This window comes from Herpailurus yagouaroundi, unplaced genomic scaffold, assembly GCF_014898765.1.
Source record: "Herpailurus yagouaroundi ecotype Mexico unplaced genomic scaffold, PumYag 211, whole genome shotgun sequence".
Classification (NCBI taxonomy): Eukaryota; Metazoa; Chordata; class Mammalia; order Carnivora; family Felidae; genus Herpailurus; species Herpailurus yagouaroundi.
The window spans coordinates 7,622,868-7,694,956 of NW_024412442.1; the positions used below are offsets into that span (position 1 = coordinate 7,622,868).

Consider the following 72,089-nt stretch of genomic DNA (forward strand, 5'->3'; position numbering starts at 1 on the left):
CATCCGCTGAGGTGGCTGGGAGAGAGTTAGCAGGGAGAAGGCACATAAAGTGGCCGGCACGTTGTCGGTGTTAAATAAGAGGCGGCTGTTGTGTGTGCAGAATAAATCGATGCGTGCTGCTTTCCGTCAGTGGTGGTGACCCGGTTCCCTTCACAAGGTACCTCTTCCTTCCTGCCACACACGGGACCTTCCGTGGGCTCTTTCCAGTGCCTGGTGGGTCTGGCGTTGCCTGTCAGCAACGTGTCTCCCTTCCCTAGTCCCTGCTCAGTCAACTGTCCACTTGGGCATCGAATAGTAGACCTGGTGGTCCGGGTCAGATGGTGTGCTCTGGGTTAACAGCAGCAGCAGAAACGATAATAGCGGACATTATTGAGGGCTTACTAGTTCAAATGCTTTACAGGAATGATCTTGTTTAATCTTTCAAGAAACCCTATGCTGTGGACCGAATTGTGTCTCTCTGCCCCCCTCATGTCCTACGTTGAAGCCTTAACCTCTGACGTGAGGATATTTGGAGATTGAGCCTTTAGGAGGTATTTAAGACGAATGAAGTCATAAGGGTGGCGACCTGACCCAATGGGCTTGGTGTCCTTATAAAGGGAGAAGGAGACACAAATTTTCTCTCTCTTTCTTATCTTATCTTATCTTATCTTATCTTATCTTATCTTATCCCATCTTATCTTATCCCATCCCATCTTATCTTATGCCATCTTATCTTATCTTATCTTATCTTATCTTATCATCTTATCTTATCAAAAGAGAGCGAGCATGAGCAGGGGAGAGGTAGAAGGAGAGAGGGAGAAAGAGAATCCCAGGCAGGCTCCACCCTTAACTTGGAGCCCAACAGAGGGTTAGATCCCACGACCCAGGGATCAACACCTGAGCTGAAATCAAGAGTCGGACACTCAACTGATAGCCACCCAGGTGCTCCTCTCTCTCTCTCTTTTTCACGCGCGTGCTCTCTCTGCTTATGCACAGAGGAGAGGCCGGGGGAGGACACAGCAAGAAGGAGGCTGTCTGCCTGCAAGGCAAGGAGAGAGTTCTCATCAGAGACCAGCCATGCTGGCACACCTTCACTTCAGGATTCCAGCTTGCAGAGCTGCAGGAAAATACATTTCTGTTGTTTAAGCCACTCGGTCTGTGGTGTCTTGTTATGGGAGCCCGAGCGGTCTGAAACCCCCTACGTGGTCGATATTGTCACCGATCCATTTTGCAGTTAAAGAAGCTGAGGCTCAGAGAGGTGAAGTAACGTGTCTTGCTCCTATCGTCCAGCAGGTGTGAGCCAGCATCCCCCCCCTCAGGGGCCCCACTCCGGAGCCTGTGCAGGGGTCACCCGGAACATCTGCCTCGGTGGGCTCTGGGTGGCCTCAGCTGCTGCAGGTGGCACTCAGGCCCGAGGGAGGGAAGCGGTGGCCAGAGGTACACACAAGACCTGGTGAAGGTCAGATCCCGGGCCCTCCGCTCCGGTTTTATGAATGTGCTTTTGTGTAGAGTGGAATTTCGAGAAGAGCCCAATTCTGCTAGAAAGGAGTCCACCTAGGAAAGAGGACGCCCCTCCAAGAAACTGTGTTGTGGTTTTGGGGTAGTAATAAATTCTTTATGGTGTAGGCAATTCCATTCAATGCACATTTTATCAAGTCTCTGCCTGGCATAAGAAAAGTAGCTGGTTATATAATATTTATAAATATTCATAAAAGTACAATAGAGTATTTCTGAACTACCTCTCAGTTTATCTTGCCCAGTGGGCAGTTGGTTTCTCTCCCCTCACTTATTTCAGCATTGAGGCCCCAGAGGAGGTCCCAGGGCAAAAGGCATCTTGAAAAGGAGGAGCTGACCACGTGGGGGAAATTTCTGACACACAGAAAGTTCGCCATTGAGCCCCCAGTGAGGCGTGGGGATGGGAGAGATAGGCGGAGCAAGGTAGGGAAGTGTCCCTGTCCCTACCCCCTGCTCACCCCACTCCCAGATAAAACCCTGGGCTAGAGGGCAAGAGAGGGAAGTGACGCTGTGTGGTAGAAACATCCAGGAGGCTGAAGGTGACTGAGAATGTTGAATCTAGTGGCCTGCTTTCCTCCGCGTGGAACGGGGTGCTGTGAACCTCTAAGATAGATTTTCTCGACCTCGGCACTATGGATGTTTTGGGCCGGGTCGTCTTTGTCGTTGGGGGAGCTGTCCCATGCATTGTAGGATAGTCAGCCTCTCTGGCCGCTACCTACCAGACGCTAGACTGTCTCCAGATATTGCCCGCTGTGTCCCGGGAGAAAAATTGTGCCCGTAGGGACAATACTCCGTGCTCAGTGCAGAGCCTGACGCGGGACTTGATCCCACAACGGTGGGATCATGACCTGAGCAGAAATCAAGTAGGACGCTTCACGGACCGAGCCACCCAGGAGCCCCCGCTGTGGCATTTTGTACCAATGGCCCCAATTCATTCGTTTGTTCCTCTTCCTGTACCTGTAGGACTAATGGTGCGGTTCCTTTTCTTTTCTGTAGCTGTGCTTAAAGGGACCATTTCTAGCATTTAAATCCTGTTGAGTGCTGATTTCTCGTCTCTCAGTAGCCCAAATACTCTCAAGACTGAGAAGGAACTAAAGGGAGCGTTTGTTGCAGTAGATTATTCATGGTAAGGAATTTGCTGCCTCGGGAGCAACAGAGATGTGTTTGTGTATAGGCTGCATGGGTGGCATCTGCGTCACCCTGGGCACCATAAGCAGAGCGCTGGGCACTGAGCTTAGCCCAGGCCCCATGAAGTGGCCCTCAGTATCAATGGTCTGTAGACAGAGTTACTGGATACTTCTTAGCATTTCCCTGGCCGTTCTTTCTGAAAGAGCCAAGGACTCAATGTTTTGGAAGATAAAAGTCAATTACACTAAAATGAGTCTTTGTTTGTTTTGAATAGCTATCAGTTCCTATTTAAAAATGACTTGGGGTCAGTATACAATGTCTTCTGACCTTCCTCAGCAATCAGCTTCTCGTCTGGGTATGAAGAGTCCCCAGAACAATCTTTGGATATCCACAACAGCCTTCTGGTTTTAAGAAGGCTAAATCTTCAGAATTTTGTGAAACAAATAAATGCTTTTATTTTCTAATCATTGGTGCTGAGTAGATTTCATGATGTTGGGAATTAACTTTTATTTTCTATTTAAATGCTGACTGTGGTAGGTGAAGGATCACCAGAAGCTCTCTGACACTCTTCCCATTGAGCAGCAGGTCTGGCCCTCCACCCACGTCTGGGTTGGCTTGTGCTGCTTAACCAACGGAGTTAACCAGTAAAGTTGTGGTGCTTAACCAACAGAGTTAACCAACAGAGCTGTGATGTTTAACCAACAGTTAACCCACAGAGTTGTGATGCTTAGCCAACAGAGTTAACCAATAGTGTTGGACTGTTTAGCCATTAGAGTTAACCAGTGGAGTTAACCAATAGTAGTGTGCTGTTTAACCAACAGAGGTAACCAACAGAGTTAACCAATAGTGGTGTGATAGTTAACCAACAGAGTTAGTTGTAAGTAACCAGGTGTGAGTAAGTAAGAGTTGTGATGTTTAACTGATGGAAGTGACACCGTGTCAGCTCTGGGCCTCGCCCTCAAGAGGACGAGCAGTTTCGCACTTCGCCCGTGGGAATGTGGCCGAGGGTCCGCGTGGGAAGTCTGACTACCCTGAGGCTGCCATGCTGTGAGAAGCACAAGCCACCCGGGGAGCCCTGGAGGATGAGGTGCCAAGTATGGAGACAGAGAGAGGTGGAGAGAGAGGGGCAAAAGGGAGGCAGGGTGGGAGACGGACAGTGAGCAGCGCACTATGGCATCAGGCAGGTGATTGAAGATGTCATGCCAGAATCCTAGAAATGGATCCTCAGCCCCAGCTGGAATCAGAGATGAGTCACCCAGCCAAGCTCTTCCCCAATGCTTCACCCGCAAAATGGCGAGCAAAATAAAATGGTTTTTATTTTATTTTATTTTATGTTAGGGTCCCAAGTTTTGGCGTAGTTTGTTATACAGTAATGGACAATTGACTTTTCAGCTACTACAGATCATCACTGAAGATAATTCTAAGAAACTTGTCGGGCACAGCTCGGGAAAGACATTCATTCTTGGGATGTGAAAGCTGGAAGGGGTCATAAAAACCATTGGTTCCAATACTGTTATTTCACAGAGGGAGGAAACCGAAATCCGGAGACATTAAAAGAGCAGCGCTCAGCCACTTGATCCTAGAGCTAGGGGCTTAACCATTGCCTCAACGGTTTTGTGACAACTTTCCCGGAGAAGAGCACTTCTCGGTCTTCAAATTTCTTCTGAGGAGAGTCACTAAGTTCAGAATCTCTCCTTCCCCGCACCTGCAGTCTGTGGTGTGCTCCTTCCGAGGGCCCCCGTGTCCTCCTGCTACCCAGGGTCCTTCCTTCCACCTCCCACCGCCTCATCCCTGAGCAGAATTTATTCATCTTCAAATGCAGAGAGAGCACAAGGGACATTGTGATTCATGCCACCAAGTTTCTTCCTCCAGGATAGGTGCTTGAGCCGCTCAGCCGGAAGCCAACGAAGGGCACATCCCAGGAGAGCATGTTAGGGAGGCTCCCGGGTTATCTGCCTCTTGACTGGGTGCCCGGGTCCCTGTGGTCCGCCCAGCAATTGTACACAGCTGATTACATGTAGCAAGCCAGAGCCCCGGATTCCCCATGGCACACACTGCTGTTCCTACAGCCACATGGTCCGTGCAGAAGCTGACCACATAGCTTTCAAGTTCACAGGGAAGGGCGTCTCGAAGGAGACCCAGCTCAGCTGACTTCTCTCCATTGAAACTACTCCTGGTGGGGTAACCCCTCGCGAGAAAACCTCTCTGATAGTTTCTGTCACTGTCCCGCTGAGGTCCAGGATACAACATTCTCCACTACATCTGCCCCTGCCCTACTCAGTAAGGAGTCACTTCAGCTTTCAGAGCTGAAGACTGGAGAAGACTGGAGAAGACTGGAGAAGACTGGGGAAAATAGTTAAAAGTCATCCCCAAATACAAGGGACAGAAAAAAAAAAATGTAAAGAGAGAAAAGCATAAACCTTAGGCCAGCATTTTTCAGAGTGGTTCAAGGGCCATTTGCATCAGAATTACATAGGGTGCTTACGAAAAATGCAGATTCCAGCCTTCCATTCTGGACCCACTGAGTCAGGCTCGGTGGGGGTGGAAACGTACATTTTCAACAGCTCTCCGGGTGGTTCTCGTGCTCATTAAAGTTTGAGAATAGCTGCCTTAGATTTGTTTTACAAACAAATTTCATGAAACATTTTCTGAGAAGTCCATGCAAATTTCAGCTTTGATTTATGTGTTCTTCCTAATGCCCACATGCGCACACGCACATGTATATACACACACACACACACATGCACACACACACTGTTCTATAAGCTTCTAATGGGAATGGAGGGAAGGGAATGGATGTGGGCTAATTTCAGTCTTTATGTGTGGTTTTTAGACCTTGAGACATACCTTCCTTCCCTTTGGCTCATCTTCTCCCCTTTACCATTTCTTTTATGCATGAGGCATCCCCCCCCCCCCTTCATGTTTTCTGGCCACAAGGGAAATTCCCAGGTGCGAGAACATTCAGTCCTCAGCCTCAGGAAAGACTCTGATGTGTATCTTTGAAGATGGCAGAACTTAAATATTAAAGGATCCACCAGGCGCCAATAGAGTCGAGCTGGAGTCCCAAAAGGGAATTTGTTTTCAACATAAATACTAATAATACACTGATTGTGAAGGCGAATATTGACAGTGTGTTGAGTGCTCCGATCAGCACCTCCCTTTGTGCTCTTGAAGGATGTCAGGGCGGCTAAGTCAGGCCAACTATGGGGAGGTGGCGGACCGGGAAGCTTGTGCTGAACGTGTGTATTCCTTCGTCTCCAGCCCTGACCATTTGGGGGTCCAGGCCTCTCCCCGCGAACCCTTGGGTAACAAAGCCTTTCTCAAGTGGTCTCACACACTGCAGAATACAAAACTTGGAACTCAGTAGAGGCTTGGACAAGCATCAGATAAAAACACCTGTTTTCATTCCAAAGAGCCAAATAGTGCTTCAATGCTACCCATTCTTCGAGATTTAGCTTGAATGCTGAATTCTCCAGGAAGCACTTACCATGTTACAAATAGTATTATGATACTCTTACTTTTATCTGAATTAATGTTATAATATTACCTACATAATATAGAGACCTGAATAATATACTAGTTTTAAAATGCTGGCAGTGTTACTATGCTATATATTAATACCTGTAATAATATCACTCTTATCCCGTTAAAGTAATGCTAGCCGGATAAGGGTAACAGCCGTGACAATAATGGCTGATATTTATCGAGAACTTACTGGGAAGATGTCAACCCTGCCGTGAGTGAGTATTATCACTTAATGCTTACCACCATTCCGCAAGGTGGATCCTCAAAGTGCTCTCACTGCAGAGGAGGAAAGGAAGCTTCTGTCAGCTGCTAAATGGTGGGACCACAGTTTGCACCCACAGCCCATTCTCCCAATCAGCAGGTTACCTTCCTCACTCCCCTGGGTCCAGACCATCGTCTGGCCTTTGGTGGGAGCCCTTGACCACGTTCTGCCTTTCCTTATAGTGATTTAGCAATTGCCCAGCTCCTGGAGGGCAGGATCTGGTTGGCCCCTGAAAGCCTTCATCCCGTGCCGTTCAAATGTCTCTTGGATAGGTTAGAATTTCACCCACCAAGAGGATCAGGCATGCAGACGACAGTGGCAGTCCACCTTCTTCTGCATAAAGGGAGTGCCGATTATCCACAACTTATCTCAAGTGATAGCAGAAGGTAATTTCCACGCCAGTTTCCTCCAGCAAGGACCGCGGCAACTGTTACCCAAACAATTGCAAAGTGTCCATCAGATTTATGATGAGTCCGGCTGAGCTCTATAATGCTATAACCTATAATTCCATACTACTATATGGAATACTATAGAATAACGTGCACTCAACACCTACCGTGTGCTGAGCACTCGGCTAAACCCTTGGCGAAATAATCCCATAGCCCTTACCACTCTTCAAGGCAGATAGTTATCTTTTCTCTATTGAGTGAAAAGCCAGTGAGTCACAGGGTTTGGATCTGGAATCCAGTCTGACTCCAAAGTCTCCGCTTTTAATCATGTAATCACTATTCTAACCAACCTCTTTCCCTCTTCCTTCCTCTTTGCTTTCTTTTCAAGAAACGTGTATTGAATGCTTCCTCTGTACGAGGTGGGTCAGGCGGATACTGCGGAGGTGAGCGAGCAAAACCTGGTCCTTGCCCTGACGGGATATTGGGCAAAGTCAGAAGACGGAATAAGAATTAGGAAACCCGGTGGCGAGGGTTCCTCGGGACTTCATTGTCGACTCGCTGCAAGTTTGGGGACATCTCACCTCTTGTTAGTCCTCCGGATTTTCTGTACTTTTTTGTGAAATGAACACAGTAGCAGGGAAATGGCCTCAGAGGAAGGATAAGCCACCTGGTGCTCTGAGAGCACTATACGTTGCCCTGGCAGAGGAGGTGACATTCTCAAGCTTCTACACTCTTCGTACACACCATGTATTCTGAACGGCACCGGGCATTTTACAAGTATCTGGTTACCATTTTTGAAAACCGTTCTTGTGAACGGTGTTTGGACATGAGACAACTAATTTCCTGCGTCATGTGTGGATTTCCAGAACGATGCCAGAGGGGGCTAAGAATACTGTTACTCTGTTGACAACAAAAAAATGCTTTTAACATCTGCCCAGGGCCAGAATTTTATCTCTCCCAGTATATTAAAAACACCACGCCGGAGAGTCAGTGTGAAGGGAAGGATGTATAATTAGTCGGGTGCTTTTGAAATCCTCTCTTTGAGTTCTGAGATAGCGCTGAAGAGTAAAAGGCCCCAACTGGCACTGACCCTACTTACCTGAAGGCACTATTTAAACAGAAGAGTCTGGTGTCCCTCCGCCCCATCCTCTTGGCCCCATCACGCCCACCATGTTGGCCAACGTGACAGACGGCTAACACACCGTGCCAGTGGAAGTCAGTCTCGGACGGCCAGAGCTCCAAGCAGGCCCCAGCTCAGGAGAGCCAAGCCATCATCTCTCCTCAGTACTCAATAAAAGCATTCAGACGTCCCAATATGTCTTTTTTTTTTTTAAAGGCATTGTAAGGAAAAGATGATTCTGAGCAAGATTCATCAGAGTTGCTGGTGAACGATGCTGTGTCATGGGAAAGTGAAGCCAGGGCCTTCTCGGCCTTGCATGATACAAAATTAGGGACAGGAAGGGCCATGCGGCAAGTAAAAAACTGTTAACAGGTGGCTCCCGGGCTACCTGGAGCCCTAAATGTGTCTCGTTTGACCTACACAGAGCTTTCGTAGAACTTAATAACAAATCATAAATCATAAAATAATAAATAATACAAAATAACAGTAAGTAAATAAAAGAAAACAAAACAAAAATAATAAAATAATCAGCTCCAGCTTCTGAAAGGGGTGGGGAGACCAGAAAATAGAGGAGGATATCTTTGCAGTCTCGGGGTCGGCAGAACTTTCTTCAGATGGAACACCAAAATGGTGACCCATGAAAGAAAAAAAAAAAAAAAAAAAGCTGGACTTTAGCAAAATTGAAAACTCACGGTTTTGAAAGGCACTCTTAGAACAATGAAAGACGAGTCACAGGCCGGAAGAAGTATTTGAAAATCACAAATCTGATGAAGGACGTATATACAGATTAATAAAGAACCCTCAGCAGTCAACAATGCAAAAATAACCCCATAAAAATAGGCAGAAGATTTAAATAGACAGTTCACCAAAGAAGATGTAAGGACAGCAAATAAACGCATAGAAAGATGCCCAACTGAACTGGTCTTTAGGGGAATGCAAGTTAAAACCACGGTGAGATACGCACATCTACAAAAACGACTAAAACTAAGAAGGCTGACTGTACAAAGTGTTAACACAAATAGTCAGCTATTGTATGACCTAGCTGTTCTGCTCCTAGGTGTTCATCCAAGAGAAACAAAAGCATATGTCCAAAGACTTACACAAAAATATGAAAGCAACTTTGTGCTAGTAGCCTCAACCCCAAACTAGAAACAACCCCAATATCCATCAACAGATGAATGGATAAACAAATTATGGCGTTTGCATATAATAGAATACTATCCGCCTGTAAGAGGGAATGAGCTATTGATCCACATGCCATGAAGGAGTCTCAAAATTATTATGCCGGATGCAAAAAACCTGACCCAAAAAAGTACATACTATACGATTCCATTTGCGGAAAATTCTAGAAAATGCCAATGAATCTGAAGGAACAGAAAGCAGATCTGTGGTTGTCCCGGAATGGGGATGAGGGTGAGAAGGCTGGATTATAAAGGGATACAAAAGAACTCTCGGGGAGTGGTGGATGTGTTCATTATCTTGATTATAGTTCTGGTTTATAAGTGAACGTGTATATAAACCTCCTAAATTGCACATTTTGAATCTGTGCCATGTATCGTCTGCCAGTTACATTGCAATAAGGCTGTTCAAAATGGACAGATCACATCTGGGTTTGGGGGATGCCACATTTCTCTTAAAAACTTACCAGCTGTGGGCCTATATTCCTGTATGACACCAACAGGCTAGCTGGGAGCCCTGCTGTCCCTGGACGTGGTGTTCCCTCCGTGCCCACTGCTCTCGTGAACTGGCTCCACTCCTCGTATTGAGGTTGCCTGCTTGGCCTCTGCAGGCGTTCGAATTTAGACTCCTCAGTCTTGCCACGCTCCTTGCGGGCATTACAGTCTTTAAAACTTCTCCTTGCTTCCCAGATTAAGTTCCTTTAGATAAGTTCTTCAAGAGTGAGCCTGGGGTCACAGATCATTATGACAGAAGGGCATCAGGGAACTTTATGAGAGTGACACACTTCTTTGGGCTCCCGCCAGCAAGTTGAGACAATAGTTCCCTTGCTTGCGTGGGAGGCTGATTTCAACTCTTCAACTCATAAATAACTCTGGCTAGCATGAATCAAAGGAATGCTTTATTAGGAGAGAAGAGTTGAGGGGCTCCTGGGTGGCTCAGTCAGTTGAGCGTCCGATTTTGGCTCAGGTCATGATCTTGGCGGTTTGTGGGTTTGAGCCCCACGTTGGGCTCTGTGCGGACAGCTCAGGGCCTGGACTCTGCTTCATATTCTGTGTCTCCCTCTCTCTCTGCCCCTGCCCTGTTCGTGCTCTATCTCTGTCTCTCTCAAAAATACATACATGCTAAAAAAAAAAAAAAAAAAGGAGAGAAGAGTTGAGGGGCACCTGGATGGCTCAGTCGGCTGAGCACCTGACTCTTGATTTTGGCATAGGTCATGATCTCATGGTTTGTGAGTTCGAGCCCCAAGTGGGGCTCCATGCTGACAGCACAGAGTCTGCTTGGGATTCTCCCCCTACCCTGCCCTCAAAATAAATAAACATTTCTTTAAAAGAGAAGAGAAGCGTTGAAAAGGTTTCTATAATATTCCGTAGCTAAAATGGCAAGGCTCAAAGGTCGAGCGGGACATTCCCCAACATGAATATCAGCCTGTCCTCGGTTGAGGCTTTCCTGCAAGCTGGGACTTGGCTGGCCTGTTTCTGTCCCATAGTCCCTTGTGGCTGCCCTGAGAATACCTGTCTGCTTCACCAGGACCTCTGACAAGTCTCCTTGAACTCTCGATGTTAGCATGGGGAGGCCAGGAAGTGTGCTGATCTGGACAATTATTATAACACTTTTGGCCACCCAGGGGCAGATGAGGACTTCCTTTCTTTTGAGAGCTATGCCTTCTGATAATGGCACAGAGACACGGCCGTAAACAGTAGATGCGGAGATCTTAGCGTGGGATCATCGTGTCTGCTCACCTCCATGCAGCCCAGTCCTTTGAAGCTCAGAGCTTGGTCTAGACCACAGGCTAACAGCACACCAGATGGTTGAAAACTCTCCTCCAATCCCAGTGTGCTTCCTGACTCTCTACAGGGGGGTTCTCTGGTTCTTCCTTGAGGGGGACTACTCCGCATTTATGCTGGTGCTAACTTTCTGTTGGCTTTCTTTTTCAGAAGAGTCTCAGGACCCATGCCTCCTGGAGCCTGCCTCAAGTCCCAAAGTCCTTAGTTTTCTTTGTTAGGAGCTAATTTGGCTGCACTGGCTACAGGGAAATTCCCCACCATTTTGAAAATCCAAGCTCTGTGGTCATCTCTGTCTTCTAGTACCTGTCTCCCTCCAGAATCTGCTTTGTGCCATGGAAGAGTTTCACCTGGGGCTGGAGAACATCTTTGACTTTCTGTTTGCCTCGAAAGAAGCTAAGTGCTGCCTATCTATAGAAATTTATGCTATTTCTACAAGTGCAAACTGTATAACTACACGGAGCTTGGAGACTGGGGTTGGAAAGGGAGTAGTTCAGCCTGAATCTATTTTTGGCCAGATCCAATTTAGAGGAAGAACGCCACTTTCATGATGACGGTGATGATGATGATGATGATTACTCTTTGAAGGAGTAGCTCTTCTAGTGCCACGTGATGAGTGTCACGTGATCAGCATAAGCACGCACGAGCACACCCTCCATTCTACATTAACGGAGGGACGGGAGGGTGGGTTTCAGTAAAACTTTTATAAATCATAAGGATACACACACAGAGTCAGATGTGATGACTTCAAATCAATCACAGTTGTGGCCAAGCCGTATTTTCCAACAAAGCTGCCAGCTGCCACTGTCTGTAATGCATCCGGAACTCCTCTTTTTTGCTACCTTTTATAAAACCCGTGTCAGATTACTTGGAATGTCCTCAAGAACGTACAGATCTTTGGGTTTTTTGTACTGTGATTTTGGGGACTGTTCTCGGTTGAATAGTGAACCCCCCAAATTCACATCCACCTGGAAGCTAAGAACATGCAGACATATTATGAGGGCAAGTTTAGGGTGGATCCTATGTCCTATATAACTGGTATCCTTAGAAAGAGGAGAGAAAAGAAGAGACATAGAGACAGAGACATACGGGGAGAATGCTGTGTGATAGACAAGGTCAAAGTGCTGTGTCTACAAGCCAAGAAATGTCAAGGATTGCTAGGGACCACCAGAGCTAGGAAGAGGAAAGGAAGACTAGACACTATAGAGAGTGACACGGCCCTGCCACGACCTTGATTTTGGACTTCTAGACTCCACAACTAGGAGAGAAAACATTTCTGTTGTTTAACCCACTCGGCGTGTGGTACTTTGTACGACGGTCCCAGGAAGCTAACGCAGGAGCTAAGTCGGTTGACTGAGGAAGTAATCAAGCTGAGTAATTCTGCTGCTGATCAAACAAACGCTGTGATCAACCAGACCAGACGGATTTAAAGGACACAACAGGTAATGGTTGCCTCTGGTGGCGAGCGCTCTAAGACTGGTACCCTTCGCGTTATCTCACGGGTCCTTGAAAAACTGTGGTGTGGTGTCTTAGCTCCATTTCACAAGAGGAAGAAGCTGAGGAGTTTATAGGTTGAGAAACTTGCCTGTGATGGTGCAGCTGGTCATGGTCAGAATTTAAAGTTTATGCCTCTTTTTCTACACCACACTGCGTCTCAATGTCTGAGGATGACTGCCAAAAATGTTTGAGCAACAGACCTGTCTTTGAACTAATTGTACCATGCCCCAAGGTGACAGATGTGTAGAAAGGTTCTCTTGGACAGTTAGCTCTGGCTTTTGTTGGTTTGTTTAAAAAAAAAAAAAAATCCTCTGTGATTACTTTCCGGCCACACCTCGTCTATGTTATGTTGGATTCTTTGCCTGCCTAACTTATATTCCCACTCCCTTAGGAGACACTGGGACTTCTTTTCCATCTTGTGCAGAACTGAAGAAGTTGTCAGCACTTAGTAAATAATCAGTACCCACGCCAGCACAGCGATCCCTACAAATTATGACCCTCAGGCTCTGAAGACTAAGAAAAATGTTCAGTTGTGCAATATTCCACTCTTTTAATAATCTTAACAGTGTGGGTCATGTTAGTCCTAGTTTAATATTATAATCCAAACAATATTTGACTCTGAATGCGGAGTGAGGCTCAGGAATCACCCGGGCCAGCGTATTCTAAGACAACTCAGGGTAGCCGGTCGGGCTGTTTTGACCTTTCCAGTACTTGGGAACTGGCTGGGCTTTTTGTCCATCCACTGCCTACATGGCACTCACCACACACATAATAATAGAACAATGGTGCCATTTTTCTTTTCCTTTTCTCTTCTTAAAATCTTGTTGAGAAGAACCAGCTCAGCTTTGCCGTTGTGGTAGATTGAGGGCCACCATGTCTGTTTGCTGGGACCGCTTTGAATGGACTCAAGCTGGACAGGGTCCATCTCCTCTACTCGGCTCTCTTCTACCCTACTTTATCTTTCTGTGTCCCCAGTCAAAGAAACGGGGCTCACCTCAGGTGGAGAGGGTTTTTTGCAAACGGTCCTTGACACTTCGTGTCCCTCTTTTTCTCCATGCGGTGTGAGGCGTGTGCCAGGGCTCATGACATGGCAGTAAGGGAGGATGGTCTTGCTTGGCTGAAGACCAGCTTTGGGTTGAAGCCAATCTTAAATTCTGTAAGAAGCGTCCCTAGACTGTAGCCTTGGTCTCATGCTTCCTTCTCGGAGACGCTTTCTCTTTGTGAAAGAAAGTCTTTGACTTCTCTTCTTTCATTTGCCAGTCTTCCTTTGCTATAAGTCACTTATATCTATTTTTTCCTTTGGAATATCAGTGGCATCATCTCTTGGTCTGTCACACTTTGGGTTCAAAATTGTTTAATAGGTAGGCGCTTTCCAGGTAAACTTCAGAGTCTTTGGCCTATCGTTCAAGGCCCACCTACCCCTCAATCCCACCCCAATTTGTCTGATATTCATTGATTCAATGAGAGGCAAAGGTGCTATGAGAGGATGTAGGCAGGACATGTGACCCAGATTCTGAGGCCAAGAGACGCTTTGCAGAGGAAACAATGTCGACGCTGAAACCCGACTATGAATTGGAGTTGCCCAGATGAAAGATAGGAAGGTTTTCTTGGTGGGTGGAATGCCATGTATAAAGCCTAGAGGCAAGACTGCAGAGTGCACTTGGGAACTGAGAAGTGCTCTGTAGATGGAAGGCAGGGAGGGGTTGGGCAGGGACTGGGAAGGTGAAGGCTGGAGGCACAAAGCAGGGACCAGATCCTGTTGGACTTGAAAACCTAGTGGGTTAGACTTTGCCCTAAGGTCAGTGAGGAACCATGGTAGGTTTTAAGCAGGGGTGGTGGTGGTGAGAGAACCGTTAAGATTTACCTTTTATTTAAAAAAAAAATTTTTTTTAAATGTTTATTTATTTTTGAGGGGGGAGGGAGGGGCAGAGAGAAAGGGAGACACAGAATCCGAAGCAGGCCCCAAGCTCTGAGCAAGCTGTCCTCACAGAGTCTGACGCGGGGCGCGAGATCATGACCTGAGCCAAAGTCAGATGCTTAACCGACTGAGCCACCCAGGTGGCCCAAGGTTTCCCTTTTAAAAAGATCATTCTAGCTTCCTCGAGGATAGTAGCTCAGAAGAGAGCAAGATAAAGAGACTGGAAACCCAACTGGAGGCTGCAATTCGGACAAGAGACGATAGCAGGAATTCAGAGCATGGCCAAGAGGATGAAAAATGTGAACAGACTAGGGATATTTAGGTGTCAGGCTGGTTCCGAGTATGTTGCCTGATTGCATTCATACCAAACGTGCTCCTGCTTGTATCCACAGAGACAAATTCTACCCACACCGATGCTGTCTCTACATGAAGCCTGCTCTGACCTTCAGCCCCCAGAACCTGTATAAATGCTCGTAAGCTTTTTTGCCCTGTGCCCTTATTTCACGAAGACAACTCATGTACACGGTCAGTTCTCGTTTTCATAACGTGTGTCTTTTCTCAAGCGGATGGCGTGCATTTTGAGCAGAAGCCACGTTGATACGTCTTTTATATTCTGTCCTCCTTAGCGAGTCCCACATCATCTCATGCAGCGGGGATGGAGCAGTAAGTATTTGTCCCGCCGACCAAATCGGAAGTGGATCGTGTTCCACTTCCGAACACCTGCTGGCTATTCTCGTGCAGGTTTCCTTTGAAGTGGCACAAGCAAGCGGTCAGTCTAGTGATCCACTCATTCATTTATTCATCTGCTTATGCTTTTCTTCACTCACTCACCATAGCCTTACTAGGCAGCTGCTGTCTCCCAGGTAGGGCCGATTCTCTCTGCCTTTGGCTGATCGGCCCACTTCATTTTGGATATGGTGTTTCTCGTCACCGAGCCAGACTCCTTCTCCCATTTGCCACATTCAACGAGGATTCAGTGTACCGGACGTGTTTTTCTGCTCTAAGCGCAGCTTAGCGAGTGGTACCCAGATGAGTCACATCATGGGGAGGAACTAAGGTGTGGAAAGATTCCTTTGGCTCCCCAGGTAGAGCACTCGCCTTCCTGCAGTTGGCAAATGTCTTGCCCAAGGGACTCAAGCTTTGGTATTTGAATGTGTACCGGGCCGAGTTAATCCTGTCCTGTTTTTTGAATAGTTCCTGATGTTTACCCAGTTGAAAGAGAATTCAAGAGTGCCAGAGACTCCGTGGATGCATGAATCAGAAGAACGGCGGAGTCCTAATGCAAAGTTCTCCACGTAAAGACACATTTTGGCTCTTGCCCCCGACACGGTCCCAGCTCTCGGGCTGCCATTACCCGGTACTCCACCCTACCAAGAAAGGGGATTGGACTAACTGCGGTTTGGGAGGGAAGCTTCTGAGTTCCAAGATTCTTCTGAACTCCACTTGCTTTAAGTGATTTTCACTGCAGAGTTGCATCAAAGCTCTTTTTTTGGCAAAGAAGTTGCCATATACGATTAAAAATAATTTGGGGGGCAGGATCTCTACCAGGAATTGAACAAACAATGTACTGTCTTAAGCTGGTTCCAAATTCCTAATGCATCTGTTTTGTACAGTCCCCATTTCATAAAACTACAATTCCTCGTTTGTCTGAGTTCTTTCTGCTTGCGCGTTATAAAAGTCACACCCGTTTATTCCTGGCCCTGGAGGCACCTTCCCAAGTTTGGGAAAGCCTCTTGTTTGAAGTCACAGAAGCCCTAAATAATGCAGTTGTTGTCAGCATCCCTATTCAACATTTAGCAAGTTACCCCACTGCTTTTCTTGACCAGGACAGATGTAAAACGTCTGACTCCTCGGTTAATTTCCTAAAGATTTCACAGCCCTGATCCGTTTTCTGGCCAGAGCCACGATCTTAGATCCGCATACCTCCCCTAGTTTCTCCGTTGAAACTCTCCAACGGGGCAGCCATGGCCACACAGCGTAAGTCCGCTGTTTTATTTGTTTAATTATTTTATCTCAAGGCGAGTTGTGAGGCTATGGATCAGAAATTTCTAGGTTCAACAGGCTGTTGTCCTCGGTCTTCATCTCAGCTGTGATCATAGAAATTTTCCTGATTTGCTGACACCTAATTTAAACTTAGGCATTTGATTTGGTTTGTTTTTGATGCTGAATCTCTACATCAGTCGGTCACATTAATTTGCAAATTGCAACATCCTAGCCTAAACTGGCCGACACAAAAAAAGAATCCCCCGGCTTACAGAAACTGGCACCTCCAGGGGGCACGTTAAGGCACAGCGGGATTCAGGTTCACAGAGGATTTTCGGGACTCAGTTTCTCCCGGTTTCTTGGCTCTGCTTCCTGCGAGTGTTGGCATCAGGCTCACGGTCCATGAGCGGGAGACGCAGGACTTTGCAGCGACGGGAGCACAGCCTCCTTTCAGGCCCCGTGGAGACAGGTGGGTTTCTCTCGCCCAGAGGTTCCACAGAATCCTGAACCTGAGTCTTGTTGACCAGAAGTTTTTCACACACCCATCTCCAAATGGGTTCCCCTGGGTAGGGGTAGGCTGATTACTGTAGGACATCCCTGAGGGGAGGAGATGGGGATTGGAGTCAGGGCAGAGAGCCCTCCACACAACAGCAAGAAGAGATACCCACCTCAGCTCCTAAGTAAGATGGGAACCGTGACCCGCTCTCTGTTCCCCCTTTGCCTGTCATAGGATCCAGGGTTGGGTTTCAAGAGGATCCGGCACCGTAAAACTACTTAAAACTCAGGCGTCCGGGTCTGAAGGAACCGTAACCATGCGCACGTGAACGTTACGGTTACACTCGCCGACATGACTTTATTTTCGGTACGGTGATGACGGAGGACTTTTTTCCTCCAGTTTTTATCTCCGGGTTTCTTTCCATTTCATGCCACATTTGCCAGGTGGGATATTATTCTAGCAGACCCTTTGAAAATGACTCCTTTGCAAAGTTAACATGGCGTTTGGGACACCGTTTGGGGAGGCTGAACGGGTAAGTCGGATGTGCTGGCTTTGACAAAGTTTACATAATTCAACTGTTGAAAGAGATCCGAAAGCATTATCTTCAATGGGACTGAATTGAAAAGAAGCAGAGATTAGTGTACAAAATCCTGTAAGTGTTGGAGAAATTTGGCTTAGCCGAGGCCTCCGTATTGGCCTCAACAAAATTGACCGAAGTGTCCTTCTTACAACTCCTCATTCCCCTGAACCTGGCATGCCCAGGCCTATCTATGGTAATTATTCTTAGTGCTGCCTTATAGGCCGGGAGGCCACCCGAGATTTAAATAGAAGTGAGCAAACTTCTATCACCTCGGTGATTATTATTATTACAATTACTGTTACTAATGATTATACTAATAATGGCTGCCAATTATCGAGCGTTTACTATGTGTATAGACTAGTACTTCGATTTATAATTTCATTGAATATTCTCAACAGCCGTACGAGATAGCAAGGATCATTCTCATTTCCAGGGGAGGAAATCAAGGCAAAAAAAAAAAGCTCCCCTGAGATTTCACAAACTAGTACATTATAAACCTTGGGACTGACATACAGGTTAGCAAGTTAGTCAGATTTCAAAGCTCGTGATTTTTGTTCAGGTCCTGTTAAGTGGGAGACTTAGTCTTCAGGTCTATGGAATAGAAATACCATTGCCTTGGGAAGTCTTTTTCCCTGGCCCTCATTGACCAGGGACACTTTACCCTTTCTTTCATTTTGTAGATTTATTTTTCTTCTTTCTTCCATCTTTCAAATTAAAGAAAGACTGAAATTATTCTGGAGAATAACTGCTCACTTGGCTGCTGTGTAACGTGTCCACCGTCTCCGTGTGGGGACCGGGCACAGTTTTGTGCGTCCGCTAGGTCCTATGTTGCTGTTTGTCACATTTGGACCTTCGTTATCTGTCAGTCCTCACACGGGTAAGCCACCTGTAAACGTTGCTACTTCATCATGACCTTGTCATGTTTGGGAAAGAAGAGATTAAGGACATTGATTAAGACGGGTTGGAAATGCTACCAGTGTTCATAAAAGCTGCATTTCTATGCTGTGCCTTAATCGCTGGGAGAAGGAGGATGAATCCATCCATTCCTGGACATTAGCATATCATTAAGAACAGGTGGCTCTCCATTAAGAGTAGGCTCAAAGTTCCGAAGCATCTTCAGGAAAGGCTCTTCAAGGAGAGCCAGCAGCCTTGTTCAAAATGGCTGACCGAATTTGTTGGCTAACGTAACTGAACAGTTCAGGCAGAATTCACCTCAGGCACAGCTAGGGCTAGGGGCTTAAATGGAGTCATCAGATTACCGAGTCATACAGCTTACTGTGGCTCTCCACCTTTCACCTCTGCTCTTTCTCTCTTGGCTTAGTGCTCCGGAAGGTTCTCCCCTTCTGGTGACAGAATGGCCACAGGAAGTTTCACGCTTACAATCTCTCAGCTTTCAAGCACAGTAGAAAGACAGTACCTCTTTCCCAAGACTCCTAGCACGAATCCCGAGAATGACACTTCGACTTGGCTCGAGTCACACACCCACCTCCTGAACCAATTACCGAAAACAGGAAAGAGAACTGGCCAGACGTGGATTGCTTGCTGGCCTCTGTAGCCTAAGAGTGGGATGGACCTCTCCAGAACCATAAATGCTGGAAACGTGTAGAAAGGTGGCTTTTCAAAAGAAAATCAGGGCCAAGGGGGGGGGCAAAAGAACAAAACAGCAAACAATCACACTAAGAACCCCCAGTGTCCACCATGCTTTTTCTAGAACTCAGTTTCTCCACCTGGAAATAAATCCGGCTGCAGACTACTGTGTTCCCAGGTACCCCCTGATGTGGCAAAGCAGGAGGAGAAAGAGTGATATTTAGGGCGACAGAGAAATGCTCTGAGCAGTCTCGGGGTCCAGCAGGCTTGGAGGCTCCTGTAACTGGGACAAGAGTGGGTCCCCATTAGGCGGGTGGGTGGGAGAGTGCAGGACCAGTCCCGAGGGAAAACGGCTGGATTTTCAGACATCTACTTGCGGTGGTTATTAAGTAAGCTTTTTAGAGCACTTATAAGGCCAGCGTCGTGCTCTCCCCTGCCAGGCTGCATTCTCAAGATGTGACATCGAGAGATAATGCCCACTGTCACCAGTGGCTAAAAAATAGGGTTGAGGCGACAAACTACATCAACACTACAGGACAGTCAGGGACAGGAGTGACATGGGGGGCACTGAGTTAATTAGAGGTCTTCTGGAAGAATATGCATTCGTACATTTTTCAGACATCACTTTATCATCAGCACGGACACGAAAAAGGCCTGTGGCTTATGTTGCAACATTTTTTAAAAAAAGAAAGATAACAAAACCCAAAGAAACATCTTGTGTTCCCAGTGGCAGAGAGTGGTCCTCACTCCGCGAATGTTATTAGATACAGAAAGACAACAAACCTTCGGTTCATAGCAGGGAATCCTGGGTACCTATTAGGAAATAATAGAATAAATTATAAGCCCTCCAGGAAAATGAAACAGAGGGCCCTGGCTACAAAGAGAAACCCAAGTGGTGGAGACGCTCTGCATGTAATTTTCATAACTTATCACAAAATAAAAATTCTTAGGACTTTCCGAAATTCTGGAAACTTAATTGAGTTTGATGTTAGAGAAACTCTCTTGTTGTTTTCAAATTAAAAAAAAAAAAAGAAAAAGAAAAGAAAAGAGAAAAAATAAAAGACACCCTATGTTTTGCTTTCCTGCGCTGTGATGAGCGCCAGAGAGCTAGGCTTTGGGGACTAACTGGTGACACCAGGCGGGAAGGCTGACCTCCGGGGGGCGGCCCGGGCGGCGGAACGGCCTCGATCCTAAAGTGGATGTTGGCCAAAGCAGCCAGCCCTGTGCCTGTGAAAATATAAGCTCAGTCTGGCATATGGGATTAGAGAGGGATCATGGAACCTCAGACATTTCCAAGAAAAATGAATAATATAAGCCCCGGCCTTGGACGATCTGCAGCAAATTACTCCCCCTTTTCCACGATGGCAGGCGGGTGCCGGGATGTGGGCTGCAGGTGGGAGGCACACTGTCCTGGGGTTTTGTTCTGTTCTCTAGGCTCCCATTAGGCACCAGAAGTATCCATTTCCTGGCACGAGCACGGGTGTCCGATTCAGTCTTTGCGTAACTTGGACGGCTGGGTGGGCCTTGAACTATCCGAAAGGGCCGATGGGAACCCCACTGTTATGACAGGCTCTGCCTGACCCAGCCTTCCCGTTCCGTCTCTCCGACTCTGGGTCACCGGAGAGGGCCCACACTGACCTGTCCCTCCTCAACTCTCAACCTGTGACCCACTTTGAATATTGCCACCAGATTCGACGTCTTGAATGACCGTGTAGAATGAGGCACTCGGTCTCAGAAGTCGACAAGGATGCCCCTTTGTTTCCAGGAGGGCCCTCGAACCCTCCACCTCAGAGAAGCCCATGTCCTTCAAACCTTCTGATCGTGCATTTCTTCAAATCTTTGCCACTCTCCTCCGCGGGCGTGGAATATTCCCTTTGCGCCAGCCCCACTGCCCATCACCTGCCCTGTCCAGACCTCCCAGCTCTCAAGGATTCTCCTGCCATAGCTTGCTTGGATCGCACAGTAGCTGCCCTTCCCCGTGGGAAATCAATTGCGCCTTATTTCCTCTTCCTCTTCAGCACATTTTTGCACACTTGCGTTGGCGACACTATCAATTTCTTCCTCTCCTGTATCTCTCAAAAGGGTGAGAACATCGTAGACGTTTAATAATTATTTATCGAGTAAATGAATACATAACTCAATGGTATTGGATAACACTAAAAACATTCTTGTTATGTGAATAAAATGTCATGTTAGAAAAGTTATAACCCAGCCCCGTTGTTGTTATTTCCAAATCTGAATTTGATCTACAAATAGGTCAGTGTGTCCGCCCCGCCCCATTCCTTGTTCTAAGCTGCAGCAAGAGAAGATACCGGAAATATCTTTCATCGGCGGAATATTCCTGCTGTCCCTCCTCTGCTTAGAGACCTACCGTGATTTCCTATGGGGACCGCGTCCATTTCAAACCGGCCCCTCTACTTCTCCCGTCTCCTGACTCCTTGCTTTTATCACCTCCCAGAAAGCTTAGCTGCCTGGTTCCTACCTTATTCGGCTTCTGGATTCTGACCTCATTTCTGGGGAGGGCTGACCGGCCAGCCTTTGCCACTTCCCTCGCCGTGGCAGAGGGCTCCCTTCCCTGCCTTCTGGGCACAGAGCTAGGGCCCTCTGAAGTTTTATCTTTAAAGCTGTGTAAAAGCTCCTTTTAAGCTGGAGTACCAAACAGGCGGGGGGGTGGGGGGGTGCGAAATCTGACTTACCATTCAGTGTCTATGACTTGTGAGATTAAAAAATAAACAAAAGCAGGCATACTTGAAGCGTTAAAGGCACATCAATGACTTCCAGCTTGTGCTATTTCCTTTTGAACTGTCGTCTTGTGCATGGTGCCGTCTCCCTGCTCCTCAGTGCCTTTTCCCCCTTTGGGGGTCTGACCCCGCCCTCCCGGGGAATCTCGGGGACAGGAAGCCCGGAAGAGTATGGCAGTCCCTGAGCCGAGCCGGCACCCTCATGACTCGGCACACCCATCTGCCCATGGTCCCTGATTCACAGGTGAGGGGGCTGGTGACAGCAATCCACACCGATGAGTGTGGCTGGAACGCAGCCCCAGGCCTCGCTTTCCCCCTCGGCTGGCTTTTGCTTTGAAATCCGCTTTACTTTCCTTGGAGGCAGCTCCACAAAGGGGCCAAGCATCGTAGGCCATCTCATGGTCAGGGTCAAATCTTCAGGTATGCTTTAGCCCAGAGACTGCTGGGGTCAGGCACTGCACTCTCTGAACTTCCCTGGGACTTCAGTGTCATGGAGGGGACAGGGCCCTGCTCACGGTGGGGTTGAGCATCGGTGAGAAATACACAGGCCAAAAGAACATTATGGTTAAAGGGATCGGAGAGACCAGTCTTCCTTAGATGGATGAGAAAACTGGGGCCCACCTGTTTCTGTAAAATCTTTCTGGGGGTTTCTTATTCACCCATTCATTCCTTCTGCCAACATTTATTTAAAGCTTACTACGTGCCAGGCCGAGGGTCCAAGGTCCCGTGCTGAGGCAGAACTGGGACCAAGAACTCCGGCTTTCTCATCCCTCGAAGTACTGTGCCCCCTACAATATATAACAAGCCAGTATATTCTTTAATCACTTGACCATTTGTCGAACACCTACCAAATTCCATGCACTGTGTATAAGTGTGGGATGTAATTATACTATCTTGGAAGACACGTGATGCGTGAGCAAACCGAGGTCCAGAGAGGTTGCACAGCATGCTGGATCCTGAAGGAGCCAGGGCTGAGTTGGGGGTCCATATGACCACGAAGTCCAGTCTCCTTTCGTGGTTCCTTTTCACCTGGCCCCCAGACTCCCCGCTCCCCACCTAGGGCTCCACTTTTTTTCGCCACCACGCCTTGGCGAATGCAGTTCCCCTGCTTGGCCGTGCCTTCTTTTCTCCCCCTCTGCCTAACTACCCCTGGGACTCACATCTTGATGAGCTCAGACTTTGGGAATGTTTAGGGATGATGAAATCTGGCCACCAAGGCTTCGCTCAGCTGAGCTTGCTGTTTAGGGGGACATCACTCCTTCGAACGCGTTTTCTTTTGTCTGGCTTTACTGACAAGCCCAGGTCAGACCGGCAAACAGGATGGCTGCAAAAACGTGTGTCACTGGCCCTTTAGAAAAACGAAGGAAGACCTTGACCTGACTTCTTTCCTCTCGTCTGGAATAAATTGCTACTTGCCTGGAGGAGGTGGTGATTTGCTATTACCGGCAGAGTCGGGGAAGGCTCTGAATAATCAGATATTCCAATGAAGAGAGTGGCGTTCCACGGATCATCAGCTTTCAAGGAATTAGAATGAAATGCACTTCACACAAACACTGTACGAAGCATAATGTAATTTGCTTGCTGGTGTTTGCTGCTGATCCTGGGATCACCGATTACCACTTGCCAGGAGTTGGGGTGTTATGGAAAGAGCACTGGAAACCAGGTAATTCTGCCACTAACCTGCTAAGGGATTTTGAGGCATTCACCCTTTCACTTCAAAGTCCCATTTCCTCTTCTTCACGTTTTCCTCAAACGTGGTGGGTCGGACTCCGTCTGGTATGCGTGTGGCAATCGAGCCATCGTTCCCTGCTCCTGGATCCGGATCAGACATCGCTAATCGATTGTGGCACTTTTTCCTTCGATCTCTGACAGCCCCTGGATCCTTCTAAGCCCAATATTCCAACAGGAGCCTTCAGTCGATTAGAGTTGGCACAGGAAATAAAATCTATTTGCCGTCATTGACCTAGATGACCCCCAGGGTCTCAGCTTTCATGAGTTGCCTGAAGCGAATCGTGCCGGATGGAAAGCTGGATGCTGGTTTATGGTGTTATGAAAGCACTAAGTATTTGACCACTCGACTGAGGTTTTCTTCTTTCTTTTTTATTCTTTTCCTTCAATTCACTGATACCCAGGCCAAGGTGGCTGCTAAAAACGATGGTAGGAATCATATCTAAAATCCTCGATGGGTGGGCGCAAGTGAAGGGTGGTGACAAGGGAGGTCTGGTCAGCGGGGCTCTATGCCTAAGACTCAACTCAACTGTTACCTTCTCTTTGAAGCCCTGTTTCCTAAAAGAAATAGGCAGAAATGGTCAAACCCACATCTGAATCCCCCAACCCACAGCACTAGGCTGGGACGTGTCATTTTCTGGGACGGTTAGTGGAATGTGAAATACAACCCCCCCAAGTAGATTATAAGCCTCTTGGAATCAGGGAGAAGCTTCTAGTTATTTTCTGGATTCACAGCCTGATTCCACAACCAATAGGCTGTTTAACCTCTGAGAAGCTGTTTGATTTCTCTCTGCCCCAGTTCTTAATTCATCAAACGGGGAAATCATAACAGTCTATACTTGAGTTCGTCCAGCATATCAGATAAGATCATTGATTTAAGTACTTCCAAGACTGTCTGGTATATTGTTGTTTTTGCTGTTTTTGTTCTTATAAAATCACAGCCTAGCACGATGCTTGATGCAACAGGGGCTAACATAGGTTGACTAATTTCATTTTTAAATGACCATTAGAGATGAATATCCACCTTTTGAGACTGATCCAAGAACCATCAGAATGACATTCAGGGCGCCTGGGTGGCTCATTCGGTTGAGTGTCCGACTTTGTCTCAGGTCATGATCTCACGGTTCATGGGTTCGAGCCCCGTGTGGGGTTCTGTGCTGACAGCTCAGAGCCTGGAGCCTGCTTTGGATTCTCCCTCTCTCTCTGTTTCTCCCCTGATTCTGCTCTGTCTCTGTCTTTCAAAAGTAAATAAAAATGTTAAAAAAAATAATAAAAAAGAAAGACAAATATGACAGGGTCTGTCCACAAGATGGTGGGGAACTGAATGAGCAAAGTTAGCACAAAGGGTCTAGATCCATCTGCTTCCGAGGCCACTAGAAACTGCTGAAGGGAACCACGTGACAAAGAAGGAAGCTCTACTCAGTTTTCTGGGCTTGAGAAATTTTTATTCTTCTAGAATCTTCCATTTTTTGAAGACTATTCACGAATCCTGAAAGCACTCTGTGAGAACACGTCACTTTTATCTCATTGTGTCCTCAAACACACTTGTGAGCTCAAGCTCAAAACAGCGTCATGCCTATGTGACTAATGAGGGGAGTCTGAGGCCCAGAGAGGTTATGTGACTTGCCCAAGGACACACAGCTTGCGAGGGACAGAGCTTGGTGCTTAGACTCTCGGCTCCACAATCTCCTCCACTGTCCCTGCTTTCTGTTCTCTCCAAGAGCATTTCAGTTGTGGGGCTCCCAACAGTTTTTTCTAAACAGCATCAAAAAAGCACAATTGTGTCAATTTATTAATGTAAACAATGCGTTGATAAGGGACTTTTATCTTCCTCAAATTCTCCAACCCCATGTGTCAGATTTATTTTGCGGCTACAGGAAACCATAAATGTATAAATGAGCAAAACTTAGTCCCACGAAAGGAGTCCGCAAAGCATGCCTGGGTGTGATGGTGGAAAAAGAGGACAGGAACAGCATATAATGCTTAATGAAACGTGTAAGGGACAGAACTGGGCTTTTATTCGAAACACGATCTTCATTTTGCTGCCAGATAAAATAAAACGAGTATGAAACAGGCACAAACCACCATTGGATGTGTTTCCCAAAAGACTTGGACACAACGTGAAGCCAGGAGTTTGCATACTGTTCATTTAAAAACGAATACAAGGTTATGTACCTTCTAAGCAGACGGGACTTTTAGTTTTCTTTTCCATGGTGGGGATAAAGTTGCAAGGGACCATTATCGATTCATCCCTCCTTTCTCCTGGAGACCAGGATGTAAGAGACCCATCTTCCAAAGCTGTACCCCACCATGACTTGCAATGGGTGGGTCTCAGTCACCAGATGCCCCAATGTCTGGGCAGAGTATAAGCACACCATTTGCTAGACAAATTGTGTTATTAAGGATTGAATCACCTCCTTCTTCTCTGAGCTACTTTGAGTGGATGTTTGCTCCTGATATCCAAAGAAGTTTTACTTGGCATCATGCAGCTTCCTCTAACTGACATCTAGGTCGGTGGCTCATTCCAACCATCAGGCAAGTCTTCTTTATTTTAATTTTTAATGGGATGATTGATTGCGTGTTGAACATGTTCCAGAACCCGTGCACAATATTTTAGTGCCTGATCTCATTTAAGCCACGCAACAATTTGGGTCAGTACAGACAACTGAGTATACTCAACCATCAGCAACGAACACCGTTTTAACCCAAGCCAACTGAGTAGAAACTAAGAATGAGAGTAGGAACAGGTGAGCTCACCCAAGTTCATGCAGGAAGTACATGACAGACTTACTGTTGGAACCTAGGACTGGGCACGCCCTTTAACTTTTCTTAGCTTTGGTTTCCTAACTGCATCATGGGACAGTAGAGTTTGCAAAGAACAAATGTTTTGAGATCTAAGGACACACACATATAAATGTGCCTAACACTGTGCCTGACATTCAGGGCTTGCTGAATATTTGTTTAAAATAACAGTAAGGCAAGGATTCTTAATTGGGGTTCATCGATGGGCTCCAGGAGATCTGATTACTCTCCCAAATTATATGCGGCATTATATATATATGTCAATGCCCATTTCGGGGAGGTGGGGGTGAGTGTCTGTTTTCAACAGTCTTCACACAGGTCTGTGCCGCCCCGCAGCCCCACCCAAAGTGAAAACCATCCACTTAAGATTCTCTTTTGCCCCAACTCATCACTTAGTCCCAAGAAGGAAGAGTTTTGCGGAGTTGTGAGCCACATGGAAATTTCATGCGAACAGTAAAAAGAGAAGTGCCTGACTTTTGCATGGGAGACCAGACCCTCTGGGCTGTGTCCAGAGTCATTTCTCTCTCTTGGTATCTGTGTGGCTGAAACTGTTAACACCAGGCTGCTTCCTTGGGAGATATTTGAGGAGAGGTGGAGGCCTTTTAGGTCTCTCTGTACCAGGCAAATAAATCCTCTTGGGTTCCTGGGTCTGAGCCTCATTAGTCAGGGGATAGGTGCCAAAACCTAGGGTGTGATCAAGTCTTTCTTTGCCAGATTACCTTATCGGGATCTCACTGGTGGTGGCTTTTTAACAGGAGAGAATTTGGATGTCAAGGTTTCATCTGATTTTCTCTCTGCCTCTCAATAGAATAGTTTAGTATTTTCCCCCCATCCTTTGTGATCTCTCTCCCTCTCCCCCACCCCCACCCCCCACACACACAGTAGCAAAATCTCAGATGGAAGGCTTCCAACCATTCCACTGGCTTTAACTGATAAAGATCTAGGCAATTACATTTTCTCTTTTAGCTTCAAAATTTGGGAAAGCAATTTCACGAATAAAATAAGCCATTTTTGTCTCTTTTTAACAAATAATCCAAATAATAGTACAAAACATTTATTGAGCGCTTACTTTATACTAGTAACTCAACTAGTGTGTTACGTGCATCATTATTATTATTCCTCTAACCACCCCCGTGAGATTGGACATGTTATTATGCCCATTCATAGATTAAGAAGCCTTGGAGAGGATAAAGAACATATCCAGAGTCACCTGGGTGGGTATCTTACTGGACACTTCAATTACTAAATTGTCACTGATTTGCCTCATGCAACAGTAGAAAGTGTGTGGTGTATGAGTGGAATGCCATCTGTGAGGACACTGGGTTTAATTTTCATGACTCCCACAGCAGGATAAATCAATTCTCAATGTTTCCATCCAACAAATCAGGCATCCTAATACCTGCCTCCCACTCCGTCAATGATGAGACTTCTTCCTGAGGGTACACTCACGCCCCCCAAAAAAAGACTTATTCAGCTTGGTTCTTACGTTTCAGATTCTTAGAGGTCAGCCAGCAATGACATACCTTCTGAACTCTGTGGGGAAGAAAATCCAGATTTGTTACTCTACTGAGCCAGCAAGTGGTAGAAATTAAAGTTTCAAGAACACCCCGTATCTTCTCACTTCCCTACTCATTGAAAAATGGAATTGTTGTATTAGCTCGGGCTGCCGTAACAAGATAGCATGGATGGGGCGCTGAGACAACAGACATTTATTTCTCATTGTTCTAAGAAGTCCAAGATCAAGATACTGGCCGATCTGGTTCCTGGTGAAGGCCTTCTTCCTGGTGTAAAGATGTCACCTTCTTGCTGGTCTTCATCTTTCCTCCTCTTCTTATAAAGCCATGGGTACCATCACGAGGGGCCCCAATCCCCCAGTCTCCCATCTAGGTCTAGTTGCTTCCTAAAGACCTAGTATCTCTGAAGAACCATCATACTGATGGTTGGAGGAACCCAATTCAGTCCATAGCAATTGTGGTTTAAAACAACTGGGGACCAATATAGGGCTGTTGACATTATTTTACTAAATAAGTACTTATTTAATTAAAATTAATTAAATGTGATTAGTTAACACGGGAACAGACCGGACAAAGGTCCTTTAAATGAAATGCACTTAGATCAATAAAATATCTACTCCGGCATCCTAATATTTTTGCCTCCTAAGGACTGATGAAAATTGCCATGAAATGAATTTTGTGAACCATTGCTGTTGAAAGGTTTTGTATGAGTTTACAACTAAAGAGACAGAAAGCTTGCTTTGTTTTTTAACAAACGTATTTTGAGTTGGACTAATTTAATTTGTTCACTCAGTTTTCCTAATTTTCGAACCGTTGGGGTTCTGCTCTGAGGCGATACTTACAGACGAAGAAATTGGGAACAGTCATTGGTGGACATTCCAATGTAAGACAGGTTTATTCAATTTCAAGGACATTCAAGTGAACAATTTTATCTCTCCTCTATTCATGGTTTATAAAATCCTTGGTTATTCAGTGTAAAACGTTGACTTTGATCTTTGATGAATATTAGGCTTATAGGTATGAACCCCTATAATTAATGTCTATCCCAACTAACCACATGCCTCTGGATGTAGTTGGAGAAGAATTTCAGCTATCTAAGACTCAGGACATCCCAGCTCCAGCTGGGACTTCAAATGGTGTTTCCAGAACACAAAGAACATTTGATAAAGCTGGAGAGAAATATTTTTTGAAAATGTGTCACCAGGCAGCTTGGGAGTGATTTCACAGAACCATCCTACAGGGTATGAATTTAACCTTTGATCTCTGAAATGAAGGTCAGCAAATTTGTTTTTGCTTTGCATCTTTTATAGTCAACTCAATGTCTGGGTAAATGGGTTTCTGAGGAAGAGACTGTGCTTGTGGTTAAGTGATACTTTCACTCTACAATTTTTAGTCACTTAACCCTCTCTTCCCTGAATTAAATTCTACTGCTTCCCTCAACTTTATTTATTTATTTTTTTTGTATGTGTGAGAGGGAGAGATCTAAATCTTAAGATGTAATATATTAGAAGGGGGCGATATCATACTGTACTAAAACGTCCAGAAGTAATAAAATGTCCAACAAAATGTTTCAGTTATTTTTTTCTTCTTGGAGACAAACACATAAAAAGATGCTGTTTTTTATCTGTCAGTTCAGCTGATGTCTTCTTGCTAAATAAATAAAGTTTTATTGGAATGCAACCAGGCTTATTCATTTACGTATTTTCTCTGGCGGCTTTCATGCGGCAACGACAGAGTTGAGTAGTTGCAACAGAGACTGTTACGTCCCACAAAACCTAAAACATTTGCTTTCTGGGTCTGTACACATGTTTGCCAACCCCTGCTTCAAATCAGAGAAAGAAGCTTGGAGTGGTGACTTCGTGAAAATACATCCTTAGCCCAGATACAGCAATGGCTTGGAGGTAAATGACGATGGATGGACACTGGTTTTAATTCAAATATTCACTTCGCAGAAAGAGTCAGAATAACATCAAGCTGATGAAAAGAACAATAGTCGGGCATGTGTTGTAATGAGATATAGACGTAGCAGCCAGATTTACTCCTCTGATTCTCCGGCAGCCTATCTAATAAAAATATGTTATGGGAGAGATGAACCCAGAATCTTCAGCTAATGTCAGCCATTTGGGAATATGAGTTTCTTCTCTGCAGCAGATGTGTGGCTCAAAGTTCATCACAAGTGCGCTCACAGGGAGAGCACAGTATGTGTTGCTCTGTGGGGGACCAGCACTGGCCTGTCAATGGAATAACGAATTTGGGTAAAGGACACAGTGGAGGTGGGGCCAGGCTAGAACTTAGAACCAAACAGTTTTAACCCTTTCTGGGCATGACTTTATTTACTTAAAAAAAAAAAATCTTTATTTATTTATTTTCGAGGGGGAGGAGGAGCAGAGAGAGAGAGAGAGAGAGGGAAGGAGGGAGGGAGGGAGAGAGAGAATCCCAAGCAGGTTCCGTGCTGGCGGTGCAGAGCCAACGCAGGGCTTGAACTCACAAACCGTGAGATGCTCTCACAAACTGAGAGTCTGATGCTGAAATGACTGAGCCACCAGACGCCCTGACTCTATTTACTTTTTAAATAACGATGATTCTAAGAAATGCCTATAGAATTTAAGGCCAGCCATCCATCAAGGGCCACGGGTTCCAAGCTCCAATCTCCACTCTCCTGTCTCAGAAGTGGACTGCGTAGGCTCCCTCAGCTTCGCTCTCAAGCCCAACCTGCCCGGCACCCATCTTCTGCCTGGAATTGTACTTCTTTCCTGGAAGAAGAAGGGCAGAGACCCACCAACGGGCTTGTGCATTGTCGGATTTTCTGTTTTCTGTAGGACGCTGCTTTGCCCTCTTTGGGTCCTTCCTCCCTACAGACTCTTTCCATCTTCCTAGCAAACATGCTTGGGTCTCGCCTGCCTGAAAAATACGAAAAATCAAAACCTGGAATAAAAGCATCCCATCCTTGACTTTGTGGTTCTCTTTGCTACCTTTCTTCCTACCGGCTCTCTGTTAGCAAGGGCAGGACGAGGTTATGATGGCAAACACGCCCTCCATCTTGGCATGACAAGAATGTGTTGCTTCTTTGTGCCCCTAGAAGAGCAGGTGACTCTCCTCAAGGATAGTTACCCTTAATTCAGTGACTCGCAATCAAGGGTCTTCAGTCTTGGATTTTCTTATCTATCCAATGAAACCTCTTCCATGACCACTGTGGCAGGGAGAGGGAGGTGGAAGATGCAGGCATGGGCTTTTCACTGCCCCATTTCAAAAGTGACTCGCTGCACATTTCGCCAAAGAGCTGTCATATATGTCTCCTCCGAACTGCAAGGGCGCCATCTTCCATGTGCTGGGGAGGGGAGCAGAACCAGGGATTGGGGATTCAGTAATGCTTTCCACGGAGTCCAAACTTCTGTAAGGAGGTGCCTACATGGTGTCATGACTTCTCCAGGGTCCTCTCACTGCCCTCCAGCCCATATCTTCAGTTGCCTTTGTCACCATCACTCCACTCAAATTCCTTTTAAAATAATCTCTTCTTACATGGGTCTTCTAGTTGTATATCTAAACATATTTTCTGTGCTATTTCTTCTTTTGTTCCTATGGAATTTGACCGACACTTCAATCCTCTTCTTCCTAAATCCCCTTTTTGGCTTGCATGACAGCATTTATAGCATTCTGAGTTTCCCCATGTCCTTTTTTACCCACTTTGTTTGCAGAATCATTCAGTAATTTCTCTTGCTCTCCTGCCTGTTCAATGTAGAGAGTCCAGGAGGCTCCTCTCTGCACTCTGTCTTTGTGCCCCCTTGGGCTTCAACATTTTTACTCTAAGCAACTCCCCAGTCCATCCATCTGTCCATCCATGCATCCATCCACCCATCCATCCATCTGTCTATCCATCCATCCATCCATCCATCCATCCACCATTCCATCTATCTGTTCATCCACACATCCATCCATCCACCCATCCGTCCATTTGTCTATCCACATACCCATCCATCTTTCTATCCACACATCCATCCATCAATCCATCCATCCATCCATCCATCCACACATCCATCTGTCCATCCACACATCCATCCATCCATCCACCCATCCATCCATCTGTCCATCCACACATCCATCCATCCATCCACCCATCCATCCATCCATCTATCCACACATCCATCCATCCACCCATCTATCCATCTGTCCATCCATCCATCCATTCATCCACCCATCCATCCCTTTCTCCAGATCTTCAACTATAAAAACTTCAAATTTTCACCCACATTACACTTGCACCTCTAAATTAATGTAATGTCATAGTTTTTTAAAAAAAGCAAAAACTAAACCATGACCTTTCTCCTGACCTAAAAATTTCTGTTAACAGAACTGTATAAGTTAGAATGCTAGGTGATGCAATGGCTACTCGTGACAGAATAGCCCAACTCAATTGGCCTAAAATATAAGGACATTTATTATCTTCTGTAAGGAGAAGTCTAGGTGCTTCTCTGGGCTCTGGCCTGCTCTGTAGGTCAGTTCTGACTCATGTTGGTCCTGTCATGGTAGGTTGATATCCACAGCAGCTCCAGTGACCATATTAAGATACATCAGCCTCCAGAAAGAGAAGCCAGCTCTTCTCTGTGTGTGTTTTTTTAAAGAGTGATAAAATGTTTTCCAGGAGTCTCTCTAGAAGTCTTCTTTTTGGTTCTTTAAGGAAAAATTAATAACTGCTTTATTGATATGTTATTTGCCTACTAAATAATTAACCAATTTAAAATGTACAACTCAATTATTTTTAGTACCATCACAAAATTGGCAGCCACCACCACGATTAATTTTAGAAAATTTTCGGGGCGCCTGGGTGGCTCAGTCGGTTGGGCGTCCGACTTCGGCTCAGGTCACGATCTCGCGGTCCGTGAGTTCGAGCCCTGCATCGGGCTCTGCGCTGACTGCTCAGAGCCTGGAGCCTGTTTCAGATTATGTGTCTCCCTCTCTCTCTGACCCTCCCCCGTTCATGCTCTGTCTCTCTCTGTCTCAAAAATAAACGTTAAAAAAATTTAAAAAAAAAGAAGATTTTCATTGGCCTTGACGAAATCCTGTATCCATTAATGATCACTTCCTATGTCCCTCTGCACCCCAGCCCCTGACAACTATTTTCTGTCTTTAGATGGATTTGCCAAATCTGGACAGTTTGTTTAAATGGAATCATATAATATGTGGTCTTTTGTGTGTGAATTTTCACTTAGTATAATGTTTTGAGGCCTCTCCATCTTTACCATGAATCAGTATTTCATTCTCCTTTTATTGTCAAATAATATTCCACTGAATTGATATACCACAATTTGTTTATCCATTCCCTAGTTGATGGACATTTGGGTCGTTTCTGCTCACTTGCTTCTTTTCGCCAAGAATTTTTGCCATATGCTCGTGCCTGGTCTGGTTACTGGCAAGAAAATGGAGCCACCTGGACGTCTTGGACAAATCAACACTCCACCCCCTGTCCCCTGGGGCTAAGGATAGATGCATCTTCTCTGAAGCAGTGGCCAGTTAGAGGAGGGTGAATATTCAAACACAATGTTAGAAGGGAAGGGTGATGGGGAATGTGGGATAGGAAAAAACAAAACAAAACAAAACAACAGGGTCTGCTACAACAAACAACCAAGACTTTTAATCCTGAAATTTTGGCTCTTTCTTCTTCCTGGCCAGTGATCCAGTAGGTAGCCAGTGATCTTTTCAGTGTTTCTTCCCTCCCTCCCTTCCTCTCCCCTTCCCTTCCACAACTTTCGACCTCTCCCCAGCCCCACAGTCATATTACTGTCCACCTACTTTTTTTTCTAAGAGTCTCCTGCTTACCCTAGGCTTTCCGTTGCGTCCATCTTACACATCTTGGCAAGAGCAACATTTTCCACATCATGCATCTCCTAGAAACATCAAAGCCCCTGTTCAAAAGTTTTCACAGCAAAACTGCCTGGAAAACCAGGCCCCAATTCATCATGCGCACATTTACAATTGACCGCGTCATAGCTTCAATGATTTTTTTTCTTTAAGTTACAAGTGCCTTTCTCTCTTGATGACAATCCCACCCATTCTTTGAGGCGTCTCAAAGAATATTAGCTAACACGTATTAAGCGGTTGTCATTTGCCTGCACTGCTCTAATACTTACTGAGATTATTTCACTGATTCCTCGTAAGAAATCTGAGACCCCTCCCCATCTCCCCCTCCTTCTTTCTCCTTCTCCTTTCTCTCCAATCCCTTAAAGCACTCTTCAGACTCCCCATACACGCTTATGGTGACCTGACCCATGTGGTGACCTGATCACTGACTTGACGGTGGTGGTTCAGCTAGGTGCTGCGGAACTGAATGAGGCAGGGCCACGGGGACAGCGGTGAAGCCATCTTCCCACCAAGTCGCACCTCCTAGTGCGCAGGGCCTGACGGCCTTCTAGAATCTGTGTTCCCACGTCTCCAAGCTCCAGGCTTGAGGAGACTCCACTCCAGACGTCACCTGCCATGTGGAACATACCACAGACAGGCAATAATAATAACAGTGGCTAATATTAAAGGAGCAGCCACGATATGTCAGGCACGGTGAGGAGCACCGAATGTGCTCCCGTCTTATGGCACTCCTACCTCAGCCACCCCTCGAGTACCCTCATCTTATCAGTGCGGAAACGGGGGCCCAGAGAGGGTAAGCAACTTGGCCGACGTGGCACAGGCAGGATTCCAAACCAAGTCTGCTTGACTCCAACCCCCCTATGCTTTGCCTCCCAGCCCCAACATGCTGCCTCCACAGCGGGCAGGCCTGGTGGGATCGTGGTCTGAAAGCAATTAGCCCAAGCAGCTCTCCAGCAAACCCCAGAAACAATCCAATCTGTAGCAGGGGAGGGGAGAGCCATCTTAAAAGAGAAAGCCTTTTTCCTCCCCAGCTGGTTGAGGGGGAGCAGTTTGCCACAGGCTGCTGAGGGCAAGGAAGGGGCGGAATGTTCACTGAATGTTCATTCTCCCAATTGTTTGTCCGTGACATTGAGCTCACACTCCAGGGAAAATGCAGGGCCTGAATTGAAATGTCGTCCAAAGCCATTCAGCCGGGGCTTTAAAAGACGCTTTTGTTGGTGAAAAATCTCTTGACTGTCCTGACTCTCCCTGGGCTCCGGATTGCCTGATAAAATACGGGATAATCAGCTCATCTTGAATTTGAGATAAATAACAAATATTGTTTTAGTAGTATAAGTATGTCCCATGCAATATTTGGGACACACTCAGATGAAAACTGAATTCATTGTTTATCTAAAATTCCAATCGAGCTGGGCATCGCGTATTTTTATTTGCTAAATCTGGCAACCCTGCCTGGGCTTTAAGGAGAAGCCTGTTGCCTTTTGCCTTGTGCCCAAGCAGAATCCAACAGGTTATGTCATTCTGGTGAGCGGAATCCCAGGACACGTTCTGGAAGTTGAGTGCTTACGCTTCCTCTACCTTGAGCAAACTTTTAAAAAATGATGTAGGCTTTGTAAGTAATAACAGCGGTAACCATAATAATCCTTTCGGGAACCGGGAGATGTCCTGAGGGTTTGGGGGGAATCCACTTTCCACTGAAGTCCTGGAAGCTGCGTGGCACCATTCGCATTTAATAAAGAGCAGCCCCAGCGTCTTGTGCGGGAGGCCCTGGTCCTCCCCGGACGGGAGGCTCCTCTCCGAGACCCCTGCCCATGGAGTGTCAGGTGCAGGAGAGGGAGGAGGCTTCTGGGCCCGTTCTGCATCATCTCTTCCACTTCAGTGCTCCCTGCTTCCCTCTCCGCTGGAAATCAGAGAGCACATTCTTGGCATCGAGACTCTCCCCCTTGGACCCTTCTCTCTTCTCGGTTCCTGGCACAGCGAACTTGGCCGTTTGCTGCAGTGATGAGTCGTTCCAGAGAGCGCCCCGTCTAACCAGCAGCAGGCCAGCTGTCAGAACAGCCTCTTCCAAAGGGAAGACGCCCTGGGAGGGGGAGGATTTGCCAAGCAACTAAGTGTCCCCATGTTTCCAGGTGTTTAGTATATGTTTGTGGGTGTGCACAGCGGGGAGAACAAGGACCCATTGTGTGCCGGACCCTGGCGCTGGCTGAGGGCCTGGTAGGCAGGGTGGGTCACGATTCGCTGCAACTCAACACGTTTTTATTGAGCTTCTGAGCCCGAGGCCCTGCACTCAGCCCATAAGAAATGTAAAGATAAGGCTGATCTCTGCTTTCAAGGGACTTAAAATCAAATACAGGATAAGGCAAAGAGACAGCAGTGTGATTTGCAGAGCAGGCTAAGTACCCTCAGAGGGGTAAAAGCCAAAGTTTTTAAGATGTTCAAGACAGAGTGAAAACATCTGCCTGGAGGAGAGTCCGGAGAAATGTGACAGAGGTGGCTTTCAAGATGAGCTTATTTTTTAAAATTTATTTATTTTGAGAGGGGGGGGGCAGGCAGAGAGAGAGGGAGAGAGAGAATCCTAAACAAGATCCGTGCTGTCAGCGCAGAGCCCGATGGAGGGCTCGAACTCACAAACCGTGAGATCACGACCTGAGCCGAAATCAAGAGTCAGAGGCTTAACTGACTGAGCCGCCCAGGCGCCCCTCAAGATGAGCTTTGTAGGGTGGGTGAGATTGCATCAGGTTGTGCTTGGCTGGGAGGACGTAACTGACGATTTTTTTTTGTTGTGGTTCACACAGGAATAGATCCCATTCCTAACATAGATCCGAAAGGAACGCCACTAATGGTGATCGTGGTCATACACGGGTAGTACTCAAAGCAGACAAGCAAGAACAATTTGATTATAATGCTTCCTCGCCTTGCTGTAACCTCGGTGGTCTCAGTGGCTGACGAGGACAGCTAGAGCAAAACACCAAGCCCACATCCACCTGGCAGACATCGTGTTAGGTGATTCACATGTAGTCTCTTATTCCGTATGAGTGCGTGGCCACTGCTTGGGTAATATTGTCGTCTCAATTGCAAGATTCAGAATGTAGTCAAGTGAGTTCATACAAGCCCACGTCGCCCACCCATCCACCCAGATGCAAGCCTTCTTCCTTTATAGCGGGTGTTATAAAGCCATTCATCTACTCTGTTTTTCCCTCCACGTTTTTTTAAATTGATTTGCGGTTTGGGTCCATGTGTGGAGAGAGTAAAAATGACCAATAAGACTAATGTATAACAAATTGCTGTTTTTTCTCCTTTATATTGCAAAAGTCTTGCACGAGTGGAATCCTGTTGTAGGGAATTTCACTATAACACGGGTGTTGGATTTGTTCGTAGTGGTGCCATTTTGAACTCTTGTTATCACTGCAGGCTGCTGCGTATGCAGATGTCACACACTTAATCAAGAAGTCATGGATAGTAAGGTTTTGGTAGTCTCTGATGACTATTTGTCCATCTCTTTAGCAATTTTTTAAAAAAACTTTTAACGTTGATTTGTTTTTGAGAGAGAGAGAGACAGACAGACAGACAGATCGATAAAGCAGGTGCAGAGGAGGGGTAGAGAGAGAGGGAGACACAGAATGTGAAGCAGGCTCCAGGCTCTGAGCTGTCAGCACAGAGCCTGACACGGGGCTCGAACTCACGAACCGTGAGATCATGACCTGAGCCAAAGTCAGATGCTTAACTGACTGAACCACCCAGGTGCTCCTAAGAAACAATCCCCTTCAACTAGCCTCCTCCCCCCAGATACAACAAGGAGTGGAGTACCACTCCACTAGGTACATGATTGCTTTCTCTCAGGAGGGCCCCTGTGTGAGCTCATCAGAGAGACAGTGGCAAGAGTGAGGGCTCTCCCAAGATCCTGGGCAAGTTACTTACTCTCTTCTCACTTCAGTTTTCCCGTCCAGTACATGGGCATCATACTGTTGTTTCCAGAGCTGGTATGAAAATTCATTTCTTCAACCAGAGGTACTGAGCACCTCTTCTGTGCCGGCTCTCTGCAAATAACAGCCTATGTCCCCTGCCTCGATGGAGTGACCACGTGAGAAGGGTCACAGCAGAGCCCACACGAGCTTGAGGGAGGCTACCGTCCTGGTTATGAGAAGTGCAAGCGTCTCAGCATTCTTTGGGAAGAACATGCCATGTGAAGCACCCCCCAGTAGGGCGCTATTTAGGAGTTCTCAGATTTAGGTAGACCCCAGAGTGAGCTTTTTCTAGGCCTGGAAGCAAGATGCAGGTGGGCAAAGCAGGCATCGATAACAACAATGCCTCATAATGGAGAGGTTTTCAAAGTAGATTCCTAAGGTTGGAAGTTGTTTTTCTTTTTAATTTTACCATATTGACATATCTGTTATATGTACATGCCTGTAGTTAGCAAGTGGTTCAATCATGCATGTGGATACTTCAACAAAGAGGTTTTTTTTCTTTTGTTCTTTCTTTGCCTCCCTCCCTCCCTCCTTCCGTTCCTTCCTCTCTTCCTTCCTTCTTCCTTCTTTCCTTCCTTCCTTCCTTCCTTCCTTCCTTCGAAAAGCATCAACACTAGATCTTACACTCTGAAAATCCTAATTAGTTCGTCAACAAAGGACTTGTCATAACCCTCCATCTACCACAGAAATGGCAGTCGTAGTCCTACTAGAAATTAACCAATGTCTCCATCAATCAACGGAAAATGTCACTGTGGTGTTGCCATATTGGGGGTGACAATATTTACATACCTGTTATCTTACTTTACCACGTAAAAACACATTATTCCCTCTGAAATATTGATGTCCGAAGCTAACTTGAGACCACGCAGAAGATCTTCTAGGACATTTCTTCTCAGTACAGACTATAAAAAGTAACAAAAACCGAGAACAAACTGAGGGTTTATGGGGGGTGGGAGGGCGGGGTGGGTGTTGGGCATTGAGGAGGGCACCTGTTGGGATGAGCACTGGGTGTTGTATGGAAACCAATTGGACAATAAATTTCATAAAAAAAAAAATTAACAGGGAATGACGCTTTTTGTGTCCTGGATATTTAAATGCCATATGGTGCAACCAGACTGTATTTCTAGTATACGTCAATGAACAAATCAATCGCTCCACAAACAGTTATTGAGTATGTGCTTTGTGCAAGATTCCATGTTGGATCCTGAAGGAGTTACCGACCCACACCCAATTTAAGTCAACAAATAACAAGACAGAATGTTTCCCTTTGGGAACCACGGATTTGGGAGCGATCACAAGAAGTTAATTGACAATTCAAAGCCAAGAGACAGTTGTTCCTTTCAAAAATGACCAACAGGAGAGTCCTGGGAGGGCTTTGTGAAGAAAGTTGGTCTTCAAACAGAGGTAGGGTTGAGGTGACTCATTTTGTAAAACTCGTATAACAAATTAGGGACACATGTCTTCCTAGCAGCTTCAGCTGCCATGTGGTGCAAAACAGACTGTATTTCTCATATTTATCAGCTAACAAATTCATCCGTCAACAAGCATTCCTTGAGTATCTGCTTTGTGCAGGAACCATTGCTGGATCTTTTACATTTGTTTTTTAATTTTGGAACTTAATGAATTTCAAAACATATGTGTTGAATATCTGAGGACAGACTTTCAACCTCTGTAGTAATGTTGTGGGGGAAGTTGAGCCCAGGTCCCTAGAGCTAGCCTCCCCCTCTCTTCCCAGAGCCTCAGAGGCTATGTAGTTGGCATCCCCCATAGGATAGATCATTTTAAACCCACAGCGTAAGAATGATGGCATTCTGCTGAGCCTTTCTCCACTCATGGGAACTTTGCATCTGAGTAAAAGGGAAGCCAAGACCAGGAAGCTGATGAATCTCGAGGGGCTACTTCCTTAAACTTTAAAGAAGCGAAGGTCCCTGGGTCAGACAGTGGAGTTGCTTCGGTTTAGAAGGAACTCATGCGTGATAACCAAAGCGAAAACACAGACTTACTCCTCGTTGGTTTCCAGGTTCCCTGGACCTGAGCCACGAATGAAGAAGGGGTTGGTCCGTCAGGAAGGAAGGATGATTGGAGGTGCCGTGGAGCCGCCATGTTTGATGAGGCTGGGAGTGGCTGAGGTTTGGAAATATTTTTCTGCCTAAAGCTCTGAGATTGCATAGGTTTTCTTAGCCCTGCGGAATTCCTCTAACTGCCTGGGGATTTCTAGGTTTCTAAGAAGCTTGAGGTGGTTGTTAACCTAATACCCAGTTGAAGGGAGCCAAGACAGTCTTTCCATGCCAGCTGTGTAGTAGGCTGTCTTCTTAAAAGGCTCTTTAAAATCAGGCGCGTAAGGGAATCCTTCTTTCCAGAACTAGGGCGTCTGAAACTGGGTCAATGGTTCTCATCCCCATCTTCCAGTTTGCTTTGCTGAAGCACAGTGTAAGCAAATAAATATCAATGAATTGCTTAATGATTTTCATAAGGTCCCATATTTTCAAGGCAAGGGGCTCTCCTGAAATGTTTGATCTACTCCGTAGGAATCTGTTTTCCAAATGGCCAGCACATGTTGAGGCCTGCTGCCCTCCGGGTTACAGGAAGATGCCTTTGATGGGTTAACCGCAGAGCAAGTGAGCTCTTTTTAAGTCCTTTTCAAAAGTTCCTTTGTCTTGCTGTGGATCTTGCCACTTGCATTGGATCAGCGGGAGACCGCTCCTGGCAAAGGGTTCTAGTACATTCTCCCTCTGATCCGGGTTGGGTCCCTGGGTAATGCCATCTGTAATCTGGAGTCCCAAAGGTTGGAGTTTAAGCACGAGGCAGCTGGGAAACAATTACCGAGCTCTAGGTGGGCCACACACTTTTCCAGCACTGTCCACCCAACTGTGAGGCCGGAATGAATTTCCTTAAAGCCAAATGAAATCACCATCATTCTCAACCATCTTGGGGGAAGGCTGGTCTTGCTATTAACAAAACTTCTTGGCAGCTGCCTGATGCTGCCCTCAGCGGGATATTACTACGTTCGAAGCGGCCCTCCGTGTTCTATGGGCTTGTCTGTTCTTTTCCTGGCCTGGGCGGAAATGCATAGACCATACCTTTCTTGACCCCTCGCGCACGCCTAGTCAAAGGGTGATTCGGTTTGGCTTATTTCTACAGATTCTGAGACACATTCAGGTCACGGCACAATGAATGGACACACAGGGCTATCATCTAGTTGGGTGGCCATATTAGAGAAATTAAGGGCGAAGAAAAAGGCAATCCGGGTCCCTGCCGGCACGTGGGTGCAGTTCCTTGGGGACACAGCAATCGTTGAGGACCAAGAGATTATGTTTTAGTTGTTCTATAAAAACCAAACGTGTTGTGAGCAACGCTGAACTTTCAATCCAAAAGTGTCGTAACTACTTATAAAAACACAGCAAAATGTATCAGAGAATAAGATTTAAGAAAAGAGAAACATCTTTTCCTCTTTGTTCTGTTCTGAATGGTTTTTTTAATCATAACTATTACCGTTATTAGGTACTCCTTCACCCTAGATTGACTATATACTTCCGAGATAACCTTTATTTTTTCTTGCCAGCTGTGATCCTGGGTATTCATTCAAAAGCAACAACTCCTTACTTCTCCATACTCTGTAAACTGCTGGTAGCTTTGGTTCCATCCGGTCAACATTTATCAGGTGGTGACTTGGGCAGGCCCGGTAGTATCTTGGCCTTTAAAAGCAGATGATGTTTCTTTTGCATGCTGTCTCTCTCTCTCTCTCTGTTTGCCTCTATCTCTGTCTCTCTCTCCCTCTCTCCTGATACTAATTTAGGTCCAGTGATGGCCAAAGCTCTTGTTTTCAGGCTGCTGGCACTTAGTTCTCTTCGAGAGTTATTTCCTTCTCAGGCAAGAGAGTCTTGCTAATTTCAGACAAGCCTTCAAACTACATTTTCTGTCTGGACTAATGGAATTACGGTCCACACAGCCACCTAGTCCAGAAATCTGGGAGTCTCTTCTTTCCAACTGTCTTCCCACATCCAATCAACCACCAGCTTCTGTTGGGCTCCTGTCTTGCAAAAAGCCTCATTGCAGAAGTCTGTCCTCCCACACTCCCACTGTGGACTCTTTCCCCACCTTCCACATTGTACCTCTTACCTGGATTTGCCTCCAAATGACCTGCTGATTATTCTCTTTGTCTCCATCCTCTGTCCTTTCCTCATCCGTTCTTGTCCTTTCTCGGGCAAAGGTTATGTTGTTCTTGCCCGAATTACAATGCAATAACCACGAAATCATGCAGCTATGAGTCAAACTCATTGGCATAGCTTTTTTTTTTTTTTTAATTAAGATTAGGTCTAGAATTTTACTGAATGTTTTCCATTATCTATTGTCGTATGTCCGTGAGATAAATTATATGACTGATTTTTGAATGTTAAACAATCCTTGCATGCCATATAAAATATATTTTATATGCTATTTATGCACACACTCACTTTGTATTTCTTGCTTGTATTTATTTAGTATTTTTGGATCTCTGTTTATATGTGAGATTGAGTCATCTTCTGTCCTTGTCTGGCTTCGACATCAGGATTATAATGGCTTTATAAAATATGTTGGGGAATTTTTTTCTGCTTTTCTGTTCCCTAGAATGGTTATTTGTCAGGGGTTATTTCTTTCTTGAATTTCTGGAAAAAATTGTCTGCAAAATCTTCTGGAGCTAGTACTGCCCGTGGTGTATTTTTGACTATTGAGTTCATTTCCCGCCACCACCCGCCTCCCCCCGCCCCATTACTGGTTGTAGGTTTATTCGGTGTCAATTTCTTCTTTGTTAATTTCCATAATTTATGCTTTCTAAAAACTGTGCAGTGTATCTACGGTTTCAAATATATTGGCCTAAACGTTGTTCATGTGATTATCTCATGATTTTTAAATATTTACTTTTTCTGTTTCAATGTCTCTTTTCATATCTAGTACTGTTTATTTCTGCCTCTTAAGAAAAAAATCATTCATGCCAGGAGTTTGTCTGTTTAATTACTTTCCTGAAACAACCAGCTTTTCATTTTGTTGATCAGATGACCAACCATTCACTTCTGACACCATCACAAGAGTAATTTTTAGGAAACCCAAATGCACGTTTGAAGACCCACGCTGGGCTCGCCACCCCGCATCCAGCCTCTGACCCCCTATCTTCTTCACCAGCTCCTCTCACTGCACTGAGCCCCCTTCTTCTCTCCCCTCCAACAACATCAGATTCCTTGGGGGCCCCAAAATGTCAGCTCATTTCATGCTCCGTATCTTTGCACAGACTTTTCTTTTTCCCCCCTCCTCCCTCCAAGCCCCCACGCTATTCATTTGGTCCAAGTCTTTAAGTTCCATCTCAAGTTTTCCTCCTTTGCACTGACCTTGTACCTTTTTTGCATTCCTATTTTTGCCTTCACGTCTGGACCACGAAATCCTTGAGGGTAGGTGCAGTCTATTTTTCATCTTTATTATGGGCACTTTTAACTTCTTTTTCTTACCCCCGTATCACTCCTTTTACAAACAAGAAGCATAAACAGCACAGACGAGATTACACTGTGTCTTTTCCCTCTATTTTAAGAAAGGTTGGCATCCAAACCACTCCACGTGAGATACCAGCTAAATTAACGTCCCTCTTCCTCCCTTGTCAACATGCACTTAGCATTGACCCACCTATTTGCTGACATCTTTAATCTTGCAATTTTTTAAGGCAATATTTATGTCTGGTAAGTTCCAAACTGCTTTATGTCTGGACATCTCAATGCACTTCAAATGCCAGACCAGATCTGAATTGGGCTGTCTAATGTCTTCCTCGTTGAGAGTTTACTTATAAAATTATGCACTGTTTAATGAAAAGGGATGATCGTATTTCACGAGCAAGCCCCCAACTTTCCTATTGAGGCAAAATATTGCAGGTAGGTAATCCAAAGAAATCCCCATTCTAGCTCATAGTTTTTCTCACTAAAGAACTTATAGTTGATAACAGTCAACCTAGATTTGCATACACCAAATAGGATGCTATTTAAAAGATGCTATTTAAAACCACTTCGGCTGAGTAGTTCCCAAGCACAGGAGTTAGGAAGCCTGGCCTTGACCCCCAGCCATACCCCTTCACAGCCCAGCGGGGACTTCAACCCCTGAAAGTCTCGATAGTCAAAGAGTAATGATCATACAGTGACCAAATAGTGATGATTTAGGGCTAAATCATAGCGTTCGCAAGGAAATGCCTTGTGCGTTTCCCAGAGCACAGCAGTCTGGAGCACTGCATTTCAGTTTGAACTTGCACGAGGAGAAGTCACAACTAAGCCTACCGTGCAAATGGTGATTTCTCATTGACAACACTATTACCCAGGCATCCAGCCTTAGCCGATTTAAAGAAAATCCCGCTTTCCTTGAGGCTCCGTTTGCTTTCTAAACTTTCTGGCCCCAACCAACACCCTTTGCTAATCCATTTTATTTTCCTTGTTTTCCTCCAGGGACGACGGATCGGACGTTGGGATTTGGAAGCCCGGCATTCTACGCTGAGCGCAAACAGACCACCGAGTCGGGCCAGCCGGCCCCGCGATGCTCTTTGGTGAATGGTTTCGCATCACCCCGAAGTCAGAGCGTCCCTGTCCTTGCTCTGCCTGCTCGGCACTAACCTGGCCACGCTTATCACCCCAAATCGGGACATCGAGTTTTCCGTTCACGAGAAGACTCCAGCTCACGCGGTGCCTCTCTCCCTCTGTGAAGGCGAGTAACCAAGCCGAAATGTTCAGCCAAAAAAAGCATGTGCTGACATCGCTTTAAAGTAATCATCTCCCCTCAAGGCCGGCCACTCTTTCAAGGGCACCCCATCCTGCCGCTGGGAAAGCAAACCTTTTCTGCGCTCATTCCGGGCCTCCACCGGAACTGTCCGGTAACTGAAAGCCATTTTGGGTTTTAGTCACCCTCCGGGCTACGGGCCCATCACCCATCCACTTTGCTACTGAAATCTGGGGTGAGGAGAGGTCCCGGGGGAGATGTGAAGAGCCAGAGGCTGGCTTTGGCCTGAGCAGCTGAGCCTTGGCCTGCGGCCTTGGCTCCCTTGCCCCCAGGACTCATAGAGCCTTTGCATGTCTGTCCCCACGGCTTCTCTGTGTTCTTGGGGCCCGTGTGGACTGGTGTGGGACAGGAGGAGAGTGAGGGGGACCTGGGCCCCATCCGGGGTCTCCATGCTTCCAGTCTGCCTCAAGTTGACCCATATTCCACATACCAGCTCTGAGCAGGACACTCCTCCTCCCCTTCCTCCTCCTGTTCTCCCTCCTCCCCCTCCTCCTCCTTCCTCGGCCAACAGGGCAGCCAGACCTGCATACCCGGTCTCTCTCGTCAGCCTGCTGGCACGATGGGGCTCAAGGGGGCCACCAGGGGGTGAGCCCCCCCAGTCTGAACCTCCTGGCCTCCCCCCATCGCGTGCCCTCCAGGAGCACGGCAGTAACCAGAAGGGTACGGAAAAGTCCATCTCTTGGGCTTGTTCACAATTATTTCCTTCCAGCCTTGGTTTTTGGAATGTTTTGCTGCGTTTCTTTTGAGTGGGCAGATGGCAGGATGCTGGAGGTGTAAAACAGCTATGAAAAACAAGATGATTCCGACAGAAGGAGTATGTACAGCCCCTGCTGGACCATCCCGATATTAATCAGGAGAACTGGCTTTTTGTTTTTGTTTTTGTTTTTTCCCCTGGGATCTTTAAAGTTTGCATGCCTTCTCTCTGCTTTCCAAAAAAAAAAAAAAAAAAAAAAAAAGGATAATACGTAAATGCACCACTTTAAGGGCTTCAGCTGGGAAAGCCGGTGTCATTTTTGGAATTCAGTTTATTGTGAGGATGAGCTCAAGCTGAAGGACCTCAGAGCAGGACCCGTGGCTTTGGGGAGGAACGCGAAAACGGAGCTTCGGGAGAGAAAAGCCGACGGCGGGTCACCAGCGATGATGCCCGTCCATGGTGCAGGAGCCGTGCCTGAAAGAGATAATTTCAAGTTGAGCTGTGGTTTACCGCAGTGTCCTCGTGATCGGCTGAATGGTCAGATGTCAGGGGTGACTGAAAATAAGTTCATTTTCCCACAGTGAGAGAAAAAAGAAGAAGGAGGGGGAAAAAAAAAAAAAAAAAGGAACAGCCCTGCCCATATGAAACAAATACTTGCACATTTCAGAGTCTGGCCGGAGCAGGCTTGAACGTGCTCCATCACGCATGTGACTTTTGTGAAGCCAGCCGGGGAAGAAACGACAATTTTTGCCCTGGGTTAGCCTAACACGTTACCCCTCCCCCGCCACCCCCGTTGAGCACAGACGGTCTTTCACGGGGCGATCGCTGCGCCCCACTGTTGGGCCAACTCGGAAGATCTTTGGGGAACGAGGGTGGCGCGTCTATGTCATTATGTCGCCGGTGGGGATAAGGGAAGGACGGGTGGAGCGTCTGGTGATCCCACCCCGCGAGTGTGGGACTGAACACCGACCAAGGGTTCTCTAGACCTTCCTACCCGACCCTCCGGTGCCTCCGGGCTTTACGGAGGTGCGCGAGCTGGGTGTGCGTGAGGGCTCTGGGACTCAAAGTGTTAAAGTGTCCTCTGCAATGGCGAAAAACGGCTTAACCGCAGACTCATCCTGTGTTGGCCTAGTTGTGTGCTTCTGTGTGTGTGTGTGTGTGTGTGTGTGTGTGTGTAATTTTTTCTTCCTTTTCAGATACTATTCTCTTTCATGATCTCATATCCTAAAATGTCTCCTTTCTGATTCAGTGAGAGGGATTCCATGGTTCACCACCCAGCACAGGGTACTTCCTTCCATCACAGATGCCAGAAAAGCACTGAAGATCTCAAAGGTGGAAACGCAGAGCATCAAAGCACTGATCGGAAGGCCAGAGGCTTGATTTGGAAATCACACACCAGGCAGCCGCAAATCCCGCGTCCCGATGCCTTTTCTTTTCTCTTGTCCTTTTGTTCCTAATGCAATGCATTCTGACCCCATCTCTTCCATCCCACTGAGCCCGCAGCACCTTGAGCGATTCAGTGGCTGTAAACTCCCCTGCCGACTTTGTTTTGGCTGGAATCGCAACCCATATATGGGAGAATCCAGCCGAAACATCACAGAGCTAACAGCGCGCCTCCGTGCAGTGGTGGCCAGTCAGCAGAAAAAGGTGACATCATGGCTATTCCAGGACTTCAGGTCTGCAGCACAAAGTGACTTCCCTGCTCTACATCAGAGTCAGAACTTGGATTCGAGACAAAAACAACTCTCCCTTCCCATAAATATCTGCTCTGGGGCTCAAGACTATTCGAAGCGCAACGGCTCAGAAATGGTCCCTTTCCTTGGAGACCCGTCTGATTTTCCAAATCCAATCACAAACTTTTTAATAGCATGTCATGAACCTCTCAGCTCATTATTTCTCTTCAAAGCCTTCTGGTTTGCCAGCTAAGAGCCTGTCAAATGTTGTTTGATGATGTACTACGCCATAAATAAACGCATAGGACATGCTAGAAATCCACCCTTCACTACTTCTGGCTTTCCCGCTAGGAATACTGCCATATAATCAGGGATGTGTGATTTGTGGCAATTGCTCTGAATTGAGGGTTGTTGTTTTTTTGTTTTTTAACGTGTCCAGTGTGTAATGTAGGTAATATAACAGATTTATCACCTTTACATGAATCCCATTTGTTTTTCCTCTTCCTGTTCCTTCTACCCCCTCTCACGGTTAGGACGTTGGAACAAAGAGTAGGAATATAGACAAACCCTCTGAAATAGCAATCACGGCCTTACCCCTTCCTTCCAGCAGGAAATCAAGGCACTGGATAAGTTACTACACCTCTAATATCCACTGTTCCTTCCGATGTTTTTAAGTTGTGAGCAGACAACCATTTTACATGGGTAACTGGCCATGAAGGTCAGCACCAGCAGGGAGGTTACTGTTGTAATCAAATAAAGCTCATAGCCGCTAATCTGACATGTGTTTTGACTAACTGTTTTTCACTGTATGGTAATTAGGCAAACACGACAAGCAGTCAACCCAAATAACTGTGTCATCTGTCCTGTTTTGTTGCATTTCGCGGTGAGATTAAGATAGGTTTCGGGCAGGGACATGCGAGTACTCAAATCCTAGTCTCAATCAGCATCCTTCCCCCGGTGGTCACAGGGGGCAAATATGCAGAGAAAACAATGGTCTGCACAGGGACTTTTCATTAATATCTACGGCTGTGGACATAAAGCCCATTGCGTGGTCCAGGAAGCATCGTTAGCAAAACTATAAGGTGAGGTATGTTAAAGCTTGATATATAATAAGAGTATTATTAGGGTTCTCCAGGGAAATAGAATCTATAAGAATATATATATATATGTATATATGTGTGTGTGTGTGTATGTGTGTGTGTGTATGTGTGTGTATATATATATATATATATATATATATATATATTTCTCCACTGGAAGTCCCAAAGTCCACCATCTGTAAGCTGGAGAACCCAGAAAGCCAATGGTATATTCAGTTCAAGACCAAAAGCCCAAGAATTAGGGAAGAGAGGTTGGTGTAAATCCCCAGTCTGAGTCTGACAGCCTGAGAACCAGGAACTCTGTCTGAGGGCAGGAGAAGACAGATGTCTCAGCTCAAGCAGAGGGAGGATATTTCCCCTTCCTGCACCTTTTGTGTTCTATCAGGCCTTCAACAGACTGGACCGTGCCCACACCCATTCGTGAGGGTGATCTTCCTTATTTAGCCCACTGATGCGAATGCTAATCTCTTCCCGAACCATCTTCGTAAACACGCCCAGAAAGAATGTTTTGTCAGCTGAGTGTCCCTTGGCTCAGTCAAGTTGACCCATTAAAATTCACCATCACAATAAGTACTTTTGGTAGGCAGACTGTATGGCCCCTTGAGATGTCCACCTCCTAGGCACAAGATTCTGAGATTATGTCATGTTGTGTGACGAGGAGGGATCAAGTTTGCTAGTCCACTAACTTTAAAAGAAGAACACTATCCTAATTACCTAGGCGGGCCCCATGTAATCCCAAGGTCCTTTCAGTGTGGAAGAGGGAGGAAGAGGAGTGATCTCCAAGGTGATGCGGTGGGAGAAGGCTCAGCCCACCGTGGCTGGGTCTGTAGGAGGAAGGGACCTCCAGGCAAGGAGGGTAGGAGCTCCAGAAGCAGCCAAAGGCAAGACATCAGACTCTCACCTGGAGCCTCGAGAAAGGAACAGAGTTGTCCTGCTACCTTAACGCACCGTGGGACCCACTATAGAATTCTGCCTTCCAGAACTGTAAGATAATACATTTTTTATTGTTTTAAGCCACTAAGTTTGTGGTAACTTTTTACAGCAGCCACCGGAAACTCTTACAGTACTTGATAAATGTTAGCTAGTAGCTAGTGATTTAACTTTTTCCCTTGTCAAGTGATATCCTTCCTGATTGGCGAGTTCGGGGAGATCCACATCACAGCCAGTGTCTCAGTGTGAATCCCGCCTCACCTCAGCATCTGCCTAGTGTTCTCAAAGTACGTGCTCTACAGGGCAGTTAAGAGCACAAATTATTCTTGTATTGTTGTCTGACTGTAAGCAACAGAAACGGACTGTCTAACTGAAGCAGGAAAGGAATCTGTTGGCAAGATATTGGGTAGTTCCCAGAATTAACTGGAAGACCGGAGGATCAGACTCCGAAAATTAGCCAGAGTCAAGAAAGATTGGGAATCGATCAGAGCTGGAAGGGTTCGGAGGTTGCCCCGGGACACTCAAGGCCAATAACACTGGACTCCCGATGCCACCACTGCTTCTGTGAATAATTGTCTAACTCTCTATCTTTGTGTCCCTCAAGATTGCACGTTCTGGGCAGAAATGTCCGACTGAGATCCTGCAACTGTGACAGAGGTGGGTCAGCCTCTTTGGCGTTTACAGCGATTGATGGTGCCCTACCTGCAACCAAGTCATATACGATGAGGGTTCTCCCAAGTAAGAAGACGTCGGAGCCCAGATAACTCCCCAAATGACACATATCTACTACACTTAAGTCCGTGCAAGTGGCTGGGATTGAGCACCATAGCCTGGGTAGTCTCCAAACAACAGAAATTTCTTGCTCACCGTTCTGAAGGCTGGGATGTCTCAGATCAGGGTGTTGGCGAATCCAGGGTCCGGTGGGGACTTGCTTCCCGTGTCCTCAATGGCCATCGTTTCACTGTCTTCGCACGGCAGAAGGACAAAGGAGCTCTGTAGGGTCTCGTTTACAAGGGCACTAATTGCCTTCATGGGGTTCCACATTTATTGCCTAATTGTCTCCCCACCTTCAAATGCCATCATATTGGGGATTGGGTTTCAACATAAGAATATGGGCAGGGGGACACACAAACGTTCAGTCCATAGCACCGAGCATCAGTGTTCTTGCCCACACCACGGGGATAAGGATTTCTACTGATTCTATTCCACCCCAAGTGCAAGGTACATTTCAACTACAGCAGCTGCTGGAAGTTTCCTGAGCACAAGCGCTCACCTTCACACCTCTGCTGTTCCTTCTGTCTGAAATGTCATCTCTCCTTATGTGTCTTGTGACCTTCTACCCGTTCTCCAGTACCTAGTGTGCTATTCCTGGGCCTGTTGCGCTCTCCAGTTTGGGGTTCCTCTGTTCTGTCCTGCTCTGGAAGGGACCTACTCCGGCAGGCTGTGTTTCCTGGGCTTCTGACTGGGTAGGCCACCGGGGGGCAGTGGCCGAAGATGGCAGGCCAGGAAGAAGAGAGAAACCTACCATTCCCCCTGTTCCTTGGGTAGTATCTTCCCATCCAGCCGTGTTCCTTCTTTCTGGAAGGCCTTCGTTCCAACTTCTGCCAGGTGACCCTAGACCCTGAGCTTCATGAATACCAACTCTTCTCCTTGTCCCTAGAGATGGTGGCCCCGTGCTTCCTGCTGTTGCTAATCGGGGCGGGGTGGGGGGGCTGGCCTCCCCGTCTTGTCTGGCTTCTTAGCAATTCCACAACTTGGAGTTCTTGCTACTGTTTCTATGTAACAAATTATCCCCAAATGCAATGGCTTGAAACAACCTCTCTGAGGGTCAGGAGTTTGGGAAGGCACAGCCAACAGGGTTTCTCTCTTGTCCACTCCGTCTGGGCCTCAGCTGGGAAGACAGACGCTGAAGGTGATGTGACACCGGACGTGGCGGGGGGCGGGGGGCGGGGGCGCTGGAATCGTCTGAAGGTTATTTACGCACACGTCTGCTGCCCGGGGTTTTGATGACTCAAAGGCTAGGACTGCTGACCAGAGCACCCACACAGGGCTTCCCATGTGGTGCGACTTCCTCACAGCACGACAGCCTCAGAGCAGTCAGACGGTGCCCACAGTCGCTCAGGCCCCAAAGGCCAGTCAGTGTCCCATCCAGCAACGGACGGAAGTCCCCTTTCACGTCCTAGCTTCTGAAGCAGCAGGGCGTCAGTGTCCCCCTTCTCTCTTAGTTGGAACAGTCACACGTCCGCCCAGGTTCAACGGGTGGGGGGAAGTGGGGGGCACAGACCACAACCCTCGATGAGACGAATGTCAAAGAAGCTTGGGGTGTTGTTCTAAAACCGCCATAGCTCGGTTGTCACCTTCAGGACAAAACGGCTCCATTTTCCTTATTTAGAATATTTGCTGTTTTCCTAGTCGGACCCTGAACATGGAGTTCAGTTCTTATTCGCTCTATTAAAATTTCCCAAATTCCCCTGATTCAAACCGGTGGCTCCCACCTTTGTGCTACCGTGACTCACGATAACATTTGGATAAACCATTCTTTTTTTTTTTTTTCTTTTAATTTTTTTTTTTTTTAACGTTTATTTATTTTTGGGACAGAGAGAGACAGAGCATGAACGGGGGAGGGGCAGAGAGAGAGGGAGACACAGAACCGGAAGCAGGCTCCAGGCTCCGCGCCGTCAGCCCAGAGCCCGACGCGGGGCTCGAACTCACGGACCGTGAGATCGTGACCTGAGCCGAAGTCGGACGCTCAACCGACTGAGCCACCCAGGGGCCCCTAAACCAATCTAACCATACACGTTTCCCTCACTAGACGGTGGGGTCCCGGAGGGGGCAAAACTTATCTATCTCAGTGTGCTCCTTTTTTTAAAAAAAAGTTTTTTCTTGATGTTTTTATTTTACTTATTTGAGAGAGAGAGAGAGGTGTCGCAGAGAGAGAGAGAGACAGAGAATCCGAAGCAGGCTCTGCACTGTCAGCACAGAGCCCGACCCGGGGCTCGAACTTACAAACCTCGAGATCATGACCTGAGCCAAAGTCGGACACTTAACCAACTGAGCGACCCAGGTGTCCCTCAGTGTGCTCATTCTTGGCGCATGCCTGGAACACGGTGGGCAACGAACGATATATATTGAGTGAATGAATGCATATTTTACTGTAACATCACCGAGCGCCAGAACCACTTTGGACTCAATACCTGGAGAAAATTGGTTGGAAGCACCCACAACTTTGCAAAGATTTTGACCCTTGCAATGGAGCAACTCAAATGCCAGCAAGGCCTCCCTCGCAGGTAAATAAGCGAAGCAGGTGAATGCAGAGGGTAGCAGGGGTGAGGCGGGCTGTGGTGAGTGTTTGCCCCGTCTAAAAAGGCCACCCGAATGCGGCCCTTGACGCTTCATGCTGCCTGGGACTGAGGGGGTGGCTTAGTGTCCCTAGAACTTCTGCTTTTGTAGGAGAAACTAGAATCTCACTATTTTTTTAAACACGAGAAAAGCACACAGTTTTAATTCTCTTTTTTTACATGCACGTGGGAGTCTTTAAAAACTTTTAATTGAAGTTGACGTACAATATTATATTAGTGTTGTTGTTGCTTGTTTATTTGTTTCTTTTTTAGATTCCACGTATAAGTGGTGTTTGTCTTTTTCTGATTTATTTCATGCAGGGCCTAGAAAGTATTATACGAAATAGAATCTTGAATTTTATAATATCTTCTGATTTCTTTTTTTTTTAATTTTTTAAATATTTGTATATTTTTGAGAGAGAGAGAGAGAGAGACAGAATGCGAGCAGGGGAAGGGCAGAGAGAGAGAGAGGGAGACACAGAATCCGAAGCAGGCTCCAGGCTCCGAGCTGTCAGCACAGAGCCTGACATGGGGCTCGAACTCACAAACAGTGAGATCATGACCTGAGCCCCAGTTGGACCCTCAACCGACTGAGCCACCCAGGCGCCCCTATAATCTCCCGATTTTTAAGTGTTGTGAAGTAACACAACAGTTTTAAAACTCTTGTGCAGGCCAACCCTCTGCAAACCAAACTCAACATAACCAAAGGCAGGATTCTGCCGGGACCACTCATTCGTGTCTTCTGATTTAGAGTTCCTTGGGGATAATTCTCTGATAACTTCATTAACCCAAACTTTCATAACCTGAGCTCATTCGTCCTAAAAACGTAATTTGTGAGAGAGGCATATAAGTTTGTTAACTATTTAGACTCTTTAACGTAACAAAACAGACAATAATTTAATAGGATAATATAGTAAACTGCACTTGAATTTGTTCAGTTTGCTTCATGATGCCAACCTTGTTTGCTTTAAACGCTGCAAACTGGGGCACATGGGTGGCTCAGTCGGTTAAGCATCTGAATGGCTCAGGTCATGATCTCACGGTTCGTGAGTTTCAGCCCCGCTTTGGGCTCTCTGCTGTTAGCCCAGAGCCTGCTTCAGATCCTCTGTCTCCTCTGTCTCTGTTCCCTATCTCTCTCTCTCTCTCTCTCTCTCTCCCCCTCTCAAAAATAAACGTGAAAAAAGAAAGATGCAAACCTAAAATTCACAAGAGCTTCATCTTTGGAGGACAAACTATTTTCTCCATATTTTGCAACTGATCAAATGCTCGCATGTTCAGGGAGAAGATACAGGTTGCTATCAAGTGAGTTGCTCACTCTTCGAGCTCCTCATACAGATGACAGGCAGGCCGATGCCTCTAAGTTACGTAACTAAAAGAATATAAAAGGAGAGCCCTGGACAAGAAGTCTGGGTAACTGTCCTACACGCAGTGCCTGACATGCGACAAGCACTGGGCTATGCTTACACGAATTACACCCGAAGGAATGAGGAACGGCCGTGAGACTTTGGACAGTGCACCTACGCTGTTTGTGTCCCTCGGTGTCCTTTACATTTAAAATGAGATATTTGATGGGACGCCTGGGCGGCTCAGTCGGTTAAGCGTCTGACTTCCGCTCAGGTTGTGATCTCCCGGTCGGTGAGTTCGAGCCCCGCGTCTGGCTCTGGGCTGACAGCTCAGAGCCTGGAGCCTGCTTCGGATTCTGTGTCCCCCTCTCTCTCTGCCCTCCCCCGCTCACGCTCTGTCTCTCTCTCTCCTTCAAAAATCAATAAACATTGGGGCGCCTGGGTGGCTCGGTCGGTTAAGCGTCCAACTTCGGCTCAGGTCACGATCTCATGGTCCGTGAGTTCGAGCCCCGCGTCGGGCTCTGTGCTGACCGCTCAGAGCCTGGAGCCTGTTTCAGATTCTGTGTCTCCCTCTCTCTCTGCCCCTCCCCTGTTCATGCTCTGACTCTGTCTCAAAAATAAATAAACGCTAAAAAAAATAAAAAAAAATCAATAAACATTAAAAATAAAATGAGATATTTGAAACAGTCATTTTATTTTATTACCTTGGTGAACATGTCCAGCACAAAGCCCAGCATCATGATGGGCAGGCTCTTCATTTCCTTTCTGTGGCCCCAGCTCTAAAATTCTATAAGCAAGGGGTTCCAAATCGTATAGAATGCATTGGCGGGTTATGCAACTACCTGATGACATCTCTGTCCTCTACTTTTGAATCAGGGGCGGGGAACGGACCGAGATCTGAAATTCATCAAAAGTCTCGGACTGCAAACCCCGGCACACGCACACCTCGTGCACACACACACACACACACACACACGCACAAGCGGCATCTGGTTTCTGACATCTTCTTGTGACTTAGGGCAGATGCTCATGGAGCTGAAGTCCCTGGATCCCCTGTGTTTGAAGATTCCTTCACTTCATATTTCAGTGAAGCTTTTTCATGTGTCTGACACCAGCCAGGGAGTCTTTCTCTCTCCCTATGGAGTGCCACACCGCAGAACGCTTATCCCACACCCGAAGCGTGTCGGAGACGACTGCCCAGAAATGCTTTATTTTGCTGAACGGACCGTCTTCTTCCAAGTCTACCCATCCCTGTGCGTGTCTGCAGAGACACAACTGCGGGTGACCAGTGACCAGACAGCGGCCAGCGGGGGGGGTTCCCCTGGTCAACCCGTGGCTGGCCTCCCGTTCCATTGCATTTCCCTTCCTTCTGTCCTGCACCCCCAGCTCCTGTCCCAGCTCTGTTCTGTCATGTTGTACCTCCTTTCTGTCTCATCCCCACTACCCCGCACACAGCAGGCCCTCTATGTGTGACACGCTCTTCAGAGGGACCTGACGAACCTCTTCTGACAGAAAGTTCAGACAGTCCTCTAAGCTGCCAATCAGAGAGTCAGATTTTGTAATAATTCCTGGAAGGAAAGCCTTTGTTTTCAGTTCTGCATGTCCAACCGCCCACGCCGCCCAGCCTTCCACAGAGACGCCCAGACCTTCTGTCTCTGGGGACTGGGCTCGAAGCCGGGCTTCGTGCGAAGAGGGGGGTCCCGGGCTGCGGCTGGAGGGTCCGGGGACGGCAGTTTTTGTGACCCTATCTTCGCCTGCCCGCGTGCTCTCCTTCCCGCAGGGCTGTGGTCTTTTTGCTATGAGACTCCTTCTCTGATATTTTAAGATGCTGTTGAGATTCCGTCCACTGGGTCAAGGGCCCCGTCCTTCCTCCTACGAGCATTTATTTACCCCCCTGTGCTGGCCTTGGTTCCTCAGGCATCTTTCCCCCTGTCTGGACTGTAGACCCCTTGGGGCAGGACTGAGTTCAAGTCACCGTTCTGTGCTCAGCTCCTAGCTTGACCAGTTGACTACTCTCACGAGAGCGTGTTTCTGTCGTGCATGTGTGACATGAATAACTCTGCGGGTCTACACGTCACGGGACGCAGAGGCCTGTGGCTGTGGATAATCCCTGCCGAGAGATCACACGAGTTAGTGGTGTTTTGGGTTTCGGTTCAGACAATAGTCACCGGGGCAGCAGAAGGGAAGGGTCTCTTCCAACACGTGGGCCCTGAACACTCACCCAAAGTCTTTGGGCCACACCGAATTTTTCTTTGGCCTTCTATAGCTTTGTCGAAGACAGAGGCAGCGTTTAGGGAAACGTTTGGGCAATGTCTCGGGGCAGCCAACTTGAGCGAGCTCAAAAACACTTCTCTTCTCCAGACCAGGCCGCCCGTGCGATTTACCCACCGCATTTTGGAGCCTCGGTCCCCGGCCAGGCCGGGGGCTCCGGGCTGTCTCTGCGGGTAGGGGGTAAGCTTCCACGATACTCTCGAAGTTGCCTCATCAGGCTTTGGCTCTAACATGACAGTGACCATCTGTCCTGCCCAATCCCTGAAAGGAACGACGGCTAAAGAGGCAGCACACTGACATTCAGGCTGGAGGGAGAGGGGCCCACACGGAGAGACTTCTCCCTGGTCGCCCTCACTGCGTCCAGAGGTGGGAGCCGGGGACAAAGTTCCACATGGGCTCTGTCTCTATAGACGTGTTTCTACACGATGTCCGCACAGCCCTTGGAAATCGGCACCAGCTTTGCCCTGAAAAAGCTCGTGCCATCCTCTCCCAATGTCCCCGCTGCCTTCCTATCACCAAAGGAGTTCACGGGTAGCCCGCTGCCCTTTCTCTGGCCTGAAAGTCACTGACATTCTGTGAAAATGCGATGGAGGCTTCAGAATCCTGAGCCAGGTTTCTGCCTTTCCAGGAAGTGAGGGGCTTAGTACCCATGCGCTGCGAAGAACAAGAAGCTTGCCTCCAGCGCCCTTGGCACTTTTCTGCTCCCTGCCTCCTCTCCTCCAGGCCTGGATCTGTCCCCTGCGGCCTGGCCCTCAGCCAGCTGTCAACTAATCCTTGCTAAGGTGCTAGGTGGCAAAGGCTCACGGTTACTAATCCTTGCAGGAGCCTTTCCACGTTAAACAGAACTTTGTTAGTAAATCAAAGGGCATTAAAAAAATCATCGCCATAACGTAAAAACAATTTCTTGATGCTCCCGATAAATCCTTACCTTTGGAAATGAATGTAGTTATGATTATAACCTGTCTGCAGTATTTGGGTGGGCTTTTCTCCAGAGAGAAGCACATTTCACGCATTTCTAAGTGTCCCATTCTTCCTCCTTGTGATAATTTGAAGGTAATTTCTGCACCATCGGCCCATCTCAGCAGGAACTCCTGCCCCCAAAGCCAACAGTCCTCCCCCTCTGCCAGCCTCCGCACCAATGAAGGGAGCCTGGGTGGGGGACCTCTGGATAGCCATGACCTTGTGCCCACCTGTGCCTAACCCCTGCCACAGCTGAATGAGCAGGACGAGCGCCAGATTCAAGGTGAGTCTACCTGAGCCTTTCCCCTAGACGTGCGCCGTTAAAGCCACGAGAAAGGCTTATCTTGTAGCTGAACCTGCGACATGTTAGCCGAGAGGTGGGGTTTCCCGCAATTATGTGCGGAGAGAGGTGGACGGGATGGTGCCTCCGTGGGGCCCAGGTCCATGCCCACTCCCGACGTCCGTGGCACACACCTGTATTTTTCAGTTAAGCCAGCTTTGGCTCATTCTTATCTCTTGCACATAAAAGAGTCCAAACTACTTACGGTAATGCTGATAAGAGCGGCCACGCTGAACATTCGCCAGAGACTTGACTCACACTGGCTCACTTAAAACCTCCCATTACCTAAGGAGTTAGCTCAGAGATGTTGAGTAATTTTTCTAGGATAATCTACCTTAACGACTTCTGCCCTGGGATTTGAACCCTGGTCTGTCTGATGCTACTACAGTCTTTGGTCTTAACTATTTATTACCTTACGTGGGCGTAAGTAGGGGGAAGAAATCAAGGCCTTCCAGGAATAAATTTCAGCCAATCTAATCTTCAGGGGCTGAAGAGAAGACATCACGAAGTAGAAACCACGACCTGCTCAGCCCCCTGGAACAACCCCGTGTAGATGGCAACACTTCTTCACGGTCCTAGGCCCTGGCTGCCTCCTCGAGCACTGCCCTCTCTCCAAAGCAAGAGAAGTGAGTGTTGAGCCTGTTGCCCAAATATGTCCATAATCCGTTTGGGATTATCCAGGGCACCTCTGTAAAGGGCTCTCTTGCCAGCCACCTGTGCCTGGACCACCTTTCCTTGCTTCTAGACCGTACCTTCTTAGGTTATTCAAACTAGTGCCAGTCCGTCTATCTATAAAATGTTAGTTGGCCACCGTCTACAGGCCTGTCCTAATCTTGAGCATGCAGGACAAATCTGTCCCCTGAGAGACCTCAGTGGCATTTGAAGATCCTCTCTCACCATACGATGCATCAATACCAGATGACAGGCACACTGGCTCTCTCCAGAGCTCAGAGGAGGGGGTAACTAATTCTGTCCGAGGACTTTGGGAGCTATGAGATCTGGCACTCACCTAAGGAGAGGAAATTCGCAAGTTTTAGTCTACTGTGGTTAATCATCTGTTGGGAACTCACACTGAATTGCAAGGCTGTTTCCCCCACCCCGTGTTTCCCCTCAAGGATACCATGATCTCAGGAACTGACAGAATGGGTTACAAACCCCCACGTGCACTAAGGATTGTTAGCCAGCCGTTCAGGGGTATTGCCTCAGCCAAGAGGGAGTCTCCGAGCAAAGGCCTTGCTTCGTGCTCCTCATGAACAAGAGCACATCTCTTCAGAACGTCAGCCCAGTGGAGGAAAGGGATGATTTTCTGCATCCTAGAGATCTTCAAAGATGGCCACTTGGAGCCATGACTATACGCAAAGCTTATCTCCCTCCAAGATGGGCACAGGGGAAGAAAGTTGTAGCTGGACCAGAAAGGCAGCTCAGGGTGGAGAATAGAGTTTCAGAAAATTCATACAAAACGACTCCTTGGGGAATATTTTTTAATTGCAGGCAAGTGATTGGGTAGGAAAACAGTCAGCGTTCCCAGTGCAAAGACTTTCCATTCTGGTATTGGTCTTGCGGCGATTCCGAAAGCCGTTTTCAGGGAAACGGTCACTCTTTCCCTTTACATAATGTTCATAAACGTGCAGGCAAAATAAATGTGTCATAGATGAAATTGCCAACCAGAATACCACCCGGCTGTCTCATGTGAGCTTGGTTTATGGATCCAGTGTTCTCCAGTTGAGCATCGCAAATCCACATACTGTTCCCGAGTGCTAAATTTGGAGCTCTGATTTAGCTGACAGATGTTTAAAATCACATTGAGTTGGACAACTCCCTGAGGAGGACACAGCTGCAGATGTGAAAGAGAGCAAGTTATTTCCAGTTAAGGTCGGCAGGAACTCAGCCTGAAAACCTTCCATCTCCATCCGCCTCCTTCAGACAGGATGAGATGGGCGAAGGAACGTTTGCATGCTGATTCCACCCACCCTTGGCCAAACCTCACCCCCTTGTCAAACTGTTTGCCAAGATAAATGCAGAAGCTGCATCTTGGGCCAATTGTGGGTGCTCCAGTCAGCCTTCCCTGAGTATAAAGGGGGCTGCCAGCCCTTCAAAAAGTGTCACAAAGCCACATTTTGGAACCTCTCTGGTGGCATCTTAAGCCTGCGAATGAGGATGATCTTGGATTTCTGCACTTTGAGATTCTTCGGATGTCAACCACTCAGGATAGGTGGAAATTCACGTGCTGAATGAGGACAGAGAGGCCATGGCTCCATTCTCCCCACCCCACCCCCCCGCAACCGCCCACCCCTCCTCTGACATCCAAAACAGTTCCTCCTTCATTTTTTAAAAACAACAAATTTAAAATTATCCTAGAATCTTCATAACAAAAATCACATATTTTAGACTTGTTTCAAGACTCAGACTGAAATGGATTTGTTTAAAAAAATTGTCTGTGCATTTGATGTGGGAGACTAGTGACCTTTGGTATTTTGTGTTAAAAAAAAAAAATGTTTGATGTCTAAAATTTCCCTACTGAGCTTGTATTGTTTCTAGTCTCTTTCCATGATCTTTCCAGCCTACATCATTCCCCACGTTCAAAATCAGTCCTTTATTTACTCAGCGGAGGTTTTCACATAGTTATGAGCTCATCCCGATGGCAGCTTCGAATCAATGCAAATCGCATTATGATGTCACAATTGATGCGATATGAGTGTTAAGTTAAAAGATCGTAAAAGGATTTTAGGACAGAGCCCGAGAGACATTTCTCGTGCTGTCAGGGGAATGGCAGGTAGGGGGCCGCCGAAGGTGCACTGCATTCGCATCAGGGAGGACTGTGTGCACAGATTCTTACACAATCCGCCTTATCGTTGGTGGAAATTGATGGGCAACTGGCTAGGGTGACAGAATGGGTGTGGCTCACAATCTTCATGTAGTGTGTTGAACAGATACTATGTCAGGGGGGTGACAAACTGGGAACATGGCAAGCTCAGCCCCAGTGCCAATTAATCCCGGGACCTACTTTGCAGATGGTCAGGTTGGGAGGCGTCTAGCTGGGAAGAAGAATTCAGGCACAGGATGAATAGGAAAGGCAGAACTTGACTCTAAGGCTGATGGGAGAATCTCAGATGGATTCCTGTGCCGCCATTTGTAAAAACTATACTTCCTGACTTCCTGGAGGAAGGACGTTTTACTACATGACTCAGTCTATGATGTTGAAGTATGGATTTCCATAGTCTGGAGTGGAAGATTATACACCAATCCGTTCCCGCGGACAGCTTCAGGAGAGTGAGGTTGGAAAAAGAAAGGAGCAAGTGATGAATTTCAAAAACAGGCCTAAACTGTTTGGTTTGTTGCAGCAAACACTTATTTTATACCTAAGAAATATCAATACAATAATTGAATCACACGTGCATAAACACAGTCCTCCTCCTGACAGAAATTTCAACGGAGAAAGGGTCAGGAAACCAGAACTGACTAGGCAAATTCTTTGACCTCATCTCTGAGGAATCACGCTATTTCTGGGAGAATAAAATGCATCAATAGGCACAGATAGGACTTTGAGAAGTTGAAAGGAGTCTGCAGTGCAAAAGTGTTACTGCCGTCGTTCATGGTAAGACGTAAAGGGTAATTTATAAATCTTGCTGAATGGCTGTGATTTTAATGGTAATTCCTGGAAGAGAGTCTTTTGCTCATACATTTTCAGAGGACTTGGGACACTGAAGATAAAGGTTTAAGATTATGCATTTAGGGTTCTAGTTAATAAAATCTCATTTGACTTTTGGAAAGAACCGTCTTTTAAAGTCCATTTTGAACCCTGACCCCACCACTCACTTGTTGTGAGAACTCTGGGAAAACTAGTTAATTTCCCTGAGCCTCCATGGCTATAAACAGAGGATGTCGTAATGCCTTCCTCCTCGGGCTATAGTGAGAAATACATAATATGATAAATGTTCACTGTCGAACCCTTCTATGCATGGAAATCATGGCCACTCACTTCACTGGGAGGTCTCTAAGCAAAGCGCAATTTTTATCGGATGAGCACAAATGTTCGTTCTTTTGTGCCAAAGGACACACCGACGTAACGGGGAAACAATAAACTCAAATCTGCAAGGTGAATTAAGGCAATGGTTAGGAACAAATCCCAGGCCTAAGATCCGGCCATTAGGTCGTAATGGAAACCATCCGACGAAATTCTGTAGACGTTCTCTTGCCTTAGGAGTGTTTGGGCTTGTAACGTCTGGATGTCCGAAAAGACAGGCTCACCTTCTCACCCGAGACCCAGGGATCCTTGGCACAAAGATCATGAGGAAGTGGGGGAAGAAGAGTGGAGGCTATGGAGCTCTGCTACTGATAAGCGCACATCCCTCAAGCTAAAGAGCATTTTGGACACCCCAGTTTCTCCCGGACGTTCATCCTGTGGACTTTGTTCGTTTTCTAATTCTAAACACAAAGCTAACAGTAGACAATGTCCTCACATAATGGTTCCTTCCTACTTAGCACTAAAGTATGGTGTGGGACGTACCACATTAATCATCAGCTACGAAAGGACTGGTGTGGAAAAGTACCCGGGAGTGGGCTGAGAACACCTAGCTGGGAATCACATCGGCGGGTCTCACCTTGCGACCAGTTGGTAAAGTGAAGGTACGAAGACAGAGGAAAGAGGGGTTGCTAAAGACCCCCACCTCTAGCTGAGTGAGCAAAATGATCCCCATTTCCAACTTGGCAGAAGCCATCCCATCAATATATTTATAGGACATTAATTATCATTTTAATTGGGGCTGGAAAAAGGGGGTAGTTGCACAAATGAAAAGGAAATGTATTACCTACCATCACCGCGGGGAGTAGCCTCCAGTGCCGAGCCTAACACCCTTCCTCAACTTAAATGGCCTTTAAGGATATGTGCTTATGGGTGCCAAGGCTTTTCAAAAGAAAGTCCTACTTGGAAACAGTTTACGCGACTGTCCCTGGGAACCAGGTGAATGAATTATGGCCTACCTGCACAACAGTCTCCACCTATAAACTGAGTAAGGAAAATCTGTATTTATAGCTACCAACCGAGTACATTCTGAAATGAAAACCCAGCTACCTCACTGTGTGTGGCGTATGCTGATTTTTCCCCAGGCGTATGAAGAATAAAACCGGAGGCACGGAATGTATACAGGACGAGGCAGAAATTTAAGTTGGAATTTTCAGAAGAGCGAGATTGATCGGGGCCGAGAGGAGGGGTTACTAAATATCTAACCGCACCCGAATCCTTGGCTCCCAGGTTACAAGAACACATCCTCTGTGCCCGCTTCACGTCATAATTCCTCACCCAACAAATCGCTCAAAAGAACAGGAACTGGGAAGATGAGCGAACTTGGGTTGGTTCCCTTGGGCATCGCAGGCATTTCCTCATGACACCATTCTGATTTTTTCTTTCCTCCAAGATCAGCAGATCGGCAGGTGTTAGTGAGGGCTGGCTTAAGACTTCTCTTCGCCAAATGCCTATCATTTGGGCAACTGTGCTAAGGGCTTTATAAACACGAGCTCCTGCAAGGATAGAACCCACGCAGTAGCTCTATGAAGGTAGCTGTTATTTGCCCATTTTCCAGATGATAAAACGAAGACTCCAAGAGGTGAAATGATGTGACCGTGATCATGGAACCAGGCAGAGTTTGGACTGGAACTCATTTGGCTTTATAATGACTGACTGATATTAATGGTAATTCCTGTAAGAGAGTCCTTTGCTCATATCTTAGCTCATACTAACCCGACTTCCTGGAGAGCACTGTGCTTTTCAGGCCTCCATGGAAGGGTCCTCGGGCTGATTTAGACAAACAGCAGTGCTTTCCTTAGCCTTGAATTTGTATTCCCTTCTTCTGACCTAATTTCAGTACTTTACCAATCCACTGATACCACTAGAAGAGAGAATTGCCTTTTTGTTTTGTTTTGTTTTGTTTTTCCTCTTTAAAACGAAAATCTCTGGGGCGCCTGGGTGGCTCATTCGGTTGAGGGTCTGACTTTGGCGCAGGTCATGATCTCACAGTTCACGAGCTCGAGCCCCGCATTGGACTCACTCTCTCTCTAGCCCCTCCCATGCTCACGCTCTCTCTCTCTCTCTCTCTCTCTCTCTCTCTCTCAAAAATAGACAAACATTAAAAACACATAAATAAAAATGAACATTTCTTTAAGGAAGTCAGAGCAGACCTTAAGGGCATCGTGCTGAGATAAGTCAGATGGACAAAGACAAATAGTATATGATATCACTTACGTCAGACACAAGCGTTTGTGCTTGACATTAATGAAAGATACTACATTTGCTTAGCAGAAAGTAAGAAAGAACTTTTCACGACTTTAAAAAGCCTTACTGCAAAACAAACACACCAACAGCACATTCTTTATTGCTTTCTAGGAAAAAATACTGTATGCGTATGTGCTTGCCGAGAGCAATCGCCAACAGTTCAGATAGAATTAGGGAACGGATGATTCGGAGGATACCGGAAGGAGTCAGAGAAGAATTTGCCTAGATATGCTGCAGTAGTGAGCACGAAATTCAGTGATTTAAGACAACAGAGATTTATTTCTCACCCCTACTATATGTCCAACGTGGGTCAGCAGAGGTGAGGGAAGCTTCACCACCGGATGACATTGCCTGCTCAGGACCAGGCTGTAGGGTCCACCCGAGCAGAGGAAAGGGTACCTGCTGTCAGATGATGATATACGGAGGTGATGGAGAGCGCTTCTGCTTAAATTTCATTGGTCAAAGCGAGTCACGTGGCCACGGCTAACTTCGAGAGCAAGAAATCTTGGTGAACCCTGGTAATGTGTACCCCTACTGTGCTTTCCCCTTAGGCTTATTGTAGAGATTAAATGTTAATTGTGATTGTTACCAATTTTTTTTTTTTTTTCAGTATTCGCTAAGAGGCGAGGCATTAGATGATTACAAAAATGAGCAGCATCGGACGCCTGACTTTGGTCAGTTCAGAGTTTAATGGAAGGAACAAAATTAAACCAAGAGCCCAAACACAATGGGGTAAGCGTCCCACCCCCAGACAGCTGTGCACTGAGAAAAGAGAATAGGGATCGGATGAATCCCTTCCGGATGGGCAGGTGGGGCATGAGGGGTCCTCATGGGAAGCTTCCCTGTGAAGGTCATGCTTCGGAGTTTTGACAGATGAGGGATCTCAGATGGTGGGCAATAAGACAGGCCACCCAGATGGAGATAAGAGCCTATAGAAAGGCTCAGATCCAGGAGAACTGCCCTGGCCTGACAGTTTGTGTCCCCCTCCCCACATGCGTGTATTGGAATCGAATCCTCAGTGGGATGATTTTCGGAGGTAGGGGGCCTTTGGGAGGTAATTGGGTCATGAATGGGATCAGTGCCCTTCTAAGATGGGTCCAGAGAGCTCTGCTCTTGCCACCGCATGAGGAAACAACAAGGAGCCAGCAGTTTGCAACCTGGAAGAGGCTTTGGGCAGACCCCAACGATGCAGGCACCCTGCTCTCAGACTGTCTGCCTCCAGAACTGTGGGGAATACAGTCTGTTCCGTTTGTTTATAAGACACCCGTGCGTGGTATCGTTAGAGCGCCCGAGCTAAGACAAGAGTGCACAGTAAGTATTTTCTTGGAAATCTAAAGACCAAGAGTTCATACTGAGGATCTGTGGGAGGTGATCTGTAGGCAGAGCCCAGACCAAGGGAGACCTTGTATGTCTATGTCATAGACAGCAGTTCTTTTTTAAGTGTATTTTTATTTATTTTGAGGGAGAGACAGAGAGCCATCAGGAGAGGGGCAGAGAGGGAGGGAGAGAGAACCTCAGGCAGGTTCCGCACTGTCCGCGCAGAGCCAACCTGGGGCTTGAACTGACGAACTGCGAGGTCATGACCCGAGCTGGAATGAAGAGTCAGACACTTAACCACCGGAGCCACCCGGGCGCCCCGACAGATTTTGTTTTTAATTGCAGGATTACTGGTGTTGTGCACATAGTCTGTGTTAGCCACGGAACAGCACGGTGCAGTGCAGAGCCCTCTATCCGAGTCCCTTCGGTGTTCAATTAGTTGTCAACCGAAGGGTGCTCATTAGCTCTGTGACCTTTGATATCTCAGGGTCCCACGACCCTCATCGGTAAATGAAAGGTTTGAGGCAGGTAAATTTTGAAGTTCTTTCAAACACTGAAGTTTAAGGACTATGACTCAGATATGCACTCTCCAGGGTGCCTCAGCCCCAGGAAGACGGCCAGGGGGTGAGGGGGTGGGGGGAAAGATTTCCTATCATGAAATCACACATTTTCAAGGCCTTCTATATCTCAGAATTGCTGATTTGAATTACACTGTGGTTCCTGCACTATTCGCAGGTGCCAAAAAAGGATTCTGACCCGAGGATTCAGTCTGTGGCTAACAGCACATCTAGCATTGATCCTTGATACTTGTCAAGACATTGTAATTATCACACTTCATTCTGGGCCCTATGAAGTCTTCTCGGGTTCTTGTCTGATTTGCCGCGGCTGCTTGAAGCGCTGTGGGGCTTTGGTGAAGAATGCACATTTCAGAGACAAACTGTTTAATTTCTCAGGGCCCCCGTTGCCTCCTCTGAGAAGGGAGAACGATACAAAGTTTTTTAATAGGCAGCCAGACCCTGTCAGAATGGCTAAAAGTAACAACTCAGGCAACAGCAGCCGTTGGCGAGGATGTGGAGAAAGGGGAACCCTTTTGCACCGTTTGTGGGAATGCAAACTGGTGCAGCCACTTTGGAAAACAGTGGGGACGTTCCTCAAAACATTAAAAATAGAACGACGCCAGCACCCAGCAATTGCACTACTAGGCATTTATCCAAAGGATATAAAAAGGCTTATTCCAAGGGGCACATGCACCCCCGCGTTTATAGAAGCACTATCAACAATAGCCCAAGTATGGAAAGAGCCCAAATGTCCATCGATGGATGAATGGATAAAGAAGATGTGGTATATATATATATATATATATATATATATATATAAACATGAGGGAAGGAAAGCAAAAATAATATAAAAACAGGGAGGAAGAAGACATAAGAGACACTTAAATACGGAGAACTGAGGGTTGCCAGTGGGGTGTTGGGTGGGGGGACGGGCTCAATGGACAAGGGACAACAACACTCGTTGGGATGACCACTGGGTGTTATATGTAGGGGGTGAATCACTGGATTCTACTCCTGAAATCCTTATTGCACTAGATGCTAACTACCTTGGATATAAATTAAAAAATAAATAAATGAAAGAAAAACAATCGGCAGAGTGAAAAAAGCTTAAAACCTCAGAGCAATGCCTGATGCACATGGTAATGTTAGCTATAGTGACTATTAAGAAGGTGGGTTGAGGAACACGAAGAGAATTTGAGTTCGAGCAGGTGGGGTAGGAGGCGGGTGCAGAAAAATCACACGGTGGTTGGAGCGGGGGAGGGTGCGGTGCTCAAGGTCTCTGAATGCCTAGAACACCTTTGTTAATCAAAGTAAATTCTAAAATCCCAAACCAGCCAGGTTTTCATATATTTGGATTTGAAGAATCGTTATTATTCTTTCTATTAACCCTGTTGGCAATTATATTATCCCAATCAAAAGTGGATTTACTGGTAAGCTAATGAAGCTTAAGTTTCAGTCCTTCCCCATTTGGGAGAACCCCTTCTAAATTTATTTTCACATGTATTTTTTTTTAAAGAGAGCTTTCCACCACAAAAGGTATAAGCTTCAGCACCACCGCTCTCCCCACGCCCCCCACCCCCCCACCCCCCCACCCCAGCTGGATCTGCCCGGATCACAGTGACTGGGTCATAGGGAAGGATGGGTAGGGTACCAGGAACGAGTCAGAATGCCTGAGTTCAGGCCTCAGCTCAGCCTTTTGCTGCCTGGGTTACTGTAAGCAAATTACTTTCGCACCCTGCACAGTTAGTACGAGTGGTTATAACTGGCCGATCTTTCCCTTTTGAGAAAGAAGAGGGTCTTGGTTTGTTCGCAGGTGATCTGAGGATTCTTCAGTCGCCCCTTCAAGACTAGCGCCACGCATTACTGTTCTTTGAATCCCTTTCCCTTCATCTCCCCAGCGGCTGGCGGCTCGTGCTGGAGACATTCGCATAGTAAACGTCCTGCAAATTAGAGAAATGATTGTCATTTCTGGGGTTTTCTTATATGGGGTACTCTATTGCCAGAAGATGGGGCTGGTAAAACTTGGTTTGCGTAGGCAAATTCTGAATGCTATTCATTCATTCGTTCATTCACTTGTTCATTTATTTATTTATTTAACCAGGCTGAGGACCCAGGTATCTGTGAGTCACCAGAGCCCTTGGGTAGGCAGGGAAGTCACTTCCCAGGAAAGCTCACCCTCTCTAAGCTTCCCCGCAGGCTCCCTTGAGAAGGTGAATGCCGGATTTGTAGCAGGTTTATGCACAAAGACCCATGAAGAAAGAAACACAGGGCAGTGGAAAAGAACGCTCGAGGCTGTGTCCTCCAGAGCTTTGAACCTCAAATGGTAATGTCTGGGTCACGGAGGAGGCTGCTCCCAAAATAACCCCCCTGATTTCTGGCCAAAACAGAGGACTTTTCTCCCTCTACAATTAACGCAGAATGTTGGATGCCCAGCCGTCCCAGAATACTTTGCACTCTTGGCATTTCTAATTCCATTCCTTTTTAGAGTGGTGGAATATTCTCTTTCAATCAGGCCAGCAGCCTAGAAGTTGGGGGTGAGGCTTGATCTCCCAGACAGAAAGATGCTATTCTGGTCTTACCAGGGTTTCATCGTGTCCACAGTTCAGACCCCAGCTTTCAAGGCAATCTTGTTTCCTTTAAACACACACGCACAGCTCCGTGACAGACGACTTCCACTTTAAGAATACCCACAATGCCATGTGTGCTGCTGGAGGAAGGTAGCTGGCCAGGGGCCAGGTGCTGCCCTGAGCAGAGCCGGGGCACAAGAGCCGGGCCGTTTCTGCCCGAGTCACTCCTTGCTCGCTCGGCTGATCTTTGCTCTGGTGCTCAAAGGGCCGGCCTGACCCAAGCTCAAGGTTGCACGTCCTGGCTCTTCCTCCCTCCCGCTCCTTCTTTTCTTCTCGCACGGATGCCAGCCCTGCATCACTGTCTGGAAGCTCTCCCACCGGCATCTCACGGCCTGCTTTCCAGAACGCCAAACTGATCCACCACAAGTTCTATTTTTAATGAATTACAAACCTCACCGAGCGAAAACCCCGACAGTTTGGCAGATATTTGAGGATACGCTGCTGCAAGGCCAAGAAGCACCAGAGGAATGCTATGTTGGGTGCAGGGGTTGGGTTCCTGGAGGAAAACACGAGTGATATCTACTCCACGCCTAAGTAGGAAGAGCATGTAACCGACAAACTGTAGAAATCTGAACAGTGCGGTCAGACCCTCACATTGTGGCTTTGAGTACAAAATGTGTGAAAGACCTAAACGTGAGACCGGAAACCATCAAAATCCTACAGAAGAAAACAGGCAGCAACTTCCTGCTGCGGCAATTTCTCACTAGGCACGTCTCCAGAGGCAAGGGAAACAAAAGCAAGAACGAACTATCGGGACCTCGTCAAGAGAAAAAGCTTCTGCACAGCGAAGGAAACAATCGACAAAACTAAAAGGCAGCCGACAGAATGGGAGAAGATATTTGCAAAATGACATATCGGATAAAGGGTTAGTATCCCAAATCTATGAAGACCTTATCAAACTCATCCCCCCGCAAAACAAATAATTCAGTCAAGAAATGGGTAGAAGACAAGCATAGACACTTTTCCAAAGAAGGCATCCGCATGGCAAAGACACATGAAAAGATGTTGAGCATCACTCATCACCAGGGAAAAACAAATCAAAACCACGATGAGATACCACCTCACACCTGTCAGAATGGCTACAATTAACAAGTCAGGAAACAACAGATGTTGGCGAGGATGCAGACAAAGGGAAACCCTCTCGCACTGTGGTGGGAATGCAAACTGGTGCAGCCACTCCGAAAAATAGTGCGGGAGTTCCTAAAAAAATTAAAAATAGAACTACCCTACCACCCAGCGATTGCACTGCTAGGTATTTATCCAAAGGATACAAAAAATGTTTATTCAAAGGGGCACGTGCATCCCAATGTTTATAGCAGCGCTATCGACAAGAGCCAAATTATGGAAAGTGCCCAAATGCCCATCGACAGATGAATGGATTGAGAAGATATGGTATGTACACACACACACACACACACACACACACACACACTGCAATACTACTTGGCAATCGAAAAGAATGAAATCTTGCTGTTTGCAACAACATGGATGGAACTAGAATATATTATGGTAAGCAAAATAGTCAGAGAAGGACAAATATCATATGGTTTTACTCATGAGGAATTCAAGAAACACAACAGATGAACATAGGGGAAGAGAAGGAAACACAGGATATCAACAGAGAGGGAGGCAAACCAAAAGAGACTCTTAAATACAGAGAACAAACTGAGGGCTGCTAGAGGGGAGGTGGGTGGGGGATGGGCTGACTGGGGGATGGGCGTTAAGGAGGGCACTTGGGATGAGCCCTGGGTGTCGTACGTAAGTGATGAATCACCGGGTTCTACTCCGGAGACCGATACTACACTGTACGTTAACTAACTTGAGTTTAAATATATAAATTAAAAAAACGTTTTAAATTAATTCATTAGTTAATTAAATGAATAAAAACTAAAGTCTTTTCAAAAAAAGAAAAAGAAAAAAAAGATGACCAATGATGGAAAGGAGGCCTAGGAAGAAATGGGGAAGAAAAGGGACATAGGGACACCTGGGGGGCTCAGCTGATTAAGCGTCTGACTCTTGATTTCAGCTCAGGTCATGGTCTCATGGTTCATGAGATCGAGCCCCATGTCAGGCTCTGTGCTGAGTGTGGAGCCTACTTAGGATTCTCTCTCTGTGTCTCTCTGCCCTTCCCCTGCTTGTGCTCTCTCTCTCTATCTCAAAGTAAATGAGTATTAAAAAAAAGAAGAAGAAAAGGAAATAGACAATCTGGATGTGCAGACTGGGAAGGGCATACATGATCCAATAACCTCACAAGGGGCTCGAGGCCACACCCGCAAAGGATGAGAGTGGCCACGGCTGGACTATTCTCAGAGAAACTTGTATCTTAAACATCTTGGGAAGGACACCAAATTCTATGGGCTTACAATCCAAAGGGGAAACTTTGGTGTGAGATTTGCTCGTAAGCAGAAAACGTTCTGTGAACGGTGGGCGGTGGGATGCCTTAAGGATGACGCCATGTTTTATTAAGGGCTTTTCATAGGCTTTTAAACTTTATTTTTATTTCTCTATTAAAGCAACACTCATTACATCTCTTCTCATATCTGCCACCAGTTCTGGGTTGGATTATCTCGGAACCTAACTCTACGCTTGAGGGTTTCTCAATGGAATCACTACTGATCAACCTTTGTTGGGCAGGAGAGTCCTGCACCTTTCAGACCATTGAACATCTGTGGCCTGTGTCCACTAAATTCCAGGTGCGTCCCCACCAACCAGTCCCTGGGACAACCAGAGAGCATTCCATATATTTCCAGATGCCCTCCCCTACCACGTTTGGTTGAGAAAAAGAGCCCTTCTGTTCTTAGCGTCTACACAGTGCCTACCACATAATGGCTGGGCATGGCTTTGGCATTAGGCCCACTGGGGCTTAAATTCCATCTCTGCCACTTTCAAGCTAGCATGACATTAGTCCCCTCAGTTTTCTTATCTGTAAAATGGAGATAAGAGTACCAATGAGACGATGTGTGGAAAGCTGTAGGTGGAGGGCCTGCAGGGACCACTACAATGACTACAGTATTGTTAGTGGCCTTAACCTATAGAAACCAGAAGCAGGAGACTCTTCCTTTCCAGGAGTGGCTCCATAATCATTGCATCAACTAGAACTCGTTCTGTCACAAGTGACTTAAATAAGCGAGCTCAGGTTGGCTGAAGTGAAACAAGAAGTTATGGATTCTAGCAGTCTGTCCCCGGGGCTTAGCACGCAGTCCCCTCCAGACTCTGCGGACTCGGGATAGGAAAAGCAAGGGCATCCAAGCAAAGTCTTTGGAAGGAAAGACAGTACATGTCAGAGAGATAACTACCAAATGTTCACTGGAGTGCGAATTGTTGGGAGTCTGCAATCACAGATGGGTGAAATTCAGGAAGGCCAATCCTCTAGATTGCATTAGAAAAAGCAATCTAATGCAAACTGCAGGTGAACCCGATATATCAGACTTCTTTGGACACTTTAAAAAATATTTGGTAACCGTGAGATTGAATAAAATGTTTTCATGCCCAAGACTCTAGTTTGGCATTCACAAAGGATGGACGTGAATCGACAGTTCTCTGAATAAAGAAGTATTTACGAGGGGCGCCTGGGTGGCGCAGTCGGTTAAGCGTCCGACTTCAGCCAGGTCACGATCTCGCGGTCCGTGAGTTCGAGCCCCGCGTCGGGCTCTGGGCTGATGGCTCAGAGCCTGGAGCCTGCTTCCCATTCTGTGTCTCCCTCTCTCTCTGCCCCTTCCCCGTTCATGCTCTGTCTCTCTCTGTCCCCAAAATAAATAAACGTTGAAAAAAAAAATTTAAAAAAAAAAAAAAAAAAAGAAGTATTTACGAGGGACTCCTGAGAACAGTTTCTCTGTATGTACGTAGGATTAGTCTACTAAACTAAGGTCCCGTGCTTGAAAGCATTTTACTAGTTCTTTTTTGTCCCTCGGTTTCCTATTTTTTCACTGCTTGTTGGATGCCGTGGCAGAAAACCAAAGGGACAGTGACATTGGCCAAGTCTCAGTTGTCATTCTCGTCCAACCCCAAACCAGGGCCCGGCCTAGCTCACTCCTAGAGGGAGTGTGAGCTGGGGCAGGGGACCCAGGGTTCCCTGGGTCAGATGCACTGTTTGGATGCACTTGTCCCGCAGTGGGCCAAGGACAGAAGCCACGAACGTCTGAGGGGCGTTCCCAACAGTCACAGTGTTCCGGAACCAGGCCGCGAGGTCCTGAGAAGTCCCCCTTATCGGTGGTGTCTTCCACTGTCCTTTGAGGGGCCCCGAGGGAACCCAGGAAGGCCTGTTTCAACCCCAAGAGTTGCTCCTCCTGTAAGTGGCTGACTTGTTTACGTGACGAACAGAAATTGTTTGAATTGCGTCCTAA

General features: G+C 46.8%; 2 long non-coding RNA genes across 2 annotated transcripts; one reads left to right on the plus strand and one right to left on the minus strand.

Moving 5' to 3' along the window:
• Positions 1–19,600: 19,600 nt before the first annotated feature.
• LOC121016576 (uncharacterized) lies at positions 19,601–39,637 on the minus strand. Its single transcript, XR_005784366.1, has 3 exons — positions 39,549–39,637; positions 38,335–38,447; positions 19,601–19,752 (listed from the first exon to the last, which is right to left on the minus strand). It is a non-coding gene; the product is annotated as an uncharacterized LOC121016576 (long non-coding RNA).
• Positions 39,402–47,541, plus strand: LOC121016575 (uncharacterized). Its single transcript, XR_005784365.1, has 2 exons — positions 39,402–39,674; positions 44,001–47,541. It is a non-coding gene; the product is annotated as an uncharacterized LOC121016575 (long non-coding RNA).
• Positions 47,542–72,089: the final 24,548 nt, after the last annotated feature.